This window comes from Cheilinus undulatus, linkage group 14 (assembly GCF_018320785.1).
Source record: "Cheilinus undulatus linkage group 14, ASM1832078v1, whole genome shotgun sequence".
NCBI lineage: Eukaryota > Metazoa > Chordata > Actinopteri > Labriformes > Labridae > Cheilinus > Cheilinus undulatus.
The window spans coordinates 10,582,958-10,655,046 of record NC_054878.1 but is presented as its reverse complement, the minus strand read 5'-3'; the positions used below and the strand labels follow the sequence as shown (position 1 = coordinate 10,655,046).

Below are 72,089 nucleotides of genomic sequence, written 5' to 3'. Positions count from 1 at the left end.
AGGGTCATTCGGCCGGAAAATGGAGGAGAAACTTGAGGTGTCTGTCTGTGGCTATCCTGAGCTATATGACACAATGTGGAGGTTGGATTGTCTGATAAGTTGCATTTGTCTGTCATTTCATTCCAGCCATCCTCTACCAAGTTAGCAATAACCCAAGTCAGGATAGCCCAATCAAGCAGGCTAATTTTTCATTCAGTACTTGACATGTTTGTATGTTGACTGAAATGCTGCATGTGGGATAAGGAAGCCCCTCCCCTCTCTCTTCTTTTGGGCACACCTGTACATGCAGTTTGACATGCAAGTGGAGCAAGTTTTCGAGTGATTTAAAAAAAAAAATAACAGGCCAGTGAACTCCCTTTATTCGTGGGTTCAAATACACTATATTGCCAAAAGTAATCGCTCACCTACCTTGACTCGCGTTTAAGTGGCATCCCATTTTTAATCCATTGGGTTTAATATGACGTCAGTCGACCTTTTGCTGCTATAACAGCTTCAACTCTTCTGGGAAGGCTTTCCACAAGGTTTAGGAGTGTGTTTATGGGAATTTTTGACCATTATTCCAGAAGTGCATTTGTGAGGTCACACAGTGATGTTGGATGAGAAGGCCTGGCTCTCAGTCTCTGCTCTAATTCATCCCAAAGGTTTTCTAGCTGGCATCCTATCACAGTACCACACTGGAATTCACTGAACTCCTGAGAGCGACCTATTTTTTCACAAATGTTTGTAGAAACAGTCTGCATGCCTAGGTGCTTGATTTTATACACCTGTGGCCATGGAAGTGATTGGAACACCTGATTTCAATTATTTGGATGGGTGAGTGAATACTTCTGGCAATATAGTGTATGTGCGAATAGGCAATGTACATGCCTAGGGTGAACACAACATTAGGAAGGTGTGTGAATAATAAAGTAAAAGAATAATAAAAGTCATTCCCTAACCAAGTTAATGTGTGTTTATAAAATGAGTCACAAATTGTAAATTCAGCCATCCCAGTACCTTGTTAGTGGAACACCAGTCTCTGAGAGTGTACTCCCGTTAGGCCTAGTTGCCCCATACTATGTCTCCTGCTGGCCTCCATCATCTCTTGTCCTAACAGAGCCTGAGGACAGATATGCCATCACATCGTTATAGGACAGTTAACAAGAAATGCAATTTCACAGAGTCAGCAAAAAGAGGAACACACAGAAAACATGGCAGCAACTGCACTCACTTTGTGGCTTATACCTTTGGCATTTTGGTCAGAGACAACCCTCTAATACCTCCACAGTGATTAAACTTCGTGAAAAGAGGAATGGTAGTTTATCTGCATAAACATACATTTCTATTCAGAATTATAAAGCACATAGCACCCTCCTCCTTGTTTGCACACATGAACAACCATTCTGGACTAAAGCAAACCTCTTCCATCCGTGCCAGGGCCAGAGAAGTGCACAGAGCACCCACATGAGTCAAACTACCTGGACTTAGAGGGTCAGTGGGAATGGTACAACCTGCCTAGTTTGAGTGCTGAAAACATGAAATATGACATTTTGCTTAGAATCTGCTCTGAAATGAAATCATAATACCACATTTCGCCTGATATGTCCACCAACAGCCTTCAAAGTGAACTTTTGTAAAGGGCCATCATTGTTTTCCTCCCGTGTGAAGGAGCAACCTTAGTAATATCAACCAGAGAGCTCAGCATGGAAGCCGCTCTGTTGTTGGCTGCAAAGACAAAACATGTGTCTTCCCATCGCTCTGCAGCCTCAGAGGACCGTAGAGGGAAGAGGCTGGACTTTGTTTTTAATGGAAATATATTTTGACTAAAGCACAGCACAGATGTTTCATATAGATCACAGAGGACCGTGTGCAAAGGTGGAAGAGGAGAATAATATGTCAACTTTAATACAACTTAACTATTAGCCTGCATTGTAAAACAGTGACAAAAACACAGAGGCTTTCTGGGTATAAAATACAACGCTTCAAGTATTTCTGATAATGCATTTGTTTGAGCCAACACTATTTTGGGGCCCATTTTTACCAAAAGCTTGCTAAAGTCCATGGAGAAACTGTACCCATCTGTTACACCGTATAGCCTCACTTCCCGGCCGGTACAACCAGCAAGACCTTCTTGGAGCAATGCTCACTGAAATTACTGAAGGATAATGCAACTATTACTGCTACCTATCTCATACTATTTAACTTTAAAAATACTGAACTATTCCTTTAATAACCAGAACTGCAGTGGCGCTGGTCTGCAGCTGACATGCAGCATGAGCTCTGACAAACATGCAGGTGAAGACTGCCAAGGATGCAGACCAACAGACGCATTACAACCTCAGCACTCCACACTTTACAGAACGAATCAACTGACAGTCCTGACATGTGATCATGTGATGCTTTATGATTTTTACAGGAGCAAGGCATGATCCCCAAAGGTTATAAAATTTTCTTTTTTCATCCAAAGTTAGGGCCCATTGCGCAAGTCCACAGGGGGCTTAGCAGAGCTTATGCTACGTGCCAACCACAGTGAAGTAGTAAAAAAAAAAAAATACAGTACTTAAAGCAAAGGATAATGACAAGGGTAGCAGAGAATCATGGGCACTTTCCTGGTAGATGAACTCCAAATCAACCAAGGTCAAAACAAATGGAGGCAATTAGTGTTTCTTTGTGTAGCAGTCTTTGACGTTATTTACAGTATTTCCTCAGCAATAATAAGAAAGTTCATCCATCATTGCGAACTAAAAAGTGCAGTTAAAACTTGAAAGCTGCTTAAATATTTAAATAAATGCATTAAAGGTGAAGTAATTTTAATGAGTTAAAAATGTTAGTACATGAATTCTTCATATTACATCTTAAAGGTTTAAAATGACTTACAATTAAAGATAGTTAAAATAGTCATTGCCACATTTGGCTTTTTCTAACTTCTTGGTGATTCACACAGCTCTAGCTGCAAACCCCAATTCCAAAAAAGTTGGGACATTGTGTAAAAAGTGAAGAAAAACAGAATACAGTGATTTGCAAATCCTTTTTAACCCATATAGAGTTGAATTCAGCACAAAGACTAGATATATAGTATGATAACTCACAAAATTTATAGATTTTTTAATGCACACATTCTGAATGTGGTACCTGCAACGACTTCTGAAAAATTGGGACAGGAGCATGTTTAACACTGTTACATCACCTTTTCTTCTACCAACATACTTTTCCTGTCCCTGTCCCAGCTTTTTGGAGCATGTTAAGGCAGTTATTTATTTGCTTATTTATGAGATTTCACAAAATTTAAATTTACAAAAATTATAATCAAGCAAAGAAGGAGTAGAGAGAAAAAACTTCAACAGAAAATTAACACATCAGAGGGCGCCTGCGTTCGATGTTTAGCTCATCAAGAGATGCTAGGAAGACAGCAAAATGCGGTAAGAAAACTAAGTGGAGTGTTTAAGAATAAGGCATTTTGAGAGGAGGACATTGGAGGAGTAACTTAGAATTAAAGAGCTTGGACCTGACCGGCCAGATATCAGGATGAAGCAACAAAGCTGTGACTAATATTAAGAAGTAAGTAAATAAGTCAATCAATAAATAATAGTTTTGTGGGTTTAGGCATTTTTGCTGCACTCAGGTCTAGTATATGTATTTTTTTTACTCAACCAGTCACTCTTGAAGCAGTGACTACTTTCACCTTATGCCTTTTGTAAATTTTCTATTTAAAATAAGCATTCAATCAGCTCTTTAACATCATTTTGTCATGCATTGAGTTGATAATGTGTGATAAGAGTTAGCTACTTGTGGCTGCTGATGACCTTAATTATAGCCATGTCATTTTAATATTTGTTCACCAAACATACAAATGCAGATGTAAAAAAGGCATATTAATACAACTTAACTCTCTGTGTAGTACCACCTTACATACATAACATATCAAATTGGGATTTTATTGTACCTGCCCCTGAAGAAAAATGCACCAGGCACCACTGATGCTTTGACTTTCCATGGAATGCATGGCTAGAAACCCCCATATGGATAGATACATTTATGACAATACATACTGAATACAATAGAATCAGTTCAAAAGCAATTAATAGTATCATAAATCCCAATATGAGATTGCAGCAAGCTTTATGCTATAAAGGAGGAGGCTGGGGTGGAGGAGGTTAAGCTTTGCCAGCAGCAGCAGCAGCAGCATGGTGCATCAGCATTAATGCAAGCAGGGATTAGTGAAGAGTACGGCATATTTTAATACTATAAAATAATAGCAATCTTAACGCTTCAGCATACATAGACATTTTGCACAAAGCTTTGCTTCCAACTGTGTGGCAACAGTTTGAGGAAGGCTCTTTTCTGTTCCAACATGACTGTGCCCCAGTGCACAATGCAAGGACTATAAAGGCATGGTTTAATGAGTTTGGTGTGAAAGAACTTGACTGGCCTGCACAGAGTCCTGACCTCAACTCCAACAAGCACCTTCGGGATGAACTGAAACAGAGATTGTGAGCCAGGCTTTCTCATCCAACACCAATGTCTGACCTCATAAATGCTCCATGGAATGAATGGACACAAATTCCCACAATCTGGACAAACTTTAAAAGCAGCTTCAAGAGAAACAAACCTGTGGATATTGTAGCAATGAAACACGCTCAGTCAGAAGGTCCCTAAATCCCTCATTTCCTCTGCTTTTATTGTCTGTGTTTAGAGACTCACAGTTCGCAGCTGAGGTTCAACATCATTATTCTCTCCCAGCCACAAGGCGAGAGGTTAACAGTAGCTGTAAATGGGTGGTAAAATATGCTTAATGAGCCTTGACAGCCGCCCCCCAACAACACATGCTCCGTCTCCAAAAAGAGCTTCTGATTCCCCCCGGAGAAATGTTAAACCTATGTGCCAAAGAGGTCAAAGGTCAGCCCAGCGTGACCCTTACTCTTTGTTTGCTTAGTGGGTCACCACCTGGATCTGTTTCTAATTGTGGACACCGACTTAAATATGCCTTTGTTACAGTAGGGGGAAGTAGGAGTCATTAATTAAACAGGTGGGGGTGACAGGAGCGTTTGATGGTCAGAGCCAGCCTGGAGAGGAGCCGCTTCTGTGTCTCTGTGAGTGTTTGTGTTACGTGTCCGTCTTCGCCTGTTGCTTTCTGTCTTTCAACTCGTCTGTTTCTCCTTTTTGTCTCCCTGTCTGTCCCCCGCTGCTCAGACGTCACCTTCCTGGTTTGTTGTCACTTTGTAGGAGAGCAGTGGGGAGGTGACTGACTGTCAGAGTTTTACAAGTCACTGCTCATCTTTAAAAACACGTAGAAAGCCCTCGAGGCCGTCATCAGACACTCACTCATGTGCACAGACAGACTTAAGGCTTGTTCCCTCTGGAACTGATTAGCCTCACTGATTAGCCTCCAGTACACATGTAGTTAACCAAAACAAACACACAGCATGTCTACATGCATAGTAAAGATGAGCTGCTGGGGCTCAAACTGTTTACTTTTGAGCAAATTGTTCATTATTCAACAGTTGAACTGTTGGATTAGCTGATAACGTAGATCTGCACTCACTGGCCACTTTATTAGGTACACCTTGCTAGTCCGGGGCAGGACCCGCTTTTGTCTTCAGAACTGCCTTAGTTCTTTGTGACATAGTTTCAAAAAGGTGTTGGAAACATTCTTTACAGTAATTCTAGAGCTGGTTGTGCAAGAAAACCCCAGGAGATCAGCAGTTTCTGAAATACTCAGACCAAGGTCAGTGTTTTTTCTGGCAGATCCATTTCCTGTTTGAAATCAGGATCAAAAATCATGAGTATCTCTCGTTATTCTGTTGTTTTTTTTCTTTTTGTTTCATTTTGGTCACAAAAACAGAAAAACAAATAATACATTTTTTAAAGATGTCCAATTTTTTGTTTTTTCTTGAGTTCCATTATTTTGTTTTCTTGTTTTAATGAAATACCAGAGGAAAAGGAAATCATGTGACCCACTGGGTAAGGTGAACATTTCAAAATAAAAGCCCTAATGTCAAAATTTAAGCCTACATAGCCATCCACTGTGTTTTACAGTATAATAATAGGCCTATTTGCCTGGACTGCTTGAGGTATTTATCCATGTACACAGCAGGAGTCAGATTTCAGTTTATGATGGTATTGTTCAGTGGACAGTTTTATTTATTAGTGTGTGCCATCAGACTCCTCCTGTGTACTTGAATAAATCACTCAAGCAGTAAGTTATTTAATTATACTAGTTTTTAACTCATTTTCAGCCAATTTTTGTGACTTATTTGTACCGTTGAACTCATTTTTGCTGTTTGTCACCCTTTCTTACCACTCAAAACCATTTTTGACCCTTTTTCCACATTTGAGCCACTGCTTTGACACTTTAAACCCATTTCTGTTTTTCACCTTTTTTACTACTGTTTTGCCATTTTAAACCAATTTTGCTAATATTCCTCCATTTTTGGCCATGTTTTTCAGCCAGCATTTGCCACTTAAGGCTTATTCTTGCCACTTCTTCTTGCTACTTTTGTCCTGTATTTTCCTAACTTGCAAATGGATACACCCGTTTCTGTGTTTCTCACTGACAAATCCATCTTGCAAAGCTCCCGTGACAGGAAAGTGACAGGACCAATCAGCGACGAGGGGCAGTACTTTCAGGCGTGGCGGAGTGATGTAAGCAAGCAGCAACAAGAGGCCGGTGCAATTATGGCGTAAGAGCTTAGGGTGGATGCCACTAAAGCGCCAGTTTTATCAGAACTTGACGACATTTCTTCTTTAAATGAAGAACAAAGAACAGCAGCGAGTTGTTTTCTTTTCAAAAACAACAACAGTCGTGTACTGACATATCTACAGTTGCCATGGTTCGTGATTTTGCTCAGTTGCTGCGTATGCGCACCTTGGTCACGGCTACAGCACATGTTTTGTTGCTCTAATTGGCCCGTAAAGTTGTGACAGACAGAACGTTCATCCAATCACACTCTGAATTTTTTTCAAAGCCTCTGCCCATTCCAAAACGCTTAGTCTTGAAGGTTTTCCAAATGAATATGTGAAACAAATCCATCTGGCCTGTCAGGTTAATATATGCCTTTCAATTTTCTAGCCACTGAACACCCATTTTTGCTACTCATTTTGGCAGTTTACCCCATTTTTTTCCCCATGTTTGCCACTGGTTTGCCACATAAGGCCAGTTTTTGCTGATTTTCACAATTTTTAGCATTTTCTGTCACTTTGAAACAGTTTTTACTGTTAACACCCTTTTCCTCTTTTTTTGCCACTTCTATTTTCCACTTTTATCCCTTCTTGCCACTTTTCACCCATGTTTACCTCTTCTTATCTATCTAATTTGATGCATTTTGGTAATTTTTGCCCCTTTTGTGCCATTTTTAGTCTGTTTTGTCACTTATCACCAATTTTGGGCCTCTTTTTACAATAATGCAATTATATTCCGTTAAAGTTGTCTCTGCTTTTTCTATATTTTCTGGCATACTGGTGTTTTTCGTACATCATGGCATAGATAGGAAGTCTGACATAACTTTTCAAATTATTTAGTCCCCTTTAACCACATTGTAAACATCATCAATAAAAAGGTCATTCTGTTTTACATTTTGAAAAAGGCAATATGTACTACTGCATACATAAATAAAATGCATTCTTGCTGCTTTGATAAGAGTGCTATTTTTCAGTTTAGGGATAAAATGTGACCATGATTTTGCTGACCTTCGTGGGCACCAGAAAGCTCTCTCCTTTATTCGCCCTTTTGACACCTCCCAGTGTTGAGAAGATTTTAAAGAGAGAACTTGGAAGGGATTAATGAAGGTATTAGTTCCTCAATTTTTGTAAAATCAAAGCTTTTATATTTTTCAAATGTACACCAATAAGGTTAAAAGATGACAACACACATGGTAATAAACCCCCAAAGTCATACGCTGACTCTCCTCTTGGTTTTATAAACCATTTTAGTATTTCTTTGTCAGATTTTCTCTGATCTATGGTTGCATGTCTAGTGGTTGGCAGTACATTGTTCCAGCAGCAGTTGCTACTATCAGTTGAGGAGCTATAATAAACTAACTGATAACTTTTACAGTAAGTCAGGGAAGGATAAAAATAGATCTAACCCCTTCTCTTCCCCTTACTGTAAAAAAAAGAGAAATTTTATGATTTTGTGTGAACATCAGAGAGGCTGAAAATCCGTATGGTGTCCATATGATGGAGACTGGATGGTGCAATATGAGGTAAGTGGGTCAGCTCTCTTATCCTCAACACTGAAACCACATCTCTGCAGCAGTTGGCACTAAAACATGTGTGAACATCTGGAGACACACAGAAATGAAAGACACTCAGTTTGATTTAATTTACACCATTGTGACTGTAATTGAGTGCATGTTTGTGAGTGTTTCATTTCTCTGAAGATAAATTACAAACACTGGGAGGCTAAATATGGAAGTTAGTGTTTCACAGTCAATATGGACGACATTTCTCAGCTAAAAATGGCTAAAATACCACAACATATTTACACTATCCTCTGCCTTTTTTTCTCATTTTCTCCCTGAGTGAACCCAGAAGACTTCAGTCATCACCAGTGGAAGAGGACAATCCATCACGTTTTAATTTACTATTCATCCTATTCTTTGTGGGTTTTTCAAATGTTGCAGTGAAAGTAGTGGACATGATTTGGAAATGCACATGCCTCTCTATAGAAGCCTCACCACTGACGATGCAGAGCAAAGCCAAGCCAATGCTGCAAGGCACAGATCTGAGGAAGGCTAGAGTGCTTCACTGAAGGTTCCCAAGAGCACAGTGGCCTCCATGATTCTCAAATGGGTGTTTGGCACAACCAGGACTCTTCCTAGAGCTGGTTGCCCGGCCAAACTGAGCAATCAAAGAAGGCATTAGTAAGAGAGGTGACCAAGAACCTGATGGTCACTCTGACTGAGCTTCAGTGATCCTGTGTGGAGGTGGGACAAACATCACTGCAGTGCTCTGCTGATCTGGGATGTATATCAGAGTGGCTATACAGAAGACTCTACTCAAAACACATGAAAATCTGCTTGGAGTTTGCAAAAAAGCCTCTGAAGGATTCTCAGACTTTGGTCTGATGAAACCAAGATGGAACTGTTTGGCCTCAATTTTAAACGTGTCTGGAAGAAACCAGACCCCACTCATCACCTGCCCAGTGCAATCCCAACAGTGAAGAATGATGGTGGCAGCATCATGCTGGGGGGGGTGTTTTTCAGCAGCAGGGACTGGGAGACTGACCAGGGTAATGACAGATGAAAACCTTGTTCTGCAGCACTCAGGACCTCAGACTGGGTTGAAGGTCCACCTTCCAACATAGCAATGACCCATCAAGACAAAACGAGTGGCTTAGGGACTGTAAATGTCCTAGAGGGGCCCAGCCAGAGCCCTGACTTGAGCTCAAAAATCTCTAGATAGACCTGAAAATATCCATCCACTAACGGCCCCCATTGAACCAGACTGAGCTTGGTCCAGGTGTGCAAAGCTTGTTGCTGATATTTAAAACGACTTGAGGCCGTGACTGCTGCTAAATGTTCATCAACAAAGTACCTAGTAAAGGCTCTGAACACTCATATTACAAGTCAATGTAATATTTCAGGGTTTTTTGTAATACATTTGCATACGTCTTGTTCTACTCAAACAGACTGAATAACATCATCTTCACTTGAGACTTTTTCCTTTTCTGTTTGTCTAAGTTTTCTGTAATAACATTATCACTCAGCATAGTCACTATTACATCAGGATATACTGCATGTTACTGCTGGGAATCACTGCAGTGATCTCTATCTTTGTAAGCTGTGTCTGAGAAAGGGAGTCATACATTCATACATTTTCCGGGCACCAGAGGGCGACAAAGCAACACAGCCTCACTGCCTCAGTTTAGCTGGTCTTCTTTAGAGTCTCTGATAATCAGATAATTCAAGGAAAAACACACAGCTGTGCAAACGTGGTCTGAACAACACACTGTGTCACTGTGGATCCTCACAGAGTTCAATAATACACACATGAAGAATGAGATACTTTACTATAGAAAATAAATGTCTCAGTAGTGTGATATTACTCAGTATAATGGCACAACTCTTTTATAAACTGTTTTATAAATCAACAGGATATGATGAGAGCTCTTGTTACTTCTTTAACTCTTTTATGTAGCCTATACTCATTGCTATTCAAAGGATTTTCTCTAGATGCTCAGGTTTCCCATCAGCCGCTGTAATTAGGATATTAGCTAATTATCCCAGTGATGCTCCTCACTGACCAGCTGTAAGTGTACAAAAAAATCAGCAAATCCAAGATGGCAAATGGAAATGACATCCTGTCCATAGGTATTTCCCAAGTCTCGTCGTTGCATCCATGCATCCTTCAGCTGGGAAATTAAACAGAGGAGAGGACTGAGGAAATGTGTTTTTAACACGTGTCATCCTTTCTTCCAAAGCATCACGTGTCTGTTTTTAATGATGATCACAGTCAGCCTGTGCTGCTTCTGGCTCTGCACAGATATACACTGCATTAATACTAATAATACACACTCTATAAGATTGTTTATCTCTCTGTAACACCTGCAGATGAAGACAAACGTGCTTTTATTAAAAAAAGAAACATACAGACATTACTACAAGATTTATGCGTTATTACATGTTCTATTCTTCATTTGATTTATATGAACTGTTGATCTTATTATACAATCAGTATTCTATGATCATAAATCTTTTTATAGAGCATCATAAACAAGGAAAATTTAGTTAAAAACTTGAGGAAAATGTTGAAATCATCTGCCCTCATCAGCAGGTATGTGCAGTGTCATACTGGTCATATCCAGCATAGAAGAGATGGCCTTACAATCGTGGAGGTAAATATGAGCTCATAGCCTTTAAACCAGGGGTCATCAAGTACATCTGCACAAGGGCCAGATTTATTCTCAACAGAGACCCTGGGGACCGGGCTTTCAAATGCATAAATATTAAAGAAATATTTTGGTCTGATTGAAATACTGTTGTAGCAGTATTTTTATTTTCTTTCAAAATGCAGGGCATTTTTAGTCATTATCAGTGAAATCTATCTCTATCTGTCCCCCAGTTTGGAAACTTTTAACCCCTTTTTGATACTTTTTGCCCATTTTTCCCCTCTTTTACCAATTTTTGCAAGATTTTAACCCCTCTTAAACCACTTTTCCTGCATGTTTAACCCACTCTTTTATCCATTTTTCCACTTTTTAACACCTTTTTATTACATTTTTTTCCAACAATTATTGCAACTATTAAATGGTTTGCCACTTTTTTTTTTTACCCATTTTGCCACTCTTTAACCCCTTTTTGCAACTTTGCCAGGCTATTTCTGCTGTTTTTGACACTTTTAACCCATTTTTAATATTTTTTGCCACTCTTTTCCTCTTTCACCAATTTTTGCAACATTTTAACCCGTCTTAACCCCTTTTCCTGAATGTTTTACCCAGTTTTATCAATTTTTGCCACTTTTTAACCCCTTTTTCATTATTTTTTTTAACAAAACTATAGATAATAAGAGCTATAAGGGATAAACAAGAGTTTTGGTCAATAAACCATTAACAAACTGGTATAACTGGTTAACCAGCGGTAAATGAGAGGTGAATCTCAATAAAGTTGTAAACAAGTGGAACAAAGGCGGGCTTTACATGTTTAATAAAAGGGTGAATAAAAAAGGTTTAAATAAGAGTTGACTACAGGTTGATAAACAGTACATAAGTAGCAAACAAACTGTGAAAAAGAAACAAACAAGTGAGGAATGAGTGGAGAATAAATGTTAACACAGAGAGGGTGTTGAGGCCGTTTGTGGCTTTTTTGGTCATTTTTTTCCTGTTTTTTTTTTAATTATCATTTTGACTGTTTTGAAACAAACATTTTTTTAATCACAATTGAAACAATAATAATTTATTGTCATTTTCATTTTCTATTGTTATAATTTTTTAAATTACAAAACATATGGGATTTCTTTTACACTTAAACTGGCATCTTAAGAGTGACCCTGTTAAGATGTTTTTGATTGAAATAGCTTTGATTTCAGTAAATATGACCTCCTAATGCTGCAGATTTAATGAATGACCATTTTCAGTTCTTTACAACCTATAAAATCTTTTACAACTCTGTTGTGTTTAATAATGTAGAGGTTTTTATTTTTAGAAAAATAATGGTTATCATTATGAAGTTTGTTCAAAAACATTTGAATCGTGCTCTAACAGCTGATGACTTGAAAAATATTCTGACTGTTATTTACATTAATACTTAGGAAAATAAGAGAAAAATGTCATTTGCATAATAATGTGGAAAGCGGTGTATATATTTATTTACAGCTTACATTTTGGCCATGAACAACCAGAGTGCAGTTTGTTAAAACCTTTTTTTTTCTTTCATAAATGCATAAAAATCAAAGCTGTTGCTCATAATACATAAATTCAAGGCTGTGATAACCCTTTTCAAGAAAATCTGATTTGGACATTTTCAGTGTGTATTATTTTTATTCACCCCGCGACCCAGAATGGGATAAGCGGTCTTGAAAATGGATGGATGAATTATTTTGATTTATGTATGACACCATTTTTGATCATGAGCAGCCTGAATGTATCCATTCTTTTACACAATCTTGATAAAAGGGTTAAAAAGTACTAAATAAGTGGTCAATAGATTGACAACAGATGTAGAATAGATGGGAAAATAAGTGGTAACGGTGTTAACAGAAAGTAAAAAAGTAATTAATGAGCAGTTTAAAATCAAAAAGTAAGTGTTGAATAAGGTTTCAACAATCTTTTAACAAGTGGAAAATAAATGGTTAATAAATGTAAATAAGGGGCTGACAAGTGATTAGTAGGTGATCAATTAGTGGTTAAAAAAGGGTTCATCTGTGTCTGAAGTAGAATAAGTGGTCAGTAAGCAGTTAACAAGTGATGAGAAAGTATCAATTTGTAGTCAATGAGAGTTCAGTAAGTCATGAAAAAATGGTTATTAAGTAGTTTAGAAGTGGAAAATAAGCTTTCAATTAACTGTGAATGAGTATAATTTAGTGGTAAATAGATACGTTAGTGTTGAACATGAGGGTCATCAGTGAGAAATAGATCATAAACAAGCATTTACAAGTGGTCAATAAAAGAATTATTGATAAATTATTGGTTAACAAGCAGCAAATAGGGAGAAAATGAGTGCTGATTACTGGATAAAAAATAAATTTTTGGTAAATGACAAGCAGGAAATACGTGGTAATGATGATAATAATTGGTAAATAAGTTGTGTAAATTGTAAGTTGTGAATCAGCTGTAGATCTGTGGTAAATCAGTCTGTAGAAAAAAGCACTAAAGTGGTAAATTAGTGAATAAATGGTGAAAATAAGAAAAGGCCGATTTTTACATGTGTCTTTCTTGTGGATTATGATCAGTCTGTGTTGAATCTACATGTATTTAACATGGTGATCATGTTCTAATTAAACCATACCATCCTCCATTGATTTCTGATTAGTCATCAAGACTGAATTATTCAGTGTGTTATGTGAGACGTAAACCAATTATCCCCGTTTTAGCTCAGCTAAGCACTATCCAGGCCAGTGTGTTATAGTTCAGGGGGAAAGGGATTACACTTCACTTTCAGCTGAAGTTGCCGTATTCGCTTTGTTTGCCCCTCGATACCCTGGCTGTCAATATCAATGCTCGTAAAAGCCTTTCAACTCCAATTAGATCACTGCAGAGAATTTAAGCCCTAATCTAATGGTACTGCAGCGTACACCTGCACGACCACACTGATGCTCCTGTTCACAGTATTTTAATACACAATCACATACACACCACTTTATACAGAGTGAGTAAGAGCAGGAGTAAGAGGGATGATCTCATCCAGAGGCTCAAAGAGATGATGTCAGACTTTAGATCAGGGCTGCTGCTACTGTAGCTGTTTATGTTTTAACAGGCCAACAGGGGCAGTGGATCAGGAGAGGAGAGGAGCGTGAGCGATGTGAGAGTGTTTGGGAGGGGTTGTGTGTATTGATAAATGAGAGCTGAGAGCTAATGCCAAAGAGCTGTTAAAGTGGAGTTACTTTACAATCAGGGGCAGAAGAATGGGCAGAAGAATCAGGGATAAAAAGTGTGTTGTTGTAGCAGTATTTAAAGGTCACCTGTTATGCAAAATACATTTTTTTCAGGCTTTTCTAAGAAAAATATGTCTGCCTGTCCACAATACCCGCAAAAATCAGAAAAATCCCCCCACCCCTTCCCCTTTATAAAATGTGTGCTGAAACAAGCCGTTCTCAGATTTTCCCCTCATGATGTCATGTCGGGAGTTGGCACCGCCCACAGGTTTGGTTGGCCCTCCCTGCTTGGAAGAAAGTTCCGCCCTCCTCTCCTGATCCTCCTCTCAGCTGAGGGTCAGGATCCATTAAACGACATCCATTATCTGAGAGGGGCGGAGTCAGACAGCTCGCTAACATTTAAAGACACAGACACAGAAACAGCTCGTTCTAAGCAGGGCTGAAACAGAGAGGGTTTTAGACCATCAGATATCCAATACTGGAGGTTATTTTTCAGGCATGAGTTGGGGCCCTCTGAGACCAACATAAAATTGTCTTACAGGGGTAAAATATGTGATCTTTAAAGGGGCTTCCATGTTATTGTTGGTAATGACCGATGTCAGCTGTCTCTGGGAGACCCCCTTCCACCTCGAGGCCCTAGGCCAGTGGTGTCCAAACTATGGCCCATGGTACAATTTTGATTGGCCCAAAGCAAATTCTAGAAATAAAATTAAACATGGCCCACATTTGAATATTTGCATTCAAAACAATAACATCTTGTTTTCGCCAGTGGCAGCTAAGGGCGAACAGCACCACCCAAATCTGATTGGTATCCCCAAAAACCTGAAAACGATTGTCTATGGGCCCTGTCAGACATTAAATCGAGCGTTTCATGTTCAAACAGGCCACGGAGTCAAGCTCTGCCCCAGTCAGCTGATCTGACGCAAGCCATCAACAGCCAACAGTGAGCTGATTTGCTGAAATTACAGTATTGGCCAATCGCTCTCATGCTGCCTTATTTTCTTTCTCTCTTTCTCTTACCTGGCCACACTCTGCTGCTCTCTCTGCAAGCTGCTCCTCTGCTCTGCTCCTCCACCCCAGCTCCTCCTTTATTCTGCTTTTGAATTAATCAAAGCATATACCTCATCTTGTGGATATTTTAGTGGCCCCAACATCCTTGTGGTCCTCAAGTTTGGACACCCCTGCCCCTGCACACTTAACAGATCATAATTGAGTAAAAAACTGCTAGTTAACCTCCACTAAAACTGGTTAAATTATATACTAACAAATAATGACATTAAGATGCTTTTCCAGAACAGGAACCTTCCCCAGGAACTCTGGAGGAACACTGTGCTTTTCACCTGCAGGAACCAGGGTCTAAATTTAGTCCTGGTGTAAAGAAAATGTACCCCTGCAACAGTCCCTGCTGAGAGTTTTGTCCAAAGGCCCAGGAGCTTTGGGGTGGACGGCTGGTACAGTTCAGGACTTACTTGTTGCCTTGTAACTCTGCCAGTTTAAGTGTGGATTGACTCAGTGGTTCCCAAACCCATTACTGTAAAATACATTCATCAAATGAGGCAGATTTATAAAAAAAAATGAATTCATGATGAATCCTTTATTTTAAAGCCTCAGGACTTTGAACAGACAGTTTAAACTGACTTTGTGAAAGGAGGACTATCTAACCAGGCCATCAGCATCTCTGCATCTGTTTGCCTCCCAACATTTACATCTTTATCTCTCTGTCTATTTCCTCCTCAGTTTTGTATGCCTGCAGAGATTCGATTCCTCACAGGCAGAGACCTGATTTATCTGTTTCCTCTTCTTTAGCTACTTTCATGTTGTCAGATTCACATCCTCCATCCCAAGAGCCTTTTCTCCCACCCTCTCTCTAAATCCTCTCCCCCAGGTGTTAGACGTGTGCTCCCTTGTTTCTCTCGGTCTTCCCTCCTTATTTTTGCAGCGCTCTGGTCCTCCCTTTAATCTTTGTTCTCACAGAAACACTGAAATAATCTGTTTGATCCCATTTCCTCCTCCTTCTCCTCTCTCCCCTGTGATCTCATTTCCAGGATGTGTGTGATGTTTAATGTCACACGTGCGTTTACCGGCAGTGGAGGAGAGAGGGGAGAGCAGAGGAGGCAACAGGACACACCCTGTTGTGACCTCATGCACATCCTCTCTCTCCTCTGTTGTCGCACTTTCATCTCGTGCGCCTGTGGACGGCGTGGTGACATCATGTCAGATGCGTGAGCTGAATGCACGATCAAGGGGTGGCAACAACAGATAAATCAGCCTAGCTTTCTTCTCTGTTGTCCTCTATCCTGCAGCCATTTTTAGCTTTTGTTTGTTTTTCTTTTGTGCCACTTTGTCCTTCAGTAATGTTTGATTAAAAAAAGTTAGAGCACACTTAAAGTGGCATGCAGGGATTAATTTTAGAGCTGTTATCACTAACAACAGCTGCAGTAATACTGACACTCTCCAGGAGGAAGGGGGGGCAACTATTTTGCATGTGCCATATGAACCAAACAGCACCAGGACTGGGAATATATCCTGCACCAGTGCATCAAGGACTTCAGCCTCTGCACATGAGCTCTTGCTTCACCACCAAATTGAACTGGTGCCCTAAAAAGTACTCTTATACACCGCAGTGTGAGCAGAAGATGCTTTTGAGATGGTTTGATTTTCTCAGTTTGGAATAGATTTGTTTACCGTCCTCTGATTCTGTTAGCATTCATCCATCTTTACTCTCAGCAGAATGTGACTTTTAATCCTGTGACCCACAGGGCCATGAGCAACAATGACTGGGGGGCTCTGTACTTCAGAAATCACAGACTTAAGTTATGTACTTTAAAGACCCCGTAAAGTGAAAATTAAAAATCTGTATTTAGGTTTGTTCTATGACAAGTCACTGTTATAAACCCCCAGGTCAAGTTTCAGTCATATAAAACATCTCTAAGTTTATGAAATTAAGCTTCAAAATCATAAAAAATGAGGCAGTAAATTCTGCTCCAGGATGGTGTGGGCGTGTCTGTTGAATGAGCTCAAGCCACGCCCACTTAGGAGAAATAGGATCCTCTCAATTTAAAAAATTGCTACAATCTGAATAAAGGAAAGCACTCAAGCTATTAGCCTGTCCCTTGACCTTACAGTGACCTTATGATCAGAGCCTGACTCTGTGCCAGAGAAGAGAGAAAGTCCGTTTTGTAGCTCAAATCTGTGTTATGATGTTTTAAATGATCCATAGACCACTGTGGCTGATAGATTTGGCAAATTTACCTCACAATGAACAAAACAACAGCATTTAACTGCCTGTTAACTTTAAACAAAGGCAGTGACATCAGCGAACAACAGACTGTACTGAGATGAACTGCTCTGTGATTTTATATCATAGCCGTAAAGGGGCGGGGTCATTCCTCACTGTGGGCTTGTGACATCACCAGTCCACATATTGGCCCAGCTTAAGTTAAACCCAGCCAGGAGAGAGGTGAAAAACTTTCTGATGGTCTAAATCTAAAAATCAGTCACATGTAGATCTCAGTGTTTACACATGTTTGCAGCAACCACATCTAGTGTGTTAAGACACAAATTTAGGATTTCACTTCACAGGGTCTTTGAGGAAAATGTCTCTCATTTCTGTTGTTTTTCCACTGATTCGATGATGGAAAAACTCTTATTGTGTTTTATAAATGAAACTTTTTTTATGGCAGATTTTATTTGAAATCCTGGAAGGAAAGACAGAATGTACGATCAGCTGTGAAAGGAAAATGTAATTTCGTATGGTTTTACATTACACTGATTTGTTTTAACACTGGGATGACATCTTTTGTGTCTTGTAAACCCATGAGGGTTGGGCTCTTTGTGTGCATTGATTTGAATAAAGTTCAGTCATGCAATTAAACAATAAATCAACAATTATTCAAACAATTGAATGAAAAAAAGAGAAACTCACTTCCCTGTACTCTGTGTGCCCATAAAGGCACTGGTGGTTTCAGAATATTTAAAAAGGAAAGACAGAAAAAACAGAGTGCCCTCTCATTGGACAAAACCAGATTATTCCCTCCATACCTTGGCCAAGCTTCTAAAAATAGTGTACATGCCACATCACTGGTGACAACTGCTCCAGTAGAGCAGCCGCTCGCTCTAAACTGAAGCTGATCAAGACCCAGATCAGATAAAGACGTGGGGAGGACAGGCTCTCTGAACTTCTGTCTGTTTCCACTGAGATGGAAATCTCATCAGACCCAGACAAGGTCAGTGGTTTCTACAAACACAAGGCCAGAAGAAGAATTCAGCTCTCCACTAACAACACCCTGACTATTACCCTCTAAAAAGTTCATTTTTCCAACATCCTCTTTGGTGCATCTTTGTGAATAAAAGGCTGACTAGTTCATCTGTTTAATCTGAGGCATAGATGGTAAAATCACTTATTAAAATGTTTATTCTTAACCAGAGTCTCCAACTATTTCACCATAAATTTACCACAACTTTTTATTTTTCCCCCTGCCCCTCAAACCAGTCTATTGTAGACCTGTTTTTGGAGTGGTGGCTCACCCCTAATTTCATCTCAGTGTCCCTTAAATGCAACACATTCAGAGTAAGCACTGAGACCCCGTTTCATTTACGCTGCAGCCTGATACTGAAGACAAGAAAAATCATTTTTATTCTCATTAATCTACAATCAGAACCCCATCATGACAACTGAAAACAAAATATTAGGATTTTAACAGGAGCAAGTGACCAATCAGATTTTTTTATTTTATTTTATTTTATTTTATTTTTTTCAATTTCAGAGAAATGTTGCAAATATCTTATTTTAAAGTCTAGCAAGCAAAATTCCTAATTCTAGGTCCTAATTCCACATCAGGATCCAGGGAAATTCACTGTTTCCTTAAGAAATGTCAGTCTAAAAATTAAAAATAATAATTAAAAAAACAAGGTTTTATGGTGAGATGATACTTTTTTTATTTTTTTTTTTTTAGATTTTTTTCTCCTTGTCTGACTCTTCTTGAAAGACTTGTGAAAATTAGCCACAGTCGTCATCTGGGTTTATTTTAGGAAAAGTCAAGGCTCTTACGTTCCAGAATTAAGTTGAAGTCAAGACATTTTTTTTACACTAATTTGACCAGCTAAATTCTAACAATAATATTTGGTTATCCTTGAATACTTTTGTCATACATTTCACTAATTTAATGCAAAATGAAGCTACAGTTTTATGTGGCAGAGAAGGCTCTGCTCAAAAGATGCTCCCTGGGTTAGTCAAGCAGCATGCTTTGACTTTCCATGGAAAATCCCCATATGGATAGATACAATCAAGACAATGTGTACCGAATACAATAGAATTAGTTCAAAAGCAATTAATCCATAGTGGTATAAATCTGAACAAGAGTGTAACAAGCTTTATGCTATAAAGGAGGAGGCTGGGGTGGAGGAGGTTGAGCTTTTCCACCAGCAGCAATGTGGTGCATCAACATTAATGCAAGCAGAGATCAGGGAGAAGTACATCAAATTTAAATACACCACTTATTTTAAATTCTGGCAAACAAAAATCCTAATTCTAGATCATAATTCCATATCAGATCCAGGGAAATTCATTGTTTCCTTAAGAAATGACAGAGGTTTTTACAAAGGTTTTATAGTGAGATAATTTTTTTTTAGTTTTTTAATTTTATTTTTGGGACTTGTATTGAAAGAGTCATGGCAAAGAGTCATAAAATTTACAGTTAAAAAAGTAGTATTGTGAAGCTACGGTGTGGCAAATCCAGCATTTAAAGCTTTGCTGATATGACTGTAGCATTGTAGTAGCGTAAAAACATGTCAGTGATGAACAGATTCAATGTACTTTTTCTTCTTTTGCCAGAAATGAGTGGTTTAAGCAACTCATAATAAAATGTATCAATGAACTGAGCACGCCTTAAGGTCTGATCCTAAAACTGCCCTGGCCTCAAAAACATCCAGAGTCCACAGCTTAAAGGCATGAACTATTCTGACCAAAATCAAAAGTTGAACCAGACTGATAACATGTTCAACTGCAGCTTTTTGCACTTCCACATTGCTTAATTAATCAACAAAGGAGTGCATTTCTGTGGGATTTTTTTTTTCTTCAAATAAGGACCGAAGCTTTCAAGTTGTGTTGGAAACACCTGATGACCAAAGCCACCCACAGACACGTGAACCAATTCAGGCATCGCAACACACCCATGTTCAGCTTTGTTTATCTCTAAAATAAGAGTATTTGTTCCCAGTGTTGTCCAGCAACAACATTTGTTTGTATTTAATGTATATGTATAATGTATAATAACAGAAAAATGAAACATGACATGCCTTAGCAGTTTTAAATCTAAGAATCTTACCAAAATCATTTATTGGATAAAAGCAAAAATGTTTTTAGGTTGCCTGTGAACTAAACATACTTCACTGGAATTTAAGGCTTATGGAAGTACGTCTTTGAGATGTACAGTGCTTAACAAATTTATTAGGCCACCCTAACCCTAACCAAAGTAAGGTTTATGCCACAGCTGCCCTCAATCAACAGCATTGGTAATTACCAAAACCATTTTTTTTTGTTTCTGCAATGGCTAATACACCAATATGTTGAAGCTCTTTAACCCAAATGATATTTTTAATGCTAAAATATAATTATTATTGTTATCTATGAATTTTCAAATTTACTGATTTACAAGAAAACTGAAAAAATAGTAAAGCACATGAATATTTCTTGATTCATATGTCAAATTATAGTTATTTACTTGCATTCCTGAGCAGAAAAATTAGTTTTAGTGGTTGAATGTTATGCTTGATTCTTTTCTGACTTCTCAGAGAAGCCCAGTGAGCCAGCTCAAATTTGGGTGAATTCAGTTTGAAATTCCTCATTCCTGTTCAAAATGGTAAAACGGTGAGAGCTCACTGAAAATGAAAGAGTCCGCGTTAAAGCACTTCATGATGCTGGATGGTCTCTGAGACAAATTTGACAGGGGGTCTAATAAATTTGTTAAGCACTGTACATGTCCTAAATTTTTTTCAGTATTTGTAGTTCCAGCTGTTGTACAACCTCAATTCCAAAAAAGTTTGGGCGCTATGTAAAATGTACATAAAAACAGAATGCAATACTTTCAAAATCTCATAAACTCATATTTTAACCACAATAGAACATAAGTAACATATCAGATGTTGACACTGAGGCATTTTACCATTTCATGAAAAATAAGAGCTCATTTTGAATTTGATGGAAGTAACACATTTAAGAAAAAAGTAGGGACAGGTCAACAAAATGCTTGAACAGTAAGAAGTACCAATGAAAAACAGCTGGAGGAGCATTTGTCAACTAATTAGATTAATTGGTAACAGGTCAGTAACACGACCGGGTATAAAAGGAGAATTTTAGAAAGGCAGAGTCTTTCAGAAGTAAAGATGAGCAGAGGTTTACCAATCTGAGAAAAACTGCATCTGTGAATCTATTGTGAATCTATTTCAGAGAAAATGTTCCTCAATGGACACTTGTGAAGATTCCAACTATCCCATCATTTACAGTCCATAAAATCATCAAAAGATTGGGAGAATCTGGAGAAATTTTTGTGAGCAAGGGACAAGAGTAAAGGTCAGTATGGTTGCTCATAATCTTCACGCCCTCAGGCGGCCATGAATTAAGAACAGGCATGATTCTGTACTGAAATCGCTGCATGGGCTCAGGAACACTTCCAGAAACCACTGTCTATCATCCACAAATGCAAGTAAAGCTGTATCATGCAAAGAAGAAGCCGTATGTGAACATGATCAAGGGCCAAAGCTCGTTTAAAATGGACTGAGGCAAAATTGAAACCTGTTCTGTGGTCAGACGAATTAAAATTTTAAATTCTTATTGGAAACTACGGACAGCCAGAGAGATCTTGGAGCTACATATACCCCCATCTAGATGTCTTTTTCAGTGAAGGCCTTGCATACTTCAGCAGCACAATGCTAAACCACATACAGCACCCATCACAACAGCATGGCTTCACAGTAGAAGAGTCCAAGCGCTGAACAGGCCTGCCTGCAGTCCAGACATTAAACCAATAGAAAACATTTAGAGCATAATAAAATGAAAAAGAAGCAGCTAGAATCCGACATCAGACAAGAATGGGACAACATTCCTCTCCCAAAACTCCAGCAACTGGTCTCCTCACTTCCCAACCGTTTTACAGACTGTTGTTAAAAGAAGAGGGCATGCTACACAATGGTAAACATGGCCCTGCATGTCCCTACTTTTCTGAGGTTTGCGATCTCAGCGTTCTGTTTTTATTTACATGTTACACAGTGCCCCAACTTTTTTGGAATTAGGGTTGCAATTCCAGCAGTTAAAAGTAGGAACAATGAGCTTCACACACAAAGGTTTTGGACTTGTTCTAGTATTTACGGTGAGGGCCTAAATAATTTAACGTACTGCATGCCTCTTAGCTTGGCACCCTGCTGAGACGCCCCCCCTCCCCACACACACACACTCTCATACACACTCACACAGACAAATCTTCACCAATTTCTCACACTACTTCCCTGAACTCTCCCCATCCATAATCCACACACACACACATCAGAAATGACACACTCCTGCAGCACATAATGAAGCATCCACCACCCACCCTGCAGTGCCACACAAAGAGCCGTCAGCCCTCCCCCCTTCCTTCATCTACACTCTGATTGGTGGAGAGGCCTGGATGCTGGCAGTGTCTTGCACCAATGAGACGTCTCCATGGTGATGTCATGGAGGCAGCATTGATGCTGTTGCTGATGCTGTTGCCCGGCGCCTGTATCCGTGCAGCCAGACAGAGGTAACAGTAGTCAGCGGACCAGCAGCAGCAGCAGCAGCAGAGAAGACCGGGACAGAGGGGGGTGAGTAGACTCACCGAGCACACATGGGCATTTCACTGCTGTCACACTGAGCTCTACTGGTTCACTTTTACTGATTATCACAGTCTGAATGTGCTGGAGGGTGAGTGTGACGGGGTGAGAGTGAGGACGCTGATGATGCAGTGGTTCCTGCTGACACAAGAAAGAGGAAGAAGAGAACTCGGTGTACCCTCAAACCGTATGGCGTGTAACCTTGTGTCATTTATTATTGATTCTCCATATGAGCAGATGTAGCTTTGTGTCTGCTTTTGGGAAAAGAAGGCCAGAATGAGTGTGGGAGAGGAAAACACAGGAGTATTTGCATGTTTTAGGGTTAAAAATATGTGTGAGTTTGTGTAAGAGTGTTTACAGCTGAGGAATAAGAATGGAAGACTAATGAAAATGTACAAAAATGTTAGGAATAGTTCTGCTGGTCTTGTGTTCCTGACCCACTCTGCCCTTTCTACCTTTAGCTTTCTGTGCTCCACATGATTCTTGGGTGGGTGCAGAGATTTTTATGTGCATGCCTAAAGTAAGAAAACAGAAGAAATCTCTGCAATCCTACAAAACTGAGTCTAAATGGCTGTTTAAACTATCAGTTAGAGGTGCAATGTGAGTAATTTAACCCATTCCCCTCGGTATTTTTCCCTCTGTGTCAATTAGTATTTGAATAAAAGTTGCATATTTCCTTTAAAAATAATCCAGTGATTGCAGTGATAATAATAAAACTGAAACATGAACATGCTGAGCATAAGAATATATCATTGTGCATGTAAGATTCATAATGTTCTGTTTAATATTCATGCAAGAATGTGAACATCTATGCAAGAAGTACATCTACTACAGTTTCCATGGAAACAGAGTGAAATATGAAAATCATTTTTCTCTTTTCTGATTCTTTGGAAACTCAAGGTACAGCTCAAGACAACTTGAGATTGAAGAGCTACTCTTTTACTGAAACACTGTTGATATTGGAAGCTATTTTGAATTAAGGCTTAGTCTCTAGATTATAATGGCTTCTAGTTTTAGCCACATTTTTGGTCTGCTTTTAGTCAAGGAAAAGTCAAGGTTCTTATGCTCCAGTGTTAAGTTGTAAGCAAGACATTTATTTTCTCTTAAACTAACTTACATTTAACCATTTTATTGCAAAATGGATGTACAGTTTTACATGGCAGAGAAGGCTCTGCTCAAAAGATGCTTCCTGGGTTAGTCAAGCAGCATGCATTAACTCTTCAGGGAGTGCATGGCCAGAAACCCCCATATGGCTAGATACATTTATGACAATTTGTACTGAAAACAGTAGAATTAGTTCAAACTGAATGAATCCATAGTGGCATGAATCTGAACGAAATTGCAACAAACTTTATGCTATAAAGGAGGAGGCTGGGGTGGAGGAGGTTAAGCTTTGCTAGCAGCAGCAGTGTGGTGCATCATCATTGATGCAAGCAGGGATCAGAGAGGTACATCATATTTAAGTTCATTGCTGTGTTGAAAAAAATTGGCTGTGGGGTTGGGAAGCAACAGCTGGCCATCAGCTGATCACAGCTGGGCGTTATGACCACTGTGTCCTGTATGAACTAACACTAGGCTTCATAGGTATGGCTATTGAATAACGAGACTACGCTTATGAGGTTAAAACCACATGGTTTGCAGTCGCATTGAGTGTTATATTAAAGGTTTGGTAGTCACGCACAACTGCTGTAAGTTTCCAATAAGTGACGTCTTTAGTTCACTACTAGCTACTGATTTAAGTGTGTTTTTGCTAAGGCATCGGAAAGTGATTCACTTAAAAGTTGAGCAACTTTCCAAAAAATGTGGGTTTCCTTCCATGTATTCTAAAATGTCTCCACAAATTTGTTAAAGGGTACAGTTTCACCACTTAATTCAATTTCTTTAAGGTAACAATAAGCTGAAAAAACAGTGTTGACTCACGCTGTATTGAAAATGTCTGAAGTGCTTCATCATTTACCCAGAAAGCCTCTGTGCTTGGCACAAGAAGCTGTTAAGATACGCTGAGGTGGAAGAACACGTAGCTGGTAGCCGAAGCTCACATCGTAAAAATAGTGCAAAACACAGAGGCTTTTATGGGTTAAAAATAAAAAACTCATAAAATTCTTCATATAGCATAAAATTGAGCCAGAATTATTATCTGGCCAGTTTTTACCTTAAATTTATTAGATTACTCAGTGAAACAATACCCACCTGCTACACTGTACAGTATAGCTTCCTCCAATATGACCAGTTTGAAGAGGCAGTGATCTCTGATACCACGGGAGGCTAATGCCACTACTGTTGCCAACTACCTCAAACAACCCAACTTAGAAAATACTGAAATATCCCTTTAATATCTAACACTGGGTGTGACTGTGAACCGCATGGTTTTATCCTCATAAGTGAAGTCTCATTATCTAATAGCCATACCTCATAAATGTAAGACACTCCTATCAATGCAATAATTATTATGATCGATTTTTGAAACTGTACAACTGATGAAAAATACTTACATATCTTGTCTGCACAGTGGAGAAATATCACTGATGTCCAGCAGTCCAGATGTTACACTGAAGTCTTGTTTTTGTCTACTTGATGGGAACTAAACTTAATTTTCATCAGAGTTTTTGATTTATCACCAAAGATCTGTTTTTAGCTTTTCTTAGTCTTGTGTTCCCCATAAAGTTACTCCTGCTCTGAAACCTTACTGACTGTACAACAGCTCTTTATAAGGATTTTTCCCTTCATAGGCTGCATGTAAGAGGGGGAAAGGGTAGAGCTTTCTTTGGTCCAGCATGGAGGGGCCAGTGGAGGTTAGCGCCGAGACAGGCCTTCTTAAATTTAAGCAACGATAACAAATTCTCATCAACATAAAACATAACCATTATTTAGTAAAACAGAAGAATTTGTTGTTGCTTTTTAAATGTAAACCTCTCTTTTTAAACCAGCCTGAGTCCATCAGACAAGGTGACTTTATCTATAGAGTATCTTTCATACAAACAGCTATTCAAAGGGCTTTACAGCTGAACATTTATTCCAGATTTTTGCTTGATTGTTTTGTACCAGCATTGTCAAATGTCAGGCATTATAGGAATGTCAGGAGGATCAAAGATGGGTCTAGGTCACGCCATAACCATGATTCATTATGACTGGAGCGCCAGTATTTTTCTTGCATCTTCTACTTTACACTCTGACCTGACTTCAACAACAGTGTCCTGACACTGACCAATAGGATATCATTTTCTCCTTATCTTTGCATCACCATTACTGCTGTGACATAATAAACTAGACTAGTTTAAAGAGGAGGAAATATCCAGAAAACAATCAGATTCCTCAGAGTAACTGTGTCGGTGGGTTCATGATGTGAGTCTGGTCTACTGCAGGTTAATATCATTCCTGATGGGGTTTACTCATCACAGCCTAATTACCAATTTATTCCCATTTTCTAGTCCAACATCAGTCATACTGGGCTGTTCCTACGTCATGCTAACTGCTAAGCTTCTCCTGTTTACACCAGACAAAGTGCTGAGGAAAGTTCTGGCAGTAGAGATTAACTGAAGCTCCTAGTGGCGGGAGGCTACATTACAGTTTTAAAAGAGTGTTCAACCAGAATTTCAGGCCTGTGTTTTAAGAAAAACTGATAGGTAGTTAGTTTAGCCAATTTATAAATCTTGTGCCAGTTTTATATCAGAATTTGGTCATTTACCTGGCTAACCGCACATATCCCAAAGACATACAGCAAAGCTAGCATAGCCAGCTAACTGGGCTACTTTAATAACCTAGCAAAGCTAACAGATTGGCCAGTTTCCATGTCAGTCATCAGGTGGATCCATCTCCCTGGCTGATCAGCCCCATTTGAGGAGAATGAGGCGGTGGCTATGGGTGTGGTTTAGAAGAGAAGACAAGCAAAGAAGTGAAAACTTTCCTTGTGGAAAAGATGTTTCTGCTCTCCTCCTGGCCAGCTTATGAGCTTAATTTACCCACTGGTTCCAATGATAGTGAGCAATCATGTATTAACATGGCATCAGCTGTCTGTTGAGCTGTTAAGTTTACTCCCCAGGGCTGCACATGTCTACTGAAGCCACGTTTCCACCAGGTGGTCCTGTTAGACTGAGTATGGTTCGGTACGCTAGACCCCAAAACAGTTTGTGTTTCCACAGACACTCATACTCTTACACGGTGAGTGGACTGTCAAGGTAACGCGTGTGACGTCACATGCAGTGTGAGTCTGCTGGTCCAGCCTTAGAGTTGTAGAAAGGACAAGTGACAGAAATCAGTGGGGATGAGCAGTAAATAGCTTTATTTCAGCTAAAAATGCTGTTTTTCCAATAACGACATCATAACTATGTTCACCATGGTCAGTACAGATCCTAAGCTGATGATATACGTGGACAGAAACGTGCCGAGTCATAACGGTACATTAATATGTGAAAATATCTAGTCTATAGCAGTTTATACGACATAATATAAATGTTGCGAGCTATACCATGAGAATCTGTCACATTAAAAATAAACTAAAGCTTTAACAGGTATAGAGTAAGCAGACTTCCATGTTTTTATGTGCAGCCCGACTGTGTTGAGCATGACACACAAGGTACCGTCAGTGCAAACCCCTATGTTTGTGTGTGTAGCTCCACCTTTTTGAGACAGATTGGTAAGACTGGTACTGCTAAGGAGGGGTGCCATTAAAAGTGGGGTGGTACAGGTTGTTTGTTTTGGGAACCTTTCTGAAACGCAAAAAAAAAAAATGTGTGCTGTGCTGTACCGAACTTAAGTGTTTGGTGGAAACGTTATTAGTTGTGTTTTGTTGCTCTGATTGGCCCTTTAATCAGAGTGACTCAAAGAACATTCATCCAATAAAACTGAGTTTTTTTTAAGGATTCTGTCCTTGAGTTTCCTGTCTTATGGCCATGACAGGACAAGATTTTGGTTGTATTGTCTGACATGGAAAAAGACAAAAAAGCGTGTGATCCAAAAGTCAGACATTAAAACATCAAGAGCAAACATACAAAACAGAGAATCAACTCATTATCAATATATGTATTTTTAATGTGTTCATATTTACTGTAGGGCCAGTGATGCTGGACTGTGTGCAGCCATACTAAGACCTGCTACAGACCTTTTTGTCGGTCAGCTTCAAAAGTTCAGTGGGTGTTACTGTTAGCCAGGAGGCTAGTGCTAATGTGCATCACTAATCCAACATGCATGCTTTAATATCATCAAATGACGTCTAGGAAGGGCCTGTTTGCTGCTTCTCTCAGGGCCCAGTAATATATGTGGGTGGGCCTGCATACATATAAACTTCAGTTTTATGAGATGGACAGAAAATCAGGATTGATAATTCAATGACTTCCTGCAGATTAATGCTAAAGTTTCTCATTTGAGGTGGTGAGTAAGTGCTGTTTGCTCATATGTGGATATGTCCATTAGTTCTGTGGTTCTGTGGTTTTGTTAACTGAAAAGAAACGCTTTTAAATAGTTTTCTCTGGTAGCTTTAAATGCTTGAAGCTAAATAGAGAAGGGCCTCATATTGCTCTTTCCCTAGGGGTTCCAAATTACAAAACCCACCCCTGATTTCACAGGCCTCATCAGTGTCTTTTATGCCCTCCATGCCTCTGTCTTTAAAGCACCAGCTTTACTAAAAGGTTGTTTTAAAGCATCTTATCAAATCCTTAATTTGTTCTTGTTTTTGCAAAAACTCCTCATGCAGCAGATTTATAAACCTCTGGTCCCAACACTGTTTGCTCCTTCTCTGTTTTTCAGTGCTTCATCATGAGCTAAGCAAACAGACTGCAGCATTTAGATTTATTTTTAGCATCACAGCATGAAATTCAACCTTTCTGTGACTCTCGAACAAACTGAATAAGTAAATTTCTGAAATGCTGATTTTTGTTTGCGATTGAACATCCTGATGGAGACATAATAGACGCTGGCACATTATTTTTGTCATAATGTGGGAAATGATGTACTTTGTATTTGTGCTGTTTTGTCCTTTTTTGTTGAGCTAATGCTATATTTGTATATTTATTGTTGAGTTTTGTGTATTTCTAAGGCCTGGTTAGGCACGGGCAATGCAATAAAATTATTCTGTCTTAAGCTAGTTGAATAAGTATTACTTACACGATTCAAAAAATTAGACAATCATTAGCTATAGTTTCTTATTTTAAGTTGCACCTCATGAATTTTCTCCCGTTATGCAAACCTTTAAAGATGAGTTTATCATCCATTGTTAAGATGTCTTTAAATAGAAAACTAACCTTCAGTAGACATGGAGTACTGTGATTTTTCTGGGACAGTCATTACATAATAAAACAAAACAGTCTAATAAAAACATCGCTGCTATTTAACTGTCAGACAACTTACCACCAGCCTGACCCAGATTCACTCCTCTGTGTGTGGAAGATTTATTTAAGTTGCTTCTTTCTCTGTATCCACACGTATTGGAGCTTCCTCCTGCTGCAGGATGCAGAGCATTGATCTGAAACCAGGGTGGATTTAGAAGATGAAAGTGTACGTTTAATGCTGTTAGAGCTCTGTAAATAAGCAGTACTACCACTGACCTGATGTGTGTACAGTCAGCTGTGTTAGAGCAGTGTAGATAAGCAGTATTACCCAACCTAATGTGTTTAAGACTGTGCATTTGAAGATATCCCTGCATGTTTGCTGCAAATGACTGTATTTGTTCTCTGCACTGAGATGTCTCTGTTCTTCTCAGTGACAGGTTGTCTCATTAGAACACCTTCACGTACTATCTTCAGGCATTTCACAAGTGCTGGATGACGGAGGATAAAACTCAAACTGCATCCAAAGATAGAACAGAGTTAAGTCACGGGGAGGATGCTGGCTACGACGATAGCTTAGCTCATGATCCAGGCAGTCATTGCACATAACTGAAAGCATGATTCAAAGCTTACAGGACTTTTTTTATGGCTGTAAATATCACAAACTTACACATCACCAGATAGCAATGCTACTTTGCATGTAGTGTCAGTTTTCCTGTTGTGAGATATTATTTGATGCAGAGCAGCCTGGGTAGCATTAATATTAGCAAAACTCCACTCAATGATCCAAAATACACCAACAAAAACTCACAATTAGCATGATCTATTTTGTGTTTAATCTGTGCATCCTGTTTATCTTTCCTGAATTTATTTGTGGTTCAGATAGGAGCAGGTAATCTTAAGAGTGGCTCATATGTTGAACATGGGTGCTGGGCTGATAATGTGCTGTATATCAAGGAAGAGTAACAGCTTGTACCTCGCCTGAGAGCAAACAATCAATTTCATTCACCAGATGAACCACTGGATGTTTGAAATCATGCTTTAAAGGGTCATAAATTGCTTGATTTTATATTTATGCATCAAAAAGGTCCAGAGTGAGAGAGAGCACAGAGGACATTCAATATAAATTTAACCTTTTAATCATTATTTCCTCTGATGTATAAAAGCAGTGTCATGGTTTAACTGGTGTTGTGTTAACTTGTGACACTCCATAACCATTCTACTGCACTGCTCACCAAGGCCGACCATCAGGGGAGTCAAGGGGAGAGCGTAGGGGCCCAGCCAAACTGAGGGGCCCGTGGAGGTCAGAAAAATCCTGGTTCACTGTAAAGTTAAGCTGTGATAACCATGTTTTTTTATTTAACCTGGATAATAACTGTTCTAATTAAAGCAACAAAAATGATATTTTTAAATGTATGTTGTAGTGCAAGCATCGTCTTTTTCAAAATTTAAACCCCTGTTCTTAAAATGTGACAACTTTTTAACTGGGTATGATAACAGAGTGGATGGGCGTACTGAACTAAACCACTTGATAAGAAATGACTTTATAGCTAAGCTATGATGTGCACAGATGTCAGGATGCCAGGAGGTAAAGCAGAAAACCTGAGACAAGTTTAATAGAGAACAATTACTTCATTGTGTAAATAGGCTTTACTGTAGGGAGTGGCAAACAAAGGCAACAATGGCCTAAAACTGGCAAAAATGGACAAAAAGCAGCAAAACCAGGTTTAAAATGGTAAACAGTGTAGAGAATGGGCAGACCATAAATCAATCATCAGAAGACTTTTCTTTAACGTCTATGTAGCAGTGTTAATTTCGTCGACTAAACCATTTGTCGACAGCCTTTTTTTCCATGACAAAAACTAGACTAAAACTAGCAAAAATAGACCTGGGATGACTAAAACTGGCAAAAACTAAGAGATGACTGAAACTAGACCAAAATGTAATTCAGTTTTTTCAGACATTCAGAAGCCATGATTTTCTCCACAGTGGGTAAATCTGTCAAAATGCAATGCATCTGTATCTATTCTGTCTCTCAGCTGTAGAAAGCAGGGACCCCAGGTTTGGCAGGGTGCAAAGGACACACTACCATGATTTAGTACCAAATTAAGGCAAGAAGATAAATGCTTGGACTTAAAGTAAAGACTAAAATGTGAGAACTTTTTATGGACTAAAACTAGACTAAAAAGGGTAGTAATGACTAAAATGTGACTTAAAATAAAATGCATTTCATTAAAAGACTAAAATTAAAAATGGCTGCCAAAATTAACACTGCTATGTAGGAAAATTGTCTCTCTTTGATGGTAAGAGTGAATTATTGTTTCTTTATTGATCATGGTGAGAGCAAGAATGGTTAAAGAGTGGCACACGATGCTGTCAGTTCACAGGTTAATTTTTTTTACAACAATGTAAAGTCAGTCAGATCAGACAAGGTAGGGATCAGACTGTGTATGGGATCAAGGAGGGCTGAGAACGCTGCATTATCGGCTCTAGGCGCCCTCAAATGAGTCGCTCAGTTGTCGTAGGAAAGCAAATCCCCTACATGCCGAGTTAAATCAAGTTGAGCCATGCCGCTCCCCACTAGAATGATTTTACTTGAGGCCCCTTAGAGCTTGAGGCTCCAGGCGGTTGTCTACCTTCACCTGATAGTAAAAGTGCACTATAATGCCACAAACATTTTCTAGGTAATGTTAATGTCTCTGAAGACTGTGCATTTATAATAAACTTCTCTGTTTATGTAATAAAAATGTGAAGGTAAATACTTTGAGAGTCATCTTAGGGTGTTTTGCTTTTCTTCATGCAGTGATTTCTTTATTTCTTTAGGTGGGGTGATTAACGTAGAACTGCCACTACATATATTCCTTTCTGTATGGCAGGCACACTAATCTGCATGATTAGATGTAGATCTTGTTAGAAGATGAAGAGGTTGTAGAGATGCATTATTGCATACGCATCACAACTGTTGTTAGGCTCCAGCAGGTCCACACCAAGAGCCGATGTCATATCTCAGTATCTCATTCTGTTTTAAAGTCCAAACATAAATGTTCTCTCTAAAAATCTCTCTTAAACCTTTTCCTCCACCTCCGAGTCTCCTGGGTTTAAGCAGAACTTAATTAGAGTGTGCATGCAGCTGTGAAAAAGTCAACAAGTGTGAAAGATCTTGCCTGGATTCTCCCCGGATAGAATTATCCAATTATCAGGCAATGACGCAGCAAGTTTAGTCTGTCTTTTAATCTCCTGACTGAATTGAATGTTTATTTTCTGCAGCTGTCTACTTTTTTGAGCTGCACAGAGGAGTAGTGGTTGGTGGTGTCGCCTCACAGCAAGACATTTCAAACCCTGGCTTCTCTGTATGTAGTCTGCATGTTTCTCCAGGGTTCCCCTGGGTCCTCTGGCTTCCCTCCACAGTCCAGACACTTGCTCGTTAGCTTAATTGCTTAACTGTGAGCGTGGCTGCTCATTTGTCTCTATATGTGAGTCCTGTGGTTGACTAACCCGGTCCAGAATGTGCCCAGCCTCTCACCAACTGACAGCACTGACTCCACACTCCTGATCCTGAACAGGCAAAACAGAGTAAATAATGGATGGATGGGTGCTCACTTTTTCATTGACCTAAATTGAAAAATTAGATTGAGAGACAGGAAAATTACTTTTGTTCTGTCTTACAATATCCATCATGCTCCCTTGACAACAAGGTTTTGAAAACCTACGTCGTATAATAGCGCCTTATGTACAGAATCCATCTGATGTACATCTATGTAGTGCTGATCAGGCCATCTGACAGACAGGACAGCAAAGCAGGTGGTGAAACATCCAGTGAGATAGTTTGCTAATTTGCTCTTTATTAACTGATTGGTTTGTGATAATGGTGATAATTCTGAGTTCAAAACGAGAACAAAACACAGCATATCTCAGCCACTTATGACCAGTGTCAGAACACACTCCTTTTCCTCTAATATTTATCTCCATGCACAGAAATAACAGCCCAGGTGTTTTGCTTTAGTATGTGACCGGCAGCCAAACACACTGAATGATGCTTTGTTTGGTTTTCATCATATTGCCAACGTATACTCCTCAGATATGAAATTCACTAAAAGACAAACTATTACAAATGCAGCCATGAACACACTATCTAGAGATATGGATAACTGTGGACTTGGTTTATCCATTTGTGTTGGAAATCTTAGCTCTGCATGCTGCTGGTAATAATATTCAGACTTATTATATTATCTGCAGCTGCAGGACAGTTCTCTTTGTCATATATGCTCAAACACCCAAACTTTTTGAGAGGCGTCTAGCTGCAGACAGCAGATGTAATCTTCCACTACAACGTATTTGCCATTGAATAATTTTTAGGCAATTGCAGTGTGAGAGCTGGCAAGTTTCACAACCTGCTGCAATCGCTGCTGGAGCCTCAACTGTGGCTCTACTGGAGCATCTACCACCAGGAAGCAACCACTTGTAATCCTTTCGCGCCCCTTACTGGTAGCCTGTCATCTGGAACTGGTTTGTTTTGAGGCCAAATCTGTAAAACTATGTTTGGCATGTTTACTATAAAAAAGGATTTAAATGTTTTGGAAACAGCCACAGTGTGAAGGGACATATTTAAATGCATTCACCTGCACCTGCTAATGGAGAACCTAATACATAAGATTTAGAAAGAATTAAAACTGAGGAAAACTCATTTAACCGCAGCGCCCCCTGTGGTTGTGAAGAAGGAACATTCTTTGTCAAGGAGAAGCACACATTATCGCTAATAGCATACTCTGTACTCAGTTATTGTGGAATCATGGGCCCTACCTGGGCTTGAACCAGGGTTTTTAGATTGATAGTCAATTGTTTAACTATCAGATCCACTGCAAGAGTGGAAATCACACATGCATTTCCAATACTTGTTCCAATGGCAGCATCTGAAAAAAGTTGAAAAGCTTGTAACATTCAAATGCTGATCATCTGAAATATTGTAATTGTTGGGAGAGATGTGAAAATATTTCCTCGTCATAGAGAATCATAGAGAAAATAGTTGAAAAACCCATTATCAAATTGTTGTTAGTGATGATGAGGGTTTTTTCAGTGGAAGTGAGATTCAAACCATGGCCCAGTTTCCTCCCCAGTTGGGGGACTTACCTGCCAGTTGCCTTGTATCTTAAAGAGTAAAAAGATCAACAACACAAATGGGCAAATGGTTGTTAGTGTTGGTGAGGATTTCTCTGTAGTAGCGAGATCCAAACCTTGGTTCAGTTTCCTCCTGAGTTGAGGGTCTTACCTTCCAGTTGCCTTGGAACTTTTAGATAGTTGAATTACACAAATGGACAAATGGTTGGTAGTGATGGTGAGGATGTTATCATACCAGTGAGTTTCAAACCATGACCCAGTTTCCTCCCCGGTTGAGGGACTTACCTGCCAGTTGCCTTGTAACTTATACAGTAAATAGTTGATTGATACACATGGGCAAATTGTTGTTAGTGTTGGTGAGGATTGCTTGGTAGAAGCGTAACACTCAAACCTTGGTTCAGTTTCCTCCCCGGTTGAGGAACTTGCCTGCCAGTTGCCTTGGAACTTTTAAAAAGTTGAATTATACACATGAGCAAATGGTTGTTAGTGTTGGTGAGGATTTCTCAGCAGTTGTGTTATTCAAACCTTGGTTCAGTTTTTCCCCTGGTTGGGGGTCTTACCTGCCAGTTGCCTTGGAACTTTTAAAAAGTTGAATAAAACACATGGGCAAATGGTTGTTAGTGTTGGTGAGGATTTCTTGGTAGTAGTGTAACATTAAAACCTCGGTTCAGTTTCCTCCTCGGTTGACGGACTTTCTTGCCAGTTGCCTTGTAACTTAAAGAGTTAATAGTTGAACAACACTCGTGGGCAAATTGGTGAGGATTTCTTGGTAGCAGTTAGACTCAAACCTTGGTTCAGTTTCATCCCGGATGAGGGACTTTCCTGCCAGTTGCCTAACGGGGATCACACATACATTTGTTTTTGACCATGAAACTTAAAACCCTTATTGTACTGAATATGTTTATCATAAAATTATGAAAAAAATGACAAAACATTTTGATAGCTTAGAATTACTATCAAAATAAAATATAAATGATAAATAACTAATAAATTAAATGATCGATTATTGTCAAAATTGAACAAATATTCAAAATAGTATTTGTACACTGTACAGTAAAATATTTACTGTCACTCTGGGCACATTATTTGATGTCAATGTCTATGCCAATCTTGGCATCATTTCACTTATGATTTATTGAGCTGCTGAAGTTTAGTGATTATGCATATTTTCAAAAATATAGAGCAACATTGTTCTGAATTAACAATACCTACTTTTATCCTGTGAGTAGATGGTTAAGTCAGACTTACTAAACATTTTGTAATTTGGTTTTGCAGGTCAGGTTTGTGACTTTTAACTGTTTGTATTCTAACCCTTAACCTCAACCCTGGCCCTGGCCCTAACTGGAAGTTTAATCTGATATTATTTTGAAAGCTATGGTTTGTATTTCAGTTCTGACAGAAATGAAAAAGACAAATGAGTTTTAAAGCTCTAAACAACTTTGTTTATGAAATTTCAAACAAAAGAGTCAGTGTTTCTGTTAACATGTTGACATGGTAATGATGTTTGATCACTTCTCATCCTTATGTAAGGTGATATTACACTCATGGAGAAATGCATATGCATTATGCCATAATAAACCTCTTGCTTCTAGTGAGATATTCCAGCCCAGCAGCCATCCCTGGCAAGATTTAACCTTCTATTTTGGCCCACATTTATTCCATGGCACAGAGCTGTTCTCTCATTGGCTGAAATAAACCTTAATGGGAGGTGCTTACACAAGTATGCTGCAGTTTGCGGTGCTGTTCATTTCTCCTTAACCACCTCGTCTCATTTATTTCACATCCTGATGAGCTGCCTCAGTCAATTCTTCCTCTTTGTGTCTCTGACAGACTGAGAAGGATCTTCAGCATCCCTGGAGAGTTACATACGCAGTGTGAAGATGACTCTGGCAGGTAAATGCAGCCTCAGCAGAAAGTCATGCACCCCTTTACCTTTACTGTATGTGCTGCCAATGATGCAGAATGATAACAAGAGGACAGAGTTATGATCTGAAGCATTTATCTTCTCATGGTGATGGTGTTTTTATGTAGCACAGTGACAATGACTAGTCAATGCCACTGAGAGGAGGAATGATTACATAATCAGGCCTTGAATGCTACCTCATCATTCAGAGAGTCAACACAATGTCAAACATAACTGAACAAGCCTCTGTGTGTCTGTTCGTCCTCAGCCTACAAAGAGAAGGTCAAAGAGCTCCCCCTGGTGTCTCTGTTCTGTGCCTGTCTCAACCCGCAGACTGCAGAGAAAACCACATACAAGGCAGAAGGTAAGATGAAACCACTCTGTCTCCAGTACCAGAAAGGTTGGGACATTGTGTAAAATGTGAACAAAAACAGAATTTATAAATCACTACTATTAAATACTCAAGCTGATATCTTTCTTAAATTTACACACATTTAGATTTTATTCATGTAACATGTTTCAAAAAAGTTGGGACAAGGGATAAGAAAAGACTAGAAAAGGTGAGAAATGCTTCAAAAACACCTGGAACATTCCACAGGTAAATAGAGATGTATATTAGGTGATAGTACCATGATTGGGTATTAAAGAGCACTACTGAAAGGCTCTTTTGTCCACGATTAACAATGGCCCAAAGTTTTCCACTTTTTGGAAATACTGTAACAGTTTATGAATAATGTTCTGAAACATGCAGTTGCAAAGAATTTGGAGATTTCACCATCTACAGTCCATGCTATCAGCAAGAGATTCAGGGAGTCTGGAGTTATCTCTGCACATGAGGGGCAAGACCAAAAACCAATGCACTGCCGTCAGCCCTCAAGCAGCATTGCATTAAAAACTGACATCATTCTGTGAAAGATTACAGATTAGTGTGGGCTCAGGAACCCTTAAAAAACATCGTCAGTTTAAATCATATGTTTCTGTGTCTGAAAACATAAGTTAAAAATCTCAACAACAACAACATCCAGAAGTGCAGCTGTCTTCTCTAGGCCAAAGCTCACCAGAAAAGTGTGCTGTGGTCTGATGAGTCATAATGATGGCCATCAAGTCCTCCAGGCTAAAGAGGGGGTAACTTGCAGATCTGTGAACGAGCCATTAATAATAAGAGGTACATTCAGGTGTTGGAGCAATGCTTCCACCCATAGTGTGTCTTTTGGTGCTGGACTGGGAAGAAAATTTGGCCCTGGCATTTTTTTGTGCAAACCAGCTCTTCACTTGAGCTTAAACCAGACATAAGTGCCCTGTTCCCTCATCTACTTCAATAACTCTACTAATTTTTTTTTCCCCTAAACTATTATAAACCCAGTTGGTTTGACCAGACCTCAGGGTTAGCTGTGTACGTAGTGGAGTGGTCAGGTTGGAGAGTACCTGGAGAGATGGGGCATGGGCCGGGTGCAGGTCTGGATGATGGCCATCAGGAGACCAAAGCAGTACAGGCCAAAGGTTGAAGCAACAAAGTGCCAAACTGGCACACGCTCCCACACCTGACCTGACCTGAAACTGTTACAAAGCTGAGGAGGAAATGCCGTAGACAAATAAAATTTTATTTTTTTTTTTGTTTGACTCTCTTGTTGTCAGAGGTGGAAACAGTGGACACAACATCCTCTATCAGAAGTAAATAAAAAGTAAGAAAACAAACAACAAAAAAGATTTGATCATACCAACCCTGAAATGTGTCAACCCGCCAGGAAAATGCCCGTATGCCAGATTGCCAGTCCAGCCATGGCATCTTTTTCAGGCACGTCCCAGCTTATTTTAGCAAGACAATGCCAAGACTCAATTATTAGTTACAACTGCATGGCTTCACAGTGAAAAAGTGCAGGAACTAGACTAGAATACATGCAGTTCAGACCCTTTCTTCCATTGAAAATGTACAGTGCATTATGAAAATACAGCAACAAAAACAGTGCAAGAATAGAAAAAAAGTCACTTTCAATACTACAGCAATTAGTGTCTTCAGAGTGTTGTTAGAAGAAAAGGCGAGGAGACACAGTGGTAAATATGCTCCTGTCCCATTTTTTTTGGGATGTGTTGCAAGTATCAAATTCAAACTAAGTATATATTTTCCAAAAAGCAACCCATTTTGTCAGTTTAAACCTTGAATATCTTGTCTTTGTGCTGTATTAAATTGAATAGGTTAAGAAGGATTTGCAAATCTGTGCAATTTGTTTATATTCACATTTTACACAGTGTCCCAACTTTTTGGGAATTAGGGTTCATAGAAATGCATTAAACTAGATATGTAAAAGAAAGGTCATTAAAATGCAAACCATGCATTGCACCAAAAATCTTATTGATAATGTTTAGCCTTGTTCCTTTGTTCTATGATTTATAGAGAATAAAAACTTAAACATGACCATGATCTATCACCACAGATGCAGTCGACCTCGGCTGGTGCGTCATCAAAGATGTGGAGGTGATTGAGATAAATAAACGGGCCTCAGGCCAGGCCTTTGAGGTCATCCTTAAGCCCCCGTCCTTTGACGGCGTGCCAGAGCTCAATACCTCCATGCCACAGCGCCGTGACCCGTCCCTGGAGGAGATCCAGAAGAAGCTGGAGGCTGCCGAGGAGAGGCGGAAGGTGAGCGGAGAGGGAGATGAGGTTAAGATTTACCCACAAGAAAGCTAAGTGGACAGACTTTAACCCTAACTGTAACCCTAACCCTTGGTATTTGTGGCTCATTCAGCCATTGTCAACATCTGACAACACTCTTTGTGAAAAGCATGATTTATCAGTCCAGGAGGGGGACAGGGTGGGAGTGGATAAAAGGGATAAAAGGGATAAAAGAGGGAGTGAATGGGCCGGGGTTGATGGAAAGGAAGGGAGGAAACACAAGCAGAGTGAGATGAAAAGAGGGACATGAAAGTACAGAGGCAACCATGCAAGGACAGACTCACAATGGTTCATATTCATCAAGTAAAGAGAAGCGAGGAAGAGGAGCAAGAAGGGAGAAGGGAAAGGTGAGAGTGAAAAATGTGCCCTCCTATGTCTAAACATCTGCAACAACAGATGTTTTCATTATCACCATATGTTTATTTGCCTTAAAGGTCCATTAGACATAATTACTCTCACAGGAAATGCTATTTTCTGCCTTAATCAAACTCCTGTACTCTCCTTTTCAACTTCCATGCTTTAGTAGAGCCCGCTGTGATCTGTTTTAATGCAGGTCTGTACATTTTTCTACAAGGACTGCCTGTCTCTCTGCTCTTATATTCCTGTTAGAAGGATACCTGATTTAATATTGTCCTGCTGGAGTAGAACCTTCCCTGTAGTTTTTATCCACTGCTTTGCCTTTGGATTCACCTGCAGTGCTCTCTATCTCCCTCTAGTGTCAGGAAGCGGAGCTGCTGAAGCACCTGGCCGAGAAGAGGGAGCATGAGCGAGAGGTGATCCAGAAGGCCTTTGAGGAGAACAACAACTTCATCAAGAACGCCAAGGAAAAGCTGGAGCAGAAAATGGAGGCCAACAAGGAGAACAGGGAGGCTCTACTGGCGGCCATGTTGGAGAGGCTGCAGGAGAAGGTACCTTCTAGTTTAATACAATCATAACGGGTGTGGTTATTGGTCATTTGCCCTCTTGCTGGATAAATAATAAAATCCCTTCTACTAGTTTAGCAACATCATGAGGTTGTTTCTGGTGCAGAAAACAAATTATTTGTTTATAAGTGATGTTGTTTGTTGGGCATTGATTTAACATTGGTATCAGGTGATATAGATCCTGATAACAAACTTAGGACATTGGCAAATAATGTAGTGGCATGGACAGATATCAGACTTTGGTGTCTTGGGTGCTTTCACATTATGGCAGATCCGAGTGCTCTTGACTTCAAAGTCTGGTTCTGTTTGGTCAGAGTAAATGCAACCATATTGCACCCGGATCTGAGTTCTGATTCCGCTTAGAGGGGCGGTCTGGGGCAAGATCCATATGGCAGACGTGAACCTAACTGTGCCCCAGTACGGGACAGAGAGTTGCAGCAGCTACATGAAATCAGTGTAACAACAAAATTTCCTTTACTGGTTTAGCAGTAGTGGTGAGTACTCTTTTAGTATTGATTACTCCAAGAGAGTATCGACACCAAACGAGTGCTCTAAAATATGTCTTGCCATTGCTTCTCTCGAATGCTTCCCTGTCTTGCTCCTCCTGACTGTGTGTCCTTCACTGCTTGTCCGGGTCATGTGACTTTGGAGACCAATCAGATATGTCTATCCTACCGTACCATGTGACTTTGGGGATTAGTCATACCCAAGTATTAAATCTCAGCAGCTCCACACACCCGTATATGAACTTGGCCATCCTTCTCACTCAATGTGGCCTCCAAGTCAATGTCAAAACTGCAAGAAAATATAACAAAAATTACTCTGAGGCTACATGTTAATACCAGAAACTGTATGAAGACCAAATTTTAGAAACATAAAAAGATAAATATTTCTATGGAAATCTGAATTAAAAAAAGAAACGTGGCATTTTTTTAAGTTTTAAATATTTTAATTTCAATTTTGAGCTATAAATATTTATTTTAACCCATTTTATTTTTTACCTGCTCACACAAACATTAAAATTTGATTGAAGTTTTCAAATTGAATGTAATTTAAATTCAAGTTATTAAGTTAAATTTACTGGAAGTAAATATATTTCTGAATGACCTGGACACATCATTTTATTTGCCTGAAATGTGTACCTTTTAGAAGAGTGACAGTCCAACATTTTTTCTTTCTTAAGAAGTATCAGTATCGGTAAAGTTAAATCAAAAAGTATCAGCATCATATTGAATTCAAAAAATTTGGTATGCCCAATCCCTATTTAGCAGTTTGTCCATATTTCTGCACTATTATAAAAATCTAGTCTACCAATGGTCTGTCATGACCAACCTTACAGATGAACTGAAGTTGCAGCCAGCGGCAAATAGAGTTGCCAGCACAATTCTAAACATGTTCTGTCTCTTAAAAACTGTCATATCTGCACAGCATGGACCCATTTGGGCATTTCTGAGCAGCACAGAAGCAAAACACACAAACAACAGCACTTAGCATCAGCTTACCTCAAGTAGCTCTAAGTTAACATCAGTTGTCCCATATTAGTCCTGGTAGACTGATGATCTCAACTGTAACCTCCACTAAGACAGTATAATCCAACCACAGTGGTTTATATGAATTAGTCCTGAAGAAAGACAAAAGTCTCCACTGTGGATAGTTCAGTCCTCTTGATGATGGATTTTCCGAAACTGCTGTTGATTAGCCAGGATGCCCAGTTACAGGAAAGTGAGATTGCAACTCATGCCTTTCTGCTCGGTTGAGGTCTGTCCTCGTCTTGGCCATTAATGCTCATGTCGCTCAGCTATTTGCAGCTCCCTTTGTTTTGGCATCTTTATTACATGCAATGATGATTAGTTCAAAATCCTTCCATACCGTGATTTCCTTGCATAGTTCCACCTAGCTCTAAAGACCCCGGAGACAAGCTTTGTCCAACTTCATCCACATTGAGCCCATGAATGTTAGGCACCTAAATTAGCCATGTACTTGTCAACATACATGACAACCTGAACACTGATAACTGGCATTTTAGCTGTTAATATTTGTATCTGCTTGACATCCACCCATGAAACTGGCAAAAAACTGGTAAATACCAGCTTAAGGAAACTGCATGGACATACAGGAAAAGAGGTAGTTTTTGGAGTCTTAAAAATTTATGAAAAAACATCCATAGTTGTGGTCTGGACTCCATTATTGCACAGAGCATTAACAAATGTCAACCCAAGTGGTGGCTGTGGTTAGCTCTTCTTTCTTCTTGGCAGATTTGCAAACTAGTTCCCTGCATTCTGCCTTCCACTATGTCAGACTGCACTTATCTTCAGTCTTCATGGTTACTAATGTGAAAGAAGGCCAGCAGGAAAGAGAAGAAGCTGCATTACTGAGCAATCCTGTTTGTGAAAGCACTTTTAAACTACGCCTGCAATTTTATTTCAACACTCCTCACAAGTTTACAGAGTTGATCGGTAACGGTGAAAATGACATGAGGTGGAAATAGTTTCTGCTTCTCCCTACTCTGCATCATTCCGTGTTCAAATCTTAATGAACAGTCACTGAAATATGACTTTGTTCTGCTAGCTTTCTTCTGCTCTAATGCTAATATATTCATGAATAACTAATGACTCCCATGTTGCTCTGTCTCTGTGTTTGTCTGGCAGGACAAACACGCAGAAGAAGTGAGGAAGAACAAGGAGATGAAGGAGGAAGCCTGCCGGTAGACGAGTGCAGATGGGGAACACAAAGGAGAAGAAGGCGTACTGGGAACTTTTGAAGTCGGTAAAAAAAAGGGGGATAAGAAATAAAACAGTGCAGGAATAAAAATAGAGAAACTTGGGAAAGGGGGAAATTTTCATATTTAATGGTACGGTCTCAACAAGCTGTTCAAAGTGAAGCCAAATCTTGATGTTGAAGTCTTTTTCTTTCTTAAGGAAATTGAGTTGGAGGGCTGGCGTTAAGAGGTGCCATTTAAAATGTTTAGATAATTTTCTAATGAGGAATAAAACCTGCATTAAGGAAGAGTAAGGGGAAAATTTGAATCATGGATCCCTCATTTCAACTGTTCTTTCAGTGAGCTGTGTCCTCTTTATGTTTGTTTTTATCAAAAAAATGCAGCTTATTCAGCAGCAACTTGGCTATTTACACTGTTTCCTCTAGTTTTATCACAACCAAGGGAGTTTTGATTTGATTTTTACCAAAAAAAAAAAAAAAACCTGGATGCAAAGTTGATGCCCACAGTCCTTCAAAACAAATTCAAGTCAAAATAAAGAGTCCAAGACTTCTTTTTACAGGATATTAAATAGCTGTAAATACAAACCGGACATATCACACATACTTCTACTGTTTCCAAAAGAAAAGAGAGACTGATCCCTCCTGATCCACCACCCTCACTCTGATTCTTCTCTGCACATTTCTGACCTCTGTGTGCTAAACTCAGTGAATCTCAGTATGGTGTATGAATCTTAAACGGAGCGTCAGGCTTGAGTTTCTTTCTACAGTGCTTCAGTGAAACAAAAGAAACAAAGAAGCTAAAGGGAGGAAGCTTTACTGTGTTCTGCCATCAGGCTCTTTTTGAAACTTTAACTCGTAGTGTAGTTGTAGGTCAGTGAGAACATTTACTTAGATTTAGAGCACTGTTTGCACTCTTTTTTCATTAAGCACAACTCAGAAGCACACATGCATACATAAAGGCAGGCGAACTTACTCGACGATAAAACCACTGAGAAAGAATAGCAGGATTTGGACGTATTTGGCTTTGAATGGACAACTTTTGGGGTTTCTGGCTAACCAGCAGTCTCCCTTTGCGTTGGCATGTGTCACATTTATGATTTTAAAGGAGAGTTACACATTAAATAGAAAGGTGAAATTCTTGAGTTGTTGAGTCATACTGACTTGATTGAAATGTCTAGAAATGTTTGCACTGTACCCCGGAGGTTGTGACATGGGATTTGTACTTGTTGTAATTGTGTGTTGCTGTATATCCTAAAAGCTGGATTGTAATTATTTGGCATGGTCAGTAAAAAAATCTTGACTGAATAAACACGCTTGTGTTTTTCTTGTTTCTCTTTGTCAAAAGTACGTCATTGATTATTAACTTGTACAAAGCCAGTTAAGTCATGAATTAACTGTGATTAACCACATTTTTAGGGGGGAAGCTGAGTTCAATTTCAAAGCCACACCCAGACCTGATTACTGCCAGACCTGCTGAATCCAGAACTCCCCTAAATAGAACCTGTCTGACAGAGTGAAAAGATCTCAAAAAGCCATAGACACCTATCAGTCTGGAAAGGGCTACAAAGCCATTTTCTAAGGCTTTAGGACTCAGTGAGAGTCATTATCCACAAATGGGGAAAATTTGGAGCAGTGGTGGGCCTTCCAAGGAGTAGTCTGCCTTTTGTTGGAAACCTGAGTTAAGTGGAACCCAGAAATCCCTTAAAAACAACCTGTCCGACAAAGTGAAGTAGGCTAAAAGATCTCAAAAGCAACACATCATGGCGCCATCTAAAGAAATTCTAAAACAGATGACAGACAAAGTTATTAACATCCATCAGTCTTTAAAGGATTAAAAAGCCATTTATAAGGCTTTGGGACTCCACTGAGAGCCATTATCTACAAATGAGGAAAACTTTGAACAGTTGTCAACCTTCCCAGGAGTGGTCTGCCTACAAAAATCATTTCAAGAGCGCATCGACGACTCATCCAGGAGGTCATTAAAGAACCCAGAACCACATCTAAAGACCTGCAGACCTCACTGGACTCTGTTAAGGTCAGTGTTCATGATTCAACAAGAAGAAGGAGACTGGGCAAAAATGGCAGCCATTGAAGACAGATGTTGAACTTTATTGAAGGTGCGTCCCATTACATCAAACACAGCATTTCAGCAAAAGAACATCATACTGACAGTCAAACGTGGTGGTGATGGTGGCGACGGGAGCATGATGGTCTTGGGCAGCTTTGCTACTAAAAGACCTGAAGCCTGATGCACGAATTATGTTCAAGTTCTGTCTTTAGTTGTGGTGTAAAGTCCACACTTAACCCTACATTGAAACTAAAGTTGTAACTTAGGTTTTGACATTGTTTGGATGCACCACTAAGACGTAAGATCTTTACTAAGAGTGAAGAGTGGGCCAAAATTCCTCCACAGTGATGTGAAAGATCACATCATTGCCACACATCATTGACTTCTTTACATAAGGCCAGGGAAGTTTGGATGGCTTTTTCCCTTTAATGAAATTGTTCAAAAACTACATTATCTATTTACTCTGGTTATCTTTGTCTAATATTAAAACTATGGTCTGTTTAGTTTTACTCATACTTAAAGAACTATTATTTGTGTAAAATTTTTCAACCAATAAGAAATGAAATTTTAGACAAAGCCTTTAATAAAGCTTTTTGAATTAACATAACCATGAAACATTAAAGAGATGGAAAAGAAAAAATACCACATTATGCATTTTACTTCTTAGTAACTGACATTGCTGTTGAACTAAAGACTAACATGTTAGCAACTGGCTACATGCTAATTGTGGTCAACAGTTAAAAAAGTCATGTAGACACAACACAAAGTCCTTTGGGTCTGCATTTATTGGCTTCAAAAACATGTCTTCACACAGATTTGATTTATAAAAATAAGGAAATTTACAGTATACTTAAACACTTCCAAACTTCAGAAATCTCTCCTGGTGTTACGGCTGCTGTACAACACTTGGCCTCACGCAGGTACAGCCCACCACAACCTTCTCCGTCCCAAGCCTGAAGACATACCTCCTCCTTGTCTTTGTCCCTTCTTTCTTGTTGGACCTGTTTCTTTCGACTCTGTGGTTAAAAGGAGGGATTAGTGAGCTTACATAAAATCTAAGTGGACTGAAGCAGACACACAAAGAAAACTACAAAAAAAATTTAAGATAGAAATGATTCAATCTTGTTCAAAAAGGTAAGAATGTTACTGTAAACCAGTTTTACAGAATTCACTGTATTGTCCTGTATTATCGTTAGTGCAGCTTACCATTTAATGGCATAACCCAAATCAGTTTTTTGTTTGGAGTAAAAAATGCCAGAGATTAAGAGCACACGCTTTCCTGATTACATCTGAGTCAGGACCATTTTGTCAAGAAACATGTGACTACGTGAAAAGCTTTAAGCAGAAACAGCTAACCTTCCTGCTCTTCCTATGCCAATAACCAAAGCCTGAGGCAGGAACAGAAGCAGCAAAAACCCAGAGCAGAGCATCAATGACAACAGAGTGACTCTGATTAAGCCAGAAGCAAAATGAAGGAGGAGCTGGGGTGGAGGAGGGTTGCAAGAGCTGGGGTGGAGGAAGCAGCAAAGCATAACCAGGCAAGATCAGGTTAAATAAGGCAGCATGAGTGCGATTAGCCATCAGAGTGCAAATCAGCTGGCTGACCCTGATGAGCATGGCCTACCTGAACTAACGCTATATTTTCTTTAACCCTCAGATACCCTAAAAAAATTGTTACACAGAGCATCTTGGTGTCCAAAAATGCACACCATACATAAAAAGCATTTAAATATTATATTCTAATATTTTCCCCACTTTTTTGCTTTAATTTCTCATCAACATGATGTCTTATGATAAATATCACATTTTGATTAATTTTCAGGAATTTAACCCTTTAAATGCCATTTTAAAGGCATAAATCCCCTTGTTTTGGAAAAACACAAAAAATGAAATAATTTTCATAAATAACATACAAACTGGATTTCCTTGAAAAAAGGTGATCACAGCCTTGGATATGTTAATGATGAACAGCAACTTTGATAATTATGTTATTTGTTCACATAAAAAAAAAAATCGTTACACTCAGACTCCTTGTTCAGAAATGGACAAACCTACTAATTTTTTCATCAACATGAAACCTGATGAGAAAAATTACATTTTGAAAAAATTTTAGGAATTTAACACTTTAAATGCCAGTTTAAAGGCATAAAATCCCCTTGGTTTTAATGTGGAAAAACACACAAATTGAAATAATTTTCAAAAATGCACAGAGGCATCCATGTAAACTGTTAACAATCTCATAGCATAGGAAACCAGAAACACAGCATGCTATTCTCTTTATGCTAAATATAGGAAAATGGCTGACGTTTGGTGATGAACAGGAAAAACTGCAAATTTAAAGCAATGACTATCCAATAAAATCCTGCTATGATTAAATGAACATTTCTTACTGCGATGGCTTGGAGATGAAAAATTGTGATTTTAATGGGTTTCAATGGGGCATTTTTGATCAGGAGGGTGTTGAGTGTATGTAAAAAGTGAACAGAGCTTATTATTGAACCCTTGTAGGTTCTGATGCTAAAATGTCCAAATTCTATAAAAAAAAAACTTGCCCTCCAAAATAAATGTTGTTAGCACTTACACAGCCAAAATCATTTTAAAAAGAAAACAGAACATTTGCAAAAAAGCCACAAAACGGCTTCAGGAGTCTCTGTGGGTTGACTGTTAACTGGGAATCCACTTCACATATTAATGTGCATTAGCAGCTCACCTGTAGAGGACTGGGACCTGGTAGCAGATAGGTTTAGCTATCAGGGCCAGATCTTCCCCGTCCCCCTGCAGGCTCAGACAGCCGGAGGTCAGGCAGTGAGCGTGAAAGATCCGTGCAGGCAGACGAGATGGGTCATATGAGTCTCTAAGAGAAGTTCAAACTTTAGCTAACAAAATGACCAAAAACATGTCCAGTGCTGTTTTAAGGCACCCCAGGGTGACAGGTGATGAAAAACAGTGACATTAAGGGCCTCACCTGTACGTCCATGGTGACAGAGACAGATTGGCGACGGCTGAGGCAGACACTGTGGGGATGTGAGACATCACTGAGGGGTCCAGGACGAGTCTCATAGTCTTACTCCCCGGACTGGTTCTCACTTTCTGGGCTTTTCTGCAGGCATGTGAGAGCACCAGCAGGCTCAGCATCAGAAATGATCGTAACACCTTAAAAGAAGAGCAAACACAGCAAAGTCATTATTTCTGTCAGGGTTTTTTTATATATATAACACAGGTTTTAAAAGAAACTAAAAGATATTCAAAAAGAGGACTAATCATCTAGTCCTTTTTGTCTTTGTATCCAGTCATTTAATCCAGTCATTTTCATTTAATAAATTTGTACATAAGGCCTGGCTAAAACTTTTTTTTTTCTTAATTTTAAGAAACAAAGTTTAAAATTTGAGTTAATTATAGTCTTGGTTCTCATAGGATTAAAACATCTGATCTTCCTTCATGTAGACCTTTAAGCTAATCTGTAAATAATCTTGTGATCTATGAAAGCAGCTACAGATAATCAGAGCAGGAAAACTCACCCACTGCATGGTCATGTCGGCTCTGTCGTATCTTAAACTGGAGAACCTCTCTGCACTCTCTCTCTGTCTACTCTCACACCCTATTTATATGCAGGCAGATTGAGTTTGTGTATGTTGGTAAGGTCTTCTCATTTTCGCTATGACTGTCACTGATTTAAGAGATACACAAGTAGATCTGTTCAGAGGAAAGCTTATCTGATCATAGTGTCAGGGACCAAAACATTAGGTACAACTGCTTTAATTAGGTTTAAAGTCATTGACAAAAGTATAACTCAAAGAGTGAGGAAAAAATGCAAAACAGAGCCCAAATTTATAATGAGGCCAAATAAGCAAATAGAATAAAAGATTCAGTCTAGCAAGAGAAAACTAAACAGCCCTGATACTGGCTGATACCATGTTTTTTTTTCAGAGACAAGTGGCTGGTCTAACATCATCTCAAAGGGGAAGCTAAAGCTACTGGGAACCAGGAGCACCCACAGATTTGGCCGGGCCCCTGAAAAACCAAGAGAATGTGTCCTCCTCAGTTGTGATTTATTGATGATATCAATGCATGCATGTTGGATCAGTAGCATTGGTGGTAGCATCCTGGATAACAGTTAGTTTCTTTTGGAGCTGAAAAGTCAAGCTATCATTAACACCAGTTTTTCCATTCATTAACACCACTTGTTTTGCCAAATATGACAAATTTTTGCTGTTTTTCAACCACAGTTATTACATTTTGCCAGTTTTTGCCAATTTTCTGTCACTTTTTTTGCCTTCTATCCCATTTTTGCCACATGTTGCATATTTTGTCACTTTTCTAGACGCATTTTACCTTTGACTGCCAACCTTTGCCCATATTCACACATTTTTGCACCTTTGGACCCTTTTTGACTTTTTTAAACCAATTTCTTGCCCTTTTTTTGTCATTTTGCCACTTTTTGTCCATTTCTATAATATTTTCGCAAATTTTGTTCATTTTGCCATCCTTGGCTGTTTTTCCCCCTTTATCCACTTCTGCCAGTTTCCGGCCCTATTTTGCCACGTTTTACTCTTTTTGCCCACTCTTGCAACCCTTCTCCACTTTTTGCCCATTGAGCCATTTCAACGGTTTTTCACCCTTTTTTCCACTTCCTGGCAATTTCTTGCCCATTTCTGCCACTTTTTGCTCGTTTTTGATGCCTTTAAAAAAAAGAATGCCACTTTTTACCCCTTTTCGTTACATTTTCCACTTTTTGTCAAATTTTACCCCTTTCACCCATTTTTTGGCTACTTAATAATTATTCTTTTCTTTAAAAAGAAAAACATCTCAGTTTCTTCTGCTTTATTTTCTGGCATCCTGACATCTGTGTACATTGGCCTAGCTATGAAATCTGACACTACTTTCCTAATGGTTTAGTTCAGTGTACCCGTCCACATTGTTAACATCCCCGCTAAAAAGGTAACTCTGTTTTGAGAGCAGGCTTTTATAGTTTGATAAATACAGCACAGATAAATAAAATTCATTGTTTGTTGCCTTGATAAGAGTGGTTATTATTCAGGTTAAAAATAAATAATGTTGTCACAGCTTAACTTTATAATGGGCCATGGTTTTGCTGACCTCCAGGGGCCCCTCAGTTTGTCTGGACCCTAGAAGCTCTCCTCTTTATCCCCTCTAATGTGTGGCCCTGCTGGAAACTAAACATTAACAGTGCATTCAGAAAGTAGCCAGACCCTTCATTTTTTTCAATTTTCTGATGTTGCAGCCTGATGATACATTCAAAAAAAATGTATTCTCATTAATCTACACTCTACATCTACAAAATGTTGCAAGTGTATTAAAATAGAAAAACTGAAATATCACATCGACATAAGAATTCAGACAATTTGCAAAACACTTGATATTTAGCTCAGGTTCCTCCCATTTCTCTGGATTGTTTCTGAGATGTTTCTACACCTAAACTGGAGTCCAGCTGTGGTAAATTTAACTGATTGGACATGATTTAGAAAGGCACACCTCCCTATAAAAGGCCTTACAGCTGACAACGCATATCAGAGCAAAAACCAAGCCATGAGGTCAAAGGAACTGCCTGCAGAGCTCAGAGACAGGATTGTTGCAAGGTACAGATCTGGGGAAGGCTACAAAAAATCTGCTGCACTGATGGTTCCCTAGAGCACTGTGGCCTCCATAATCCTCAAACAGAAGAAGTTCGACACAACCAGGACTCTTCCAAGAGTCAACTGGCTAAACTGAGGAATCAAAGAAAAGAAGGAGACCAAGAACCTGATGGTCACTCTGACTGAGCTCCAGAGAGCCTGTGTGGAGACGGGACAGAGTTCCCAAAGACAACCATCACTGCAGCCCTCCACTCATCTGGGCTTAATGGCAGAGTGGATATACGGAAGACTCTCAGAGCAAAACACATGAAATCCCATTAGGAGTTTACACAAAACTCAATGTGAAGCCAGGCAAGCTTTCATCTGTTTTGCACTGAGGAGAAGTACAGATCCAAAAGGGGGTACCTTAAAGTTCAGTTTTGGGACCCCTCTTAATTACTGTTTACATTAGTTGGCTTGGAAGGAACATTTCAATTGCATCTTTATACAGATGATACAGTAATCTATTGCTGTGCACCTACTCCTGAACCCTCTGCAAATATGTAGCATGCTTTTGATTTAGTCCAACATCAGCTCTGTCTGGTGCAACTTTTTCTTAACTCAGATAAAACTAAACTCATGTTCTTTACGTCCTCTGGAACAGCAAAAAAAAAACAAAAAACAAAAAAAACACATTGTCCAAGAAAATATTATAAAGAAATCAAGCTGGTATTTTCTCCTTTTGGGGTACTGAGTATAGATAAAAATGAAAAAGTGAAGGGCGTCTGTATACTTTCTGCATGTACCGCATTTATTGAAAGTGTTTATTCAGGCATTATGCTTTCTACCTGACCCAGTCGTAACCTTCCATCCTCACACATGTGAAAGTGTGACCTAGTAAGCTGACGCCTTCATCTGTCTCACTTGTTTTCTCATATTGAAAGGTGTGAAAAAGTCATTTCCCCTCGAGATGTTTGCTTCTGTGTGAACATTCCTGTGTGTTTTATTTATATGGCAGAGAAGGTTAAGTACAAAGACACTGATATAGACTGGAGTTCAATCTGGAAAGTTTTCTAACATTGTGAAGCCAGCAATAAGATAAACAACAATAATTTTCTATTTAAAATAGATGTCTGAGTGGGACCCAAGATAAGAGCAAATATATATCCATATATCCATTGCATGTGATATATATTACATTCATCAGGAAAACCTCCTATACAAACTTTTTTTCCATCTCTTTCTTTTCTGGAGGTCCTAAAGGTGTGCCTCAAGATTCAGTCTTAGGACCTATTTTATTCTCCATCTACGTCAACAATCTTTGTGATAACTTGCCAAATGCCTCACATTATTTTAAGCAGATTAAATCTTTTTTTTTTTTTTTTTTGTAAATACATTTTTCAGGTTTAAAATCTGTTTTTCAGTCTTGTCTGCAGAAACTTAACTTGGTCTTAACTGCTGATAAATCCAAACTCAGGGTCAGTGCAAGTTTAAATACAAGCATAAGTTAGCAGGGAACATCCCATCAATTTTAACTACACAAGGCTGACCCTATTGAGCTAGTCTCAAAACTATAAATATCTGTGATGTCTTAGTGATCTGAACAATATTTAGGTTTTTATAGAGCATTTTATTGGTGGCCTTAGGTCTAAATGGGTTAAATAAAGGCTAATTTATTATAAATGAAACAATGGACACCAAGAAGATGGCAGGTAAGGCATATAATGTGCCACTCTAGAGATCTAGTGACAGTGCATCAGGGTGTTTTTGTAAATTCTGTGTTATGCACATACAATGTAGATTTATTCATGATTTCATCAATGACTAGTCAGAGTTAAGTCGGCTTTTATCACAAGAAAGTCGACTTTAAAAATACGCAAGTCATGCAACCCCCATTACACACAGTAAGCTGACATTCCAACGTGACTGATAGAGAGTCAGGTGGAAATCACAGTGTTTGCCCAGCCATACCCATTCACTGCACATTCACACACTGATGGCAAAAGCTGCTATGTGGAGTGGCCATTAGGTTTAACTAATTCCATTCATACACCACTCCCACAGCAGTGGGAGCATACTGGAGTTCAGGGTCTTGCCAAAGGACACATCAACATTAGACTGACAGCTGAGAGACAACCGACTCCACTACCTGAGCCACAGTTGCTTCCAGTTTTGTCCATGTGACGCTCACTTGGGTCCATTTCTTGCACTTAGACGTAGAGAAAAACACGAGGAAACGCATGTTTGATGGTGAATCAAAAGAACCGAATATCTAGTTCCTTAGTTAGACTCGAGGGACCATTCCAGTGACCATTAACAGGTGGCCCGAGGACCACATCAGGCCTGCCACAGCTTCCCATCTGGCCCCTAGAAGATTTTTAAAACCAGAAAACGTCCAGAGGAAAAAACACTGGGCTATAAGCTGCTATGAGGTGATAAACCACTAGCTTAATGTTTATTCCAATTCATAGAAATCCATCAGTAATTATAAGTGACTGTGACGCATGATAAACATATACTCATTCATCTGTTCTTCATGAAAACCACCTTTTCAATGTCAACATACCTCTTCAGGCACTTTATGAGTTCAGTTTTCCTACCCGTGTTTCCCACCAGTCACAACACACCATTTTAGCATCAAACCCAGTGACATGCCAGCCCCAGAAATATGCCAGCCAAAATATGGCAATCGCCCCCTAGTGGCAGTTCCAGTTTAGGCGATTGGAACTGATCTCACTGCCAAAGGCAAACAACTATTTATACGTAGTTACGAAGGAAAACAAAAGAATTTGACAAAAAAAATGAGTCCATTGGATTAAAATATTTATTTGGTTTCAATATTGGGAGGTCTGACTCCTGTTCTATTGATTTAATTAAGACTATGGTGAATTGTCAAGAAGCCCATTACTGACTGATTTGTAAGAAAATCAGATTGTAATCATCAGTTTCAATTTGTGCTTTGTTTAGTTTCAGTTTTAAAGACCTTCTTTTCTCTGTTTCTAAATCTGCTGATGTTGTGTAGTTTAATAAAGGCCTGCAGGGCTGCAGTGTCCTCTCGTGTGTCATTTATCATTAATTCTTAGATCTCTTCCCCCTCTCCACAATTCTCTGTCCCATTTAGGAGCTTTGGGACAGTCCTTAAGATGGCAGGCCACGAGCTTCTTCTGGTTGAACCAAGGACCCGGGACAGATTATTTAAGAGCCTTGAGACATGCCTACTCAGAGAGGAGTTGCAGAATGTCTTCTCAAAAGGTTTTAGTTATTTTTAAAATGATTTCAAACAGTATCTCTTACCGCTTCATGTAAAAAGATAAACATCAAACTAGGTACATTTTTGATAAAACTACAGTGAGATTAATGCTGAAGTTAAAGATGTGTAAAAAAAGTCTTTGAAATGTATGTTTTCATATGTAGAGGTCTTAAAAGATGCACACAGACCATGGTGCGGTCTATACATGGAGATTTTTCTGCTTCTAGTATTTCATGCAAAAATTTTAGAAAGAATATTATGCTTTTATGCTTTTATTTTCTGTCATTCTTGTGTCCATGAAAGGAAAGGTCTATTTGTGAGTGTGCATTGCTCTCTGCAACATTATAATGTTTTAGAGGAGGTCTCTGATCTCTCACACTGTCCTCTGAAGCGTTGGTGAACCCCTACATGAGAGCACCTTTAACCAGAAAACTGCATCATTTTGTTCCATTGTTTCATTCAGAAGCAAACACACTCATCACTCTGCACAGCCTCAACTTTAATCTCTTCATGCACATCTCATAAAACACTGATTACACCTACACAATAGAAACCCACAGCAACAATGTAGGCCAAGAAACTGCTGATGGCGGTTCTCGGGATGAATCAGCAGACATACAGTGACCAACTGTGATGTAGCATCTACCCGAGCATCATATGAGTGTAAAAGCCTCCAAGTGGAGCACAGCTGTACTGATGTAGAGTTCAGATGTTAAAGCAGTCTGAAACTTTAAAAAATCCAAGTGACCTGATATCAGAACTCACGTGCTCACCTCTTATGCCAATAAACAGCACATGCATCATCTTGACAGCTCTCATGTGGGAGGAAATGATGAACATACACTATATTGCCAAAAGTATTGGCTCACCTGCCTTGACTCGCACATGAACTTAAGTGGCATCCCATTCTTAATCCATAGGGTTTAATATGATGTCAGTCCACCCTTTGCAGCTATAACAGCTTCAACTCTTCTGGGAAGGCTTTCCACAAGGTTTAGGAGTGTGTTTATGGGAAGTTTTGACCATTCTTCCAGAAGTGCATTTGTGAGGTCACACACTGATGTGGGACGAGAAGGCCTGGCTCTCAGTCTCCGCTCTAATTCATCCCAAAGGTGTTCTGTTGGGTTGAGGTCAGGACTCTGTGCAGGCCAGTCAAGTTCATCCACACCAAACTCTCTCATCCATGTCTTTATGGACCTTTCTTTGTGCACTGGTGCACAGTCATGTTGGAACAGGAAGGGGCCATCCCCAAACTGTTCCCACAAGTTGGGAGCATGGAATTGTCCAAAATCTCTTGTTATGCTGAAGCATTCAGAGTTCCTTTCACTGGAACTAAGGGGCCAAGCCCAGCTCCTGAAAAACAAGCCCACACCATAATCCCCCCTCCACCAAACTTTACACTTGGCACAATGCAGTCAGACAAGTACCGTTCTCCTGGCAACCACAAAACCTATACTCGTCCATCAGATTGCCAGATGGAGAAGCGCGATTCATCAATCCGCATCCCCACGCATCTCCACTGCTCTAGAGTCCAGTGGCAGTGTGCTTTACACCACTGCATCCGACGCTTTGCATTGCACTTGGTGATGTATGGCTTGGCTGCAGCTGGTTGGCCATGGAAACCCATTCCATGAAGCTCTCTACAACTGTTCTTTAGCTAATCTGAAGGCCGCATGAAGTTTGGAGGTCTGTAGCGATTGACTCTGCAGAAAGTTGGTGACCTCTGCACACTATGCATCTCAGCATCTGCTGACCCCGCTCCGTCATTTTATGTGGCCTACCACTTCGTGGCTGAGTTGCTGTCATTTCCAATCACTTCCACTTTGTTATAATACCACTGACAGTTGACTGTTTAATATTTAGGAGCGAGGAAATTTCACCACTGGACTTGTTGCACAGGTGGCATCCTATCACAGTACCACGCTGGAATTCACTGAGCTCCTGAGAGCGACCCATTCTTTCACAAATATTTGTAGAAACAGTCTGCATGCCTAGGGGCTTGATTTTATACACCTGTGGCCATGGAAGTGATTGGAACACCTGATTTCAATTATTTGGATGGCTGAGTGAATACTGTTGGCAATATAGTGTATATCATCACGTCCAGCTCCACTTTTGTTCAGGTCTTTCTTGCCGTCCCGTTATTCTTTCTTCGGTTTCTTGGGTTAACTAATTACTTGGTCTGGTGTTCAGGTGAAACCAGCCTTCCCTGTCTCTTCCACAAGTTTGGCATACAACTTGCTCTTCTTTGTTCTACTCTTCAGCTTCTCCTGGAATTCTGTCGATGCCCAGATCACAACCAAACATTTTGTCCCCCCAGAAGACCACTTTTTCTCCATTTTCTGCTTGTTTTCACAACCTAGAATATGATATGCCCACTGATGACGTCACGGTTCCCAAGAAAGAACCAACTATTTTTGGTTCCAGCTGACAACCAACTTTTCAGGCTCAGAACTAATTTTTTCCCAGTTTGAACACGCCGGCTGGTTCAGAATAAGGTTCAGGAACTGGCACAGAGCCCTGCCAGTCAGAAAGGCCTGAGTCACTGCTGACAGAGCAGGCTGTTCTCTGTATCAAAACATATTCATGGAAAGTAGACTGGAAGAGAAATGTGTGGTAAAAAAAAAAAAAAAAAAAGGCATAGAAGCAACGGGGATGAGCTCACCTTTCAAAGGATTGTAAAAAAACAACAAAAACAAAAAAAAAAAGAACAGATTCAAGAACTCAGGGGAATTTCAAAAGGGGTGGACTGAGGCTGGAGTCAGTGGATCAGGAGCCACTACACAGACGGGTCCAGGAAATAGGCTAAATGTGTTCTTAGTGTTGAGCTTTCAAAAGGCAGATCACGGTAATCATACAAAAGCTTCTGAAATGTAGAGAAGGATGGAAAAAAGGGAGGGAAAAAGCAGCAAAGAAATCACATAATTACTTTTCAAGAGCAATTAACTTTTTTTTCTTATTTTTATTTTATAAACAAACAAAAATAAATGTGTTCTTAGTGTTGAGCAAATCCTGAACCACAGACAATTTTATAAGCATCTCACCTGGGCTAAGGAGAGAAAGAACTGGACTGTTGCTCAGTGGTCCAAGGTCCTGCTCTCAGATGAAAGTCAATTTTGAATTTAATTTGTAAATCAAGGTCCCAGTCAGACATGTACCAGGAGATTTTAGAGCCCTTCATGCTTCCATCTGCTGAGAAGCTTTATGGAGATACTGATTTCCTTTTCCAGCAGGACTTGGCACCTGCCCACAGTGAAACCAGAACTACCATAAACTGGATTACTGTTGGGCTTGACTAGCCAGCAAACTGGTCTGGTTTTAATTTTGGCAGCTATTTTTAATTTTAGTTTTAGTCTTTAAATGAAAGGCATTTTAATTTTAGTCACATTTTAGTCATTTATATCCTTTTTACTTTTAGTCTAGTTTTAGTCCATAAAAAATCCTCACATTTTAGCCTGAACCTTTAGTCCAAGCATTTATTTTTTTGCCTAAATCTGGTACCAAATCATGATAGTGTGTTCTATGCGTTCTGACAAACCTGGTGTCCCTGGTTTCTACAGCTTAGAGGCAGAATAGCTATGGATGCATTGTATTTTGACAATATTACCCACAGTGGAGAAATATCACAGATTTTGAATTTCCGACGAAAACTGCATTACATTTTAGTCTAGTTTCAGTCATCTCGACGAAAACTAAACTTAGTTTTTGTCAGTTTTAGGCATCAAATATCTATTTTTGTTGGTTTTAGTCTAGTTTTTGTCATGGAAGAAAAGGCTGTCGACGAACATTTTTAGTCATAGTTTTAATCGATGAAATTAACCCTGAACTGGTCTGATCTAAACCCTGCAGAAAATCTCTGAGGAAATGTCAAGAGGAAGATGAGAAACCCCAGACTCAGCAATACAGTCGAGCTGAAGGCTGCGATCAGAGCTTGGGGTTTCATAACACACAAGCAGTGCCACAGGCTGATCGGCTCCATGCCACATTGCATAGATGCAGTAATTCGTGCAAAAGGAGCTACAACCAGTTTTTGAGTGCGCTCTTATTTTGAGCTCATCTGTAAATCCTCGTCAATGCATTGTCTAAACAGGATTTTCTCATAGGAAATGTGAACATTAACTGCTACTAACTGTCATTTCTCTGCTCTATTGCTTTTTTACAGCTAGGTTAGCAAAGATTGGGAGGACAAATTTACTATTCATGTTTCATCTCACAATAAAGTTTAATTTATGGACCTGCGCTTAATGCAAGTACATCAGCTAAAATAGTTCAGTCTTGTATGATGTACAGTAGCTGCAGTATTGTGGCACTGAATATAGCTATCAGAGCCCACTCTGCTTCCAGTTCTAAGAACTGAAAGATTCATTTTAAGACTAGAGATACGACATGTAGTACAGCACTGTCACAGAGTTTGACTTCTGTTAGTGAAAATGATCTGAAGACACTTCCTCTAAACTTGGTTTAACTTGTAAAGAAGGTTGCGGCAGTGATCTCTGATACAGTATGTGATATGAGTCAGCTGTGGGTGTAGACTGGCTGCTCATGTCTCAAGTTTTGGGTAAATGTGGCAGCAGCTGCTTGCTCTTCATTCAAGGTTGACGCACGACCTTATTATCAAACACGTCAGATTGTTACAGTATAAAGCCTAAAGTCAGGTACTGATCAGAAATTCACTGCAGCCACCAAAGAAATCAGCTGACTCAGGTTAAACCTGATCACATCTCTAGTAGATTTTAGTTTGACCATGAACAGAACTACTGAGCCAGAGTGAGTTTAAAGACTGGTTTACATCCATGATACCTCAGCAGGAAATCAACAACTATAAAACACAGACAAGGGCTAGATATTCTCAAAAAATATTGAATTTTAATTATTTATCATTAAAGGGAGTGATCATTTCTATGGCGCTCATTTTTCGCATGGATGGATGGATGCTTTATCAATCCTGAGCTTTCCCACTTTCATCTGTGACAGCTCCCATAGAAAGCGTTTGGGAAGGGGAGGACTTTTCAAAAAATTCTTGAAAGGTGATTGGAGGATGTTCTGTCTGTCACAGTGATGGGCGGATCAGAGCGACAAGACAAAACAAGCAGAAAGGCTACCGCCGCTGGGGTTATCAATGTGGAGCTATTCCACGACTAGATTTATGCCAAGGCCGGTCAAAAATGTCTTCTCTACCAAGACAAGGTGTCGGTGTGACTCTTGGTTCTTGTTTCAAAGGAAAAGGTGGTCCAGTTCCAATTTAACAGCCGCTCTCCCACAGCTACATCCGAGGTAATAGCTACCACAGCAGCAGCCATTGGATACACTGGAAAACCCAACCCCTAACAATCGCAAATCCATGCTGAAGCAGGTCAGCAGAAGAGCAAGAACATCCTTCCCATCATTAAAAGCTTTAAGTGTTGTTTTGCTCTTTTCTCATACAGAAATGTGGTCCAGTTCTAATAAAACTGCTGGTATATTGCAGCAGCCATTGCAATGGGTGAGTAGAACTAAACCCCGCCCATAGGTACTGCCTCATTCTCCTCAAATGACCCTGATTGGTCCAGATAGCGCGCTGTAGAGCAGAAACAGTGTGGATTGGAGTTTTTCAAGATGGATTTGCCTGATGACAGACATGGGGTCTGGCAGGCTCCTCTGCATTGCAAGCTTAGGTTATTATTGCACCTCCTTCAACTTAATTCCAATCCAATCTAAATTTTGATTAATTGCCCATTTTTAATAGATAACCTTTACAGTGGTGATGCTTGGCTCCCTGATCACATCTACAGGCTTAATTGCGTTGGTTGCTGCCATGTGATTGGCCGACTGGATATGTGCATTAATGAGTAGTTGAGAAGGTGTACCTAATAAAGTGGCCAGTGAGTGTAGCTCAATTAGTCAATTAATCTGAGAACACAGGACAATTTCACATGTATTAGTTTTATTTATTTTCTTAACTACAGTTCAACCATGACAATACTTTTAAACTATATACAAATCGAGACATCGCACACGCTCAGTGATGTCTTAGTATGAAGTACAAACACTCAGTAAGGCCTCATTGCTCAACAGAAACCTGACCCGAATGGACAGATCATGAATTAAACTGAAGGATGTTTACAGATACAAATTTATAAAGGCATCATGTAGCATCACTGCTGTTCAACAAACACATAAATGTCAAAGAGCTCTTTTTGGGCTGGTCTCACTGGTTCAAAGAACACCCTGCACTGGTGCAGCACAATAAACTGTTTGTAAAATCTGAGCTATATTTAGAGAAATAGATGAAAAAAGGACCAATTCATAAAAAAGGTGTCCGGTATGTACATTTGAATATAAACCACTGGTTTGTCAGAGTCTGTGAAATCGATCCCTCAAACAGCCGCCGCTCCGTCCCTCAGATGAGGAAGATGATGTCATCAGCCACCATCACCTGGTTGTCGTCCTGCATGCGTGCCAAAGCCGATCGAACCTCCTGCTCTGAGAAGCGATTCTGAACCTCTTTGTTGATGTCGTCCATCAGAGTCTTCATCTTCACCGACTGAGCGTGGGCCGACTGGAACACTGAGAACAGGGACGACTTGAACTCCTTCAGCCTGTAGGAGGACGAGACGAGAGATTTAGTCTTTAACGTCACACTGTGGTACAAGACCAGAGAAGAAGATAAAGAGATAGGCTCCCTAATCTTCAGTTCGTGTAAGCATCAGGCTGCATCATGAGCATTCTTGTAAATTTACTTGACTAGATGGGATGTAAGTTACTGAAGGATACCACAAGAGGGCACAAGAGAGCTCAGGCCATGTAACTGATGTGTGAGATGTAAACAACAAACATGGCAAAAAATCTGCCAATTCTGGGACCAGAATTTACATAATAGCCATTAATAATTGATAGTGACATCAAATCAGACGGAGTTTTGGAACATTTTCCTTCAAATTCAGAGAAACAGCTGTGATGTTTTTAATTAATAACCATGGTAACTGGTAATAGTGTAAAGATCCATTGATGTGGATCAATACACCGACTGGTTGCTCTTTCATCCAATAAAATAAATAGTCAAGACATCAATCAACACCACTGGTTCCCAACCTTGGGTGCGGGTACCCCTAAGTGAGGCGCCAAAGATCTGAGGGGTCTGTCTCCTCAGACATTGCCAAATTAGATGTGCATATATTCTTTTAAAACCATGATTAGCTAATGTATGACAGCATGTTAGGGCCATCCAAAAGATTAGAAAATGAAGAGGATTCTTTTACTTTTAAGAAAAAAAGTCAAAAAAAAATCTTTTTTAGACAAAATGGAAATTTTTGAGAGACATTTAAAAGAAATCAAACTGAGTATTTCTGATTTTATAAAGCAGAAATTTATGAGAAAAAAACTCATCAAACTCATTTTTCAAGTTTAAAACACCAAACATTTTGACCTTAAGTCTAAAATTTTAGGTTTTTTTTAACTAACAACATTATAAAGTTGTAAATTTACAAGAAACAAATCTGAAAACAGTGGTTGGATAACCCCAGTTTACAGAAACTTCTCTTTTGAGCTTGATATTGAAAGTCTGGGAATTCTGGGCTTATATCACAATTATTTTCTTATTCATCAGTCCCAATAAGATGTATGATTTGATGAGGCTCTCACCTAAAGTACTAGTGCAAGGAAAAGAGCTTAATTATGATTTTCTTCCACCCAATCAGCTGTTTTTGACCTTTAGGTTTTTGTTTCGCATATATATATAAGAAAATCAATTTTTTTATCCATTAACAATCGCTGTTAAAGATTGTTAAATAACTGATGTTCCCTCGCTATCCATCCATGGCTTTAGTAGTAGAAGCAGAGTTTACTCTACAGCTAAACAGAAGGGGAAAAATCTGCTGTTCTCATCAAGCGTGCATTGATTATAGTCTAATGTTAAATTTATACAAATATAAAATGCTGAACTAAAAGTGATCTAAACAGGAAAGAAGCTCTTTCTGTTCTCCCCTATCTCTCTCATTAGGAGGTTGCTCTGTGTCCATAAAAACAAAGTTTTGTCCCAACCCCTTCTCATATCAAAATCAGAATTACAGTCAAAATAAAATGTCTATTTTTCACTGCTGATTTCATCTCCATGAAACCTCAAAATGCCTCCAAAACTTCACATGGACTATATTCCACTCTGAAAAAGCATAAAAGGCTGAAAGAGAGAAATAATTTTCCTAGTTTATCTCAGGCCTAAACTGACCAATACCACTGTAAAGGACTGAAACATCTCCTTATCCCAGTCAGACTGCCTTTAGCCACCCTCTTCCTCACCAGTGAGTAGGAAATGAAAGCATTTCTGAAAATGTGTCCTGTGCCGTGATGAGCATTTGCACTTCTAACCCTCTCAGCTATGAGTATCAATCACTCACCTCTCTGCAGACAGCTCAGCGTCTTCAGCCTGTGATGTGGCATCCATGGCCTCCTCTTCCTCCCTCGGTATCTTGGCTGGTTTGGGGGTGCCTGCCTGAACTGAAGGGATAAAAAGCCAAAGTCAGACCACAAATACATGCAGAGAATCTCACAGAGCAGCAGCGATAGTACGATCAGACAACTGTAGCAGAGCCTCAAGAGAAACAGATTCATGATGGCAGCAATTGAATGATAAATCAGAATGCAGCTTAGTTTTAAATAATATATAGGGCAGGTTTGTGTGTAGTAAAACATATTTCAGAAGTTGATTTACTGAAGTCAGTCTAAAAGTTTTCCTTTTAAAGGGATGGGCTGAAGTAAAACAGTTCACCCTGACATTTATAATTTAACAGCTATTTTCCAACACTAAAGATAATCAGGGTCATTTACTACTAAAGTCATTCTTGTGGGACCTTTTTGTTTCTTTTAAATTATGAGACAAACTGTCCCTAGACAAACTGCCTCCAGAGAAGCATCAATGCAGAAATTTATATCTCTTTATACAGTTTCAGTGTTCTGTTGTGTATGGAAATCATTATTAGAAGTCTAAATGTAGGCTACAACAGTGTAGGAAGGTGATGAAGGTGATGCTTACTCTCAGGAACCTCCTGGTTTTCACTGAAGTCATATGGGCTGTAGGGCTCACTGCCCTGAGAACCACGTCGCCCCCTACAGGAAACAAGTAAACATTAGAAAAGACACATCCAAGCCTTACTACATTAACCTCCCATCATTGTGCTGATTTCTATTGCAGCGTTTCCTTTTCTTTCTACCTCTTCCTTGTAGTTTTCTGTGAGGGCTGGGTGGACTCCTCTTCCTCCTCCTCTGATCCAGAGTCTTGCTCCTTCCTTGAACGTTTCTTCTCTTTCTCCAAAACCTGCAGAAGAGACAAGGCAACAATCCAGACATGAGCTTCATTCAAATATATAGAAGTTTGTTTTTTTTTTCTTTGGCATAAATAATACCGACCTTTTTGAAGTAGGCAAACTGAACGAGCTCCACAGCAACCTCAGAGTCCTCCAGCTCCACGGCTTTGCTCATTCGTGCCTTGGCGTGCGCGGTCGACAGACGAATCAGAGTCTCCAGGGTACGGGCCGTTACTGGAGAGGTCTGAAGAGGACAAATAAAACAGAGCATCCTGATACGGTCCTGACACAGCACATATTAACAGCTCTTTGTGGCTTACATTAACATGGGCAAGAAAAGAGGAAATTAGGGAACACCTGAGTGTTTTTTTCTTTATCCTCTCTTTTCTCACCAAACATATCTTGTTCACTTGTTTTAGTGGAGAGAGAGCTGCATTTAATCACACATCTGCGAGTCATTTAATAATATAAAAGTGGAAAATTGAGAAGATACAATGATGTGAACTGCATTGGCATATTAGCAGTCAAATTTTGTATGAGTGCTCTAGAACAGTGGTTCTCAACTGGTGGGTCGGGACCCAAAAGTGGGTCGTGAAGGTGTTCGTGGAAAAGAAACTGTGGAAGGCAAAAGCCACAACACATTTGTACATTTTATTTTACTTTGTTTTTCCATGATGAGTACATTTAATCTAAACCTGTTTAACTCACTTTCTGAGGAAAATAAAGCAGATTTCTTACTGTAATTTTTTTCTTTCTCAAGATCTCTAGAACACAACAAAAAATCTAAACCATAGGAAATGGGCTAAAATGCAATGTATGCATGCATAAAGCTGTCCTCGTCCTGTCTCTTTGTTCTGTATGATTTTGTTCCAAATATGATACAAACTTCAGTATCCTTTTTAGTGTCAGACTTTGGGATGTCCCAGAATGTACTGGACACATTATATATCCTATCTGGTCTGGAAACCCTTGAGATCCCCCAGAAGGTTGGAAAGTGTCACTGGGGAGAGCAATGTCTGGGTTGACCTGCTCACCCTGCTACCACCACGACCCAGCCCCAAATTAGAGGTAAGAAGATGGATGCAGGGATTTAGAAATCAGTGTCAACATAATTTTTTTTTACATTATAATCCAACATAAATACATTAATAAATACATACATCAAACCATGGCCAGTAGATACACAAGCTATACCAGTTAGCAATAATTGACATATTCTGGCTCTATCATAATGCAGCAACCAACAAGTTGGTGCAATGCTTCTTGCCCCAGTAGACCTGTTATCATCACGGTCACTGAGGTTTAAGAATTAAGTATTTGACTTCTACATTTTGTTTATGAACTGAGCAAACCCTTGGCAAGATCTTCAAAAATAAATCTGTAGTTTTTAACTGTAGGAAATGAAGCTAAAAGGAAATAACTGAAGGGGGCATATCAGCTGTAAAATAATTAGGTTTTTTGGAAAATTTCAGAAATTTGGGTCTTGATAGCTCATTCAGAAGGTGGAGGCAGCTCCTGATGCTCGCCCAGTTGAGAACCAATGCTCTAGAGTGTTCTTAGATTTCGCTAATAACTAAAAGCAAACCATAAAACTTTGGAGATTGTCAAAATCTTCCTGAAAATGATACATGAGTTACAAGTTATGGATGATGGCTTGCAAAGTACAGGGGACTTTCTGCCTAGTTGTCATTAAAACTGCCAACTGTTTCATCCCTATACATGATGTATGAATGCTAATCCTCACCCTGGCAATATCAGATCCCATCTGCTCCTGGCTTCTCAGTCTCGAGTATTCTTCTGCGATGTGATTGGCCGCCTCCTCCGTCAGCACAGGGGTCACAGCCTTGGCGATGTGGATGTACTTTCTCATGAACTCCTTGCTCACAATCTTCTCCCTAAAACAGAGGACATTATGTTACAATAAGGTTAAGGACTCTGAGTAGTTGTTAAACATGTGATTGAGCCATTTATGTTCTCATCAGAGAGATAAAAAGAACGCTTAATCTAAAGAAAGTCGTTACATACTTCTTTCTCTTGCTTCCATGCAGCAGGTTATTGTGTTTCTCATAGATCTGCAGCTCCTCCTGCTCTTCTGCCACTGCATCGGGGTCTTCTGTAGTCAGAACGTCCACTGTCCCACCCAGAGCCATGGCTGAAAAACAAAAACAGTTAAATAACTTAAAAATGTAATTATTCTACAGGATCTAATGTCTTTGCTTGACACTCATTACCTGCTCCTTCCTGCTCCCGGGGGTCACGGTACCTGTGCATCCTCAGCACATGATCAGAGATTTCCCGGTCCTGCTCGGGGTCCATCTGGTCCAGGACGATGAACAGGAGGTCAAAACGTGACAGCAGGGAGTCCTGGAGGCCGATGTTTTCCATGGGGGTTTTATACTGGTCGTACTGCAAAAACAAAGCAAAATCAATGGTTTCAGAAGGGGAAAAGGAGACACTTAAGGCTTATTAATGAAAAGAAGCCACTTTAGTCCCTGCTAGATCTGTTACCCACCCGGCCGTAGACGGGGTTAGCAGCAGCCAGCACAGAGCAGCGAGCGTTGAGGCGGGCGTGAATGCCGGCCTTTGCGATGGTGACCCTGCCCTGCTCCATCACCTCGTGGATTGCTGTGCGATCCATGTCGGACATTTTGTCGAATTCATCAATGCAGACAACGCCACGGTCAGCCAGCACCATGGCACCCGCTTCTAAACGACGCTCACCTGGAGGAGGACATGAAGAAACTTGTGAGCTGACAAGAAACTGCAGTAGATATACCTGATATTATGATTATAGTAGTATCTGCATTCGCTGATATTTCTGCCAAAATATCAACAATACATTTTTGATAGTAAAGGATGTGCATTTGAAGGAAAATTACCATAAAATCTAGAATTTAAGTTGCCCCGGTATAATGTTTTCATTTAAAAGGAGAAATCTTTCAGGAAATTAAATTGCAAAAACTGCTTTTTTTCAACGTACCGGTCTCCTGGTCAGTGGTCACTGCAGCGGTCAGACCCACTCCAGAAGAACCCCTTCCTGTAGTGGGGATGGCCCTGGGAGCTGTGTGGAGTACGTAACGTAGCAGCTGGGACTTTGCCACTGATGGATCACCTGGAAATAAAGAAGACATGATGTGAAATATCCAATATTAAGAGCCATTCCCACCCCCTAACAACACTAGACTGACACAGGAAAAATTTGTAGCAGCCTCCGGCTCAGTAAATACATCAGCAGAAAAACTCTGGTACCAATAAGAAGGACGTTGATGTCTCCTCTGATGCGTGAGCCGTTCTCCAGCACTTTCTCCACTCCACCCAGCAGCATGCAAAGAATGGCTTTTTTAATGTACTCATGACCGTGGATGCTGGGAGCGAGGGAGCGAGCCAGCTGATCGAAGACATCCTGTGTGAAAACACAGAAAATAGAATGAATTTCATTAACAAGTTCTGGTGGGATTATTTACAGCCTTTAAGAGTTGAAAGAGACCTGGCAGATCAGAGATTTGGAGTTTTACCTTGGAGCGAGTCCTGCTGAAGTTCCTGATCTTAGCGACATCATCAGCGGAGAACTGGGGAGATACCTCCTTGCTCATTTGTTTGACGTGGCAGGCTATCATGATGGTCCTGAGTATGACAGAAATGAAAGGGTTAACTTAACATCTAGTTATGAGTCTCAGGGCTTTTCTTACTCACATTTCCTCTCCTCTCACCTGAACGTGCCAGAGGTGAATCCTCCCTTCTTTCCAGGCAGGCAGCGGTAAGTCCCGATGACCTGGACTCTGTCTCCAGGTTTGACCACATCCACCAGATCGTTGTCCAGGATGATATCCACTGAACGGGGCAGCTGACCAGCGGGGGCTTTCTCTGGCATCTCCTGAACTGTGATGGTCTGGTGGTCCTTGTAGATGGAGAGGCCAAACTCCGTCTCAAGAGGGTTATTCTCCTCATCCTGTAGACACATGGACATTATGAATAACACAACAATGCAATCAATGAGAGCATGTTAGCTAAAATTTTGGATGTTCTTGAGTTGTGAATGGTGGTTACCTTGGTGGGATAGATGGCACTAGAGGGGAAGGCATCCAGCGAGGTCATGTCAGTGTACTTCCTTTCCATCGTCTTCTTGGTGGCTGGGCAGTAGTGGACGCTGCGCACTACTTTGGGACGTACCAGAGAGCCTGTGGACAGTGTGAAAAGAGAAATTAAGTACATCTTTACACCAGCTTGACAAGAAAACACAGAGATTTTTCTTGAACTAAAGCACCACAGAAACAAGTTTCATTCAGAAGGATTAAGTGTGGAGCATGATTGCATAAAATCTTACACGGACATCAGTTTGTCAGTCCGTAATTTATAAAACTGCATTTATTCATTTGTGAAATTATTTGCCAAGGAGCATCACTAATTTATGACTGTGTCTAGTCCACCAGTCTGGAGTAAACGCAGTACTAACACTAGTTTCTTTCCCCAAGACGTTGAATAAACCATGATTTTCTTAAAATGAGATTGATATCAAACAAAGTTATTCCTTCTACAGGAGCATGTACACCTGTGTATTACGACATTTTGGCTGATGATCAAATCAGCAATGGAGAAAACAAATTGATTTTTACTTTAGGAACCACACTATTGAGCTCTATTTATTTATAGCACATAGTCTAGATGTCCTAGCAATGATCCATCTTTATCATTTAGTCTTTCCTTTGCCATCACTAAGTTCTGCTGTCAACCCTATGCTGAAATTCATATTGAAAGGATCATGCAGGTCCAAGAGGCTATGTTTCTGTGCAGGAAGATAGAAAATGACAGCTGCACAGATGCATGATTAAAGGATAATGTTGCTTGAAATGACCCACACTAAAGACAGACATAAACAATGAACTTACACTTTGTGATGATTCCCTCCACACACACCATGCTGCCCAGCAGGCGGGAGGTCAGGGTTCTGGGGGTGACGTGCTTGGATCCAAAGCTGCCCTCCAGGCCGATGAAGAACTCCTCATACTGCTTGGCATAGGTGGCGTCAACCGAGGCAACGAGGTCCTTTAAAGCCCGCTGGAAGGCCAGGAGCTCCATAAATGCATTATTCATCAATCTGGAAAATAAGATGAGCATTCAGGGCCTCTACCAATAGAAATGAACATTATATGACATACTGTATCTGGCGTGAGAACTGTTAGAGTATGAAACGTCTAAGGCTTGAACAGTAAAATATAACAGCTCAACTATTTTCACTTTAACACAGTGATCAGGACACAAAAGTGAGTTGTGGGGCTATTTTAAATAGATCATAAAACAATTGTAGTAGGTAAGTATGGGATGTCTACGCTTGTATTCAACTGTAATTTATTGTATTTGTATTTTTAAATAAAACAACTATATTAACAGAAGGATCAGTGTGATTCATCATTTTTAAAAATATCAGAATTTTTTGTTTAAGTTTAACCAATCTTGATCAACCTTCAACAATCATTCTTTACTTTAATTAATGGTGTTAAAACAAAGTTAAAAAGCAGGAATTTGGACTCAGATCAGCTTAGAGTTAATTGTCATTAATCAGACAGATGCTTCCTTACTTTGCAGCCCGGGCCTCGTTGCGTCTCCTCAGGTCGTTGATGTTGACGATGAGTCGAGCTTTGTTTTCACTGATCATGTCTCGGACTTTGCTTTGGTACACCCCCTGATCTTGCTGTATGAATGGACGTAAAGTTGGTGAGTTCAGTTTTCATGTCAGACAATGTGTTTTCAGATCTCTTAGCTTTGTAGAAACAATGAGAAGGACTGCTGGTGAGTCGATATAGGACCAACTACACTTAAAAGAAACATACTTTTTCGCCACTTTTATATAAAAAAAATACATTATGCAAATTTAATACCGTTTAGCTGCGCGCTTACATATTTGTTGAAGACTACCAAGTTTAGGGGTGATTCTTTTGTTTTGACCGCATGGTTTCTCATTGCATCCTATTACTTTTTAATAAAGCCGATTAAAGCCAGACTTACATCGTCGTCCAGAAAGTCCAGGTAGTCCCTCTGGGCCTCCCTCATCTCCTGGTCATCTACGGTGTCGGTGGCCATCCTAACTGCTTTATTAATTTACTTTAAAGAGTCTAAAAATGTCACACAGACTCGCACAGGTCCGATCTGCTCCTCTCCGACCGCACGAATGAAAGCTTTTCGCGCCACAACGTGCCCGGTACAAGTAGAACGTAAGACGCGATTGGCTGACCGCACGTACTTGTTTGCATAGATGGCGCGTAAACGTGAATCTGTCCAATAGGATCCTTCATACGAAACAGAGCTCCGCCTCATTGAAGAACTCGCGGGAAAGTGGAGGAGGAAGAGGCAGGCTGTGGTTCCCTGACCTCACTCATGATGCAGTTTTTTAAAATGTCCACGAGATGGCGAAAGAGAGCGGAATTAAAAGACTAGGAAACACATCATTTACCTCAGTGTTATTCAACCCTGCTCAACCAAAGAGCTAAATTGTTGAAAAATAACTTTGCAAGAGCCACAATCTAAGTTGTGAAAAGTTGGTGAAAGTGGCCAAAAAATAATAAGTTAAAGCTGGCAAATAGGTAAAAAAGCGTCGAAAGTGGCCAAAAATGAATGAACGGGGTAACAGGCAGAAAATGGCAAAAACTTGGTGAAAATGACAATTTAAAAAAAAAAAAAAAGTGGAGAAAAAGTGGCAGAAACGGATGAGACGTAACAATAAATGGCTTACAGGCGACAATAATGGTTAAAAAAAGTGTCAAAAACATGACAAAAATGAATGAAAAATTACTAAACTTGGCAAAAAAAGCAGCAAAAAAAAGATGGGGGGGAAATGAGTGAAAAATGTCTAAAATTGGCAAAAAGCTGCAAAAAGGTGGGGGGAAATGGGAAAAAGTGACGTGTCATGGCAAGAGGCACCTGAAATAAGCAAAAAGCTCTAGAGCCACGCGTTGAGTATCACTGATCTAACGACTACATAACAGTCTCCCCAAAATGGAAGATCTAAATAATTAAATAAAAAGCAAACATTTAGCTACATATAATAATATTCATTAAAATAATATTTCATTATATTGAAAACACAAGACTCACACAAAACATTTCACAATAAAAAATAATAGCATTAAAGAAAACTACTACTCAATAAAACTACTCCTTGCTCAAAAGTTTCCACTACCAGTGGAATTCTATTTTCATCTATTTTTATTTTTAACAAATGTGTTTGAATCACAAGCTTAAAAGATGCAAAATCAATTAAAAAGATCCTCTTGGTTTTTAAGAGGTACTCCGATTATATTCTTCTACATAAATCAGCCCTCTTGCAAACAGATTTGCTCAAATGAGGGCTTATTTGTAGCCTACATTTTCATGCAAATAATGAGCATTCTTGTAAATATGTATTAGGCTATAGATAGCTACTTTATTGATCCAGAAGGAAATTCAAGTTCCGTAGGTGTTGGTTCAGATTTGGCTGCAGTGTATGGTCCCAGCCAGTAGATGGAGACAAATCTGTATGCTTACACATGAGATACATGCACGTGTGTGTAAATATGAATATTTTTGTGTTCCAGTTCCCATGAGAGGGATGGGTCAGCTTTTCCAGACCAAGTAAAAATATCTTAAAACTTAATAATACCATAACTGTTCTATTATTTTGGGTTTGCGTTTGTTTTATTTTCATCAGATGTTCTTCATCCCTTTTCTTAACCTCTCTTTTCATTCTCTTCTACCCTTTTCTTCCTCATTTATGTTAAAATATGAACAGACTGTTACCATGGTTTCAACTTTGATAACATATTCACATAATGAGAGGATAACATCATCATCAATAGTATCTACAGTGTTTTAAGAGTATGAGCTTGGTATTGGCATTAATACCAAATAACAGTAGCTGTGCATCCCTAACCTATGATGTCTATGAATCTATTTTATATAGAAGCTTCAATTTAAGATCAAACTTTCATTTTAAAACGAAAGTCATGTCTGTTGACATGTGTGGAGCCTGCTCTGGCCCTCCAGCCCCAGGACAAGGCAAGCTCCTGTGCTCCCAGTTCACTCCGTATCAGCGCTCAAACAACTAACAGTCCAGCGAGGCTTCAGCCCCCACTCCCCTCAGATCAGCCCCCCCAAGTCCTTTTCTACAAGTCACAAACCTGCCTCTGCACACACCAGTGAATAGCACCAAGAGCGTGAACAAACCACCAGAATTCACGGAACATGTAAAATTATTGAACAGATTACAACAGAGGTGTCAAACTCAATCACAGCCGGGGCTGGATTCTGGACTTAGGTCTAACCTGAGAGCCTGACAGGGTCACCTTAAACTATCAACCTCATTTTCACCAGAACTGAATTATGAGGGGGGGGGGGGAATTTAGCACTCATGTTAATGATTTTGAGATTAAAATGTAAAAATTATAATTTTAAAGGCTCAAAATATGAGATTAAAGGTCAAAATAATGTTTTTTAAAAGGCAAATATATGATAAATTCAAAATCAGGAGTTTATAAGATAAAATTCAAAATCTTGAGTTTTAAAGGTCAACATAAGACATAAAATTTGAAATTGTGAGTTTTAGAGGTCAAATATGAGATAAAATTTGACATTTTTGAGTTTAAGAGGTCAAAATATGAGATAAAATTCAAAATTATGTGCTTTAAATGTCCAAATATGAGTTAAAATTTGAAATTGTGAGTTTAAAGGTCAAAACATGAGATAAAATCTAAAATCATGAGTTGAAAAGGTCAAAATGTGAGTTTACATATGAATTTTTAATCTGCAAGTTCAGAATCTGAGCCAAAAGTCAAAGTTATTAACAGAAAAGGTGAAAATGTGAAATAAAAAGTCACAATCATACATTTAAAATGTAAATTAAGTAGGCTTAGCAGGGATATTTGAAATCATCATGGTTAAACTTACATTTTCATAATTGAGTAAATATGTAGACCACAAACCAGTTATGATAAAATATTATATGGCCTTGTGGGCCAGGTAAAACTGTACCACCAGGCAGATTTGGCCCCCAGGCCCTGAGCCCTTGATTACAACAAAAGACATGGAACATTATTACAGGTGGCTACCATATTTTTCCTCTTCTTTTGAATGACCTGTAAACTGTACACGTAAAACTGTTATTGGTAAAAAAAAAAAAAAAAAAAAATGAAGTACAGTTAAAAAAAAAAAAAAAACGAAAACATGAATTTTTAGGTTTTATTACACATATAAACGTGAATTTTAAATTCCTTGCAGTATAACTAAAATAACAAAAATATCGCCCGTCTAATTTGGGGGAAAAATACATATACAGGGATGAATAAATGGGTAAGTAAATAAACAAACAAACGCGTAATTGTTCATTTTTTAAATCTGTTATAGTTCATTTTATCACCCTTTTTTTACAAGTAAGGTTTTTATTTAAAAAAAATAAAGAAAATATTTTTCCTCTTAAACGCGCTTGTCTTAACTGGTCTTAGTTTAAA

General features: G+C 39.4%; 4 protein-coding genes across 4 annotated transcripts in view; 2 read left to right on the top strand and 2 right to left on the bottom strand.

Annotated features, from left to right (window-relative positions):
• Positions 1-22,757: 22,757 nt before the first annotated feature.
• On the top strand, positions 22,758-43,734 carry stmn4 (stathmin-like 4). Its single transcript, XM_041805553.1, has 6 exons — positions 22,758-22,845; positions 36,060-36,122; positions 36,401-36,496; positions 38,565-38,770; positions 39,520-39,711; positions 42,375-43,734. Exons 2-6 carry the CDS (start codon positions 36,110-36,112, stop codon positions 42,432-42,434), a joined length of 567 nt encoding a protein of 188 aa, XP_041661487.1. The 5' UTR covers positions 22,758-22,845; positions 36,060-36,109; the 3' UTR covers positions 42,435-43,734.
• A 1,664-nt stretch (positions 43,735-45,398) lies between these two features.
• On the bottom strand, positions 45,399-52,130 carry il17a/f3 (interleukin 17a/f3). The gene is made up of 4 exons (XM_041805985.1): positions 52,122-52,130; positions 47,478-47,665; positions 47,223-47,366; positions 45,399-45,528 (listed from the first exon to the last, which is right to left on the bottom strand). Exons 1-4 carry the CDS (start codon positions 52,128-52,130, stop codon positions 45,399-45,401), a joined length of 471 nt encoding a protein of 156 aa, XP_041661919.1.
• A 7,111-nt stretch (positions 52,131-59,241) lies between these two features.
• mcm3 (minichromosome maintenance complex component 3) lies at positions 59,242-68,772 on the bottom strand. Its single transcript, XM_041805871.1, has 17 exons — positions 68,617-68,772; positions 68,190-68,302; positions 67,500-67,708; positions 66,661-66,791; positions 66,324-66,562; positions 66,129-66,237; positions 65,863-66,016; positions 65,594-65,725; positions 65,126-65,334; positions 64,845-65,019; positions 64,639-64,765; positions 64,358-64,508; positions 62,717-62,857; positions 62,521-62,624; positions 62,343-62,416; positions 61,708-61,807; positions 59,242-59,913 (listed from the first exon to the last, which is right to left on the bottom strand). Exons 1-17 carry the CDS (start codon positions 68,689-68,691, stop codon positions 59,715-59,717), a joined length of 2,442 nt encoding a protein of 813 aa, XP_041661805.1. The 5' UTR covers positions 68,692-68,772; the 3' UTR covers positions 59,242-59,714.
• Positions 68,276-72,089, top strand: part of paqr8 (progestin and adipoQ receptor family member VIII) — an 8,982-nt gene continuing 5,168 nt past the window's right edge. Inside the window, exon 1 of the mRNA XM_041805874.1 lies at positions 68,276-68,325. The gene's annotated coding sequence lies outside the window, so the exon portion shown is untranslated. The remainder of the gene's footprint in view (positions 68,326-72,089) is intronic.

What these genes read in the sequence shown, in the direction of transcription:
- il17a/f3 (XM_041805985.1), bottom strand. An exon ending in CTGTCACCATGGACGTACAG is followed by an intron (nt 47,367 to 47,477) that starts GTGAGGCCCTTA and finishes AACTTCTCTTAG; the next exon opens with AGACTCATATGACCCATCTC. An exon ending in CAGGTCCCAGTCCTCTACAG is followed by an intron (nt 45,529 to 47,222) that starts GTGAGCTGCTAA and finishes TTTTAACCACAG; the next exon opens with AGTCGAAAGAAACAGGTCCA.
- stmn4 (XM_041805553.1), top strand. An exon ending in AACCACATACAAGGCAGAAG is followed by an intron (nt 36,497 to 38,564) that starts GTAAGATGAAAC and finishes CTATCACCACAG; the next exon opens with ATGCAGTCGACCTCGGCTGG. An exon ending in TGGAGAGGCTGCAGGAGAAG is followed by an intron (nt 39,712 to 42,374) that starts GTACCTTCTAGT and finishes TTTGTCTGGCAG; the next exon opens with GACAAACACGCAGAAGAAGT.
- mcm3 (XM_041805871.1), bottom strand. Translation starts at nt 68,691, where the DNA reads ATGGCCACCGACACCGTAGATGACCAGGAGATGAGGGAGGCCCAGAGG. An exon ending in TGGGATCTGATATTGCCAGG is followed by an intron (nt 62,858 to 64,357) that starts GTGAGGATTAGC and finishes TGTCCTCTTCAG; the next exon opens with ACCTCTCCAGTAACGGCCCG. An exon ending in GCTGAGCTGTCTGCAGAGAG is followed by an intron (nt 59,914 to 61,707) that starts GTGAGTGATTGA and finishes GTCCTCCTACAG; the next exon opens with GCTGAAGGAGTTCAAGTCGT.